The following is a 72,089-nucleotide window of genomic DNA, read 5'->3' as shown; positions in this document are numbered from 1 at the left end:
AGAATGTACAGATTACATCATTCAGTACTTAACACAATATATGATAATATCATAAGTAGGGTATAGTACCTTAAGTCAATGGGTACAGTACCTGTCTAACTACCCTTACTAAATATCTTTAAGGTTTAAGCCTGTAGTGCTTAACAGTGTTCCTTTTGTGCATATTGTCATAGAGGAGTGGTATGAAGAATCCAATATATGTTCATAGATAAATAATTATGCAAACTGTGCATAACCATAATAACAATAGTATGCCACCATGCAACTAACTAACACCTTCTATGGTGTTCACCTACGCAGACTCCTGTGATACTCCGTCTATGTGTGAAGTGAAATGAAGAGAACTGTGTGAAAACATATCAGAGGATTATGCATGTATCCCTGTGTGCAGCTGGAAAGCAATAACGTCATTCTGCTGTGAACCTTTACACTGCATTAGATTCACTGACAACTTTAGGAGGCCTTGGAAAGCCCAGGAGCCATGCTGTGTCATTATGTACATTGCACATTTTAGAAAGCGTAACCTCATTTTCAAACTGTGCAAAGGACGCCAGGTTTTGTGAGAAGATTAGAGTCGATATTTGTGGATATGAATGTCCAAGGTCGCTTAAGTGCTTCTTCATCCCGCTTGTAGAAAATGGTTAATACACTTCATACCCAGGGTCAGCGTGTGCTTTCCCGTGAGAATCTTGTGGGGAACACGTTGGTCAAGAACCGTAAAAGCTAATTACGAGAAACAGTCAACTATGCGCTTTTCTATGAGCGGGATGATTGGCATGTCAGTGTGTGTATCACGAATACCCAGTGTGGGTCCCCGCATTGTTCTGGGGACCGGAGGGCTGTTTTTGAGGCCTTTATTGCCTTGTGTACTTGCCCCCTGTTGTACGGCCTCCATGCCCCAGGGGGACGTTGAATATACCGGGCTAATCTTGGCTCTATCCTAACGTTAGCATGATTTATCGGTTTTAGAGACTAACTAATTCAGACCTGCTGGTATGCACTTTTTAGTGCTAGGTGCACCCAGGATGCAATATCCACTTGCGTGTTTGATCTTATTTTACAGTTATGCCTGATTAATTCAGTCTGGATTATGTATACTTGGAATGGCTTCCGGGACTCGTTTTTAATCATCACCTGCCCATCTTTCTTTTGTTCCACGTATGAGACGCTTTGAGGAAATCTGAATACACGCGGATTCAGCGGGTGAGTCCTAATTGCATGTTCATGGGTTGGAATATTTAGGGTCTGGAGAGAATCGTCCCATTCCGTATCCGACTTGGTTTTGTTTTTTATGTTGTGGCTTATGTTTTTTCCAATTTTGTTTCCTCTCTGTCCGACAGGACTCCACGGTGGGATCCCCTCACCTAACTGATTTAAAGTATGCCTGAGTAGTTGGCGGTTTTGATCAAGTTCGGTATTATTCACTTTTGGTGGATCCAGTGATTTAACGGGCCCTTGGTCTTTCTTTTCTTTTTGTCTAAACTTATCCTGTCTTTATGTTTCTCACTTTTCTCCTGCAGCACCACATATCTTCTCGTTTCTAGTCCTGATGATGAGCCTTAACTAGACAAGGGTCGAAACGGTGACTACCCCACAGCCAACTGGGGCTACCGTTGTAGCATTTCATTTAGGACATTTATTTCAGCGTGTGTCCAAATTACTGGTCACGACAATAGCCTCTGGGTTGCTGTTATCCATTTTCACATCTTTATATTAGTCTCTTTATTTTTTTCACCTTTGCTTGCATGTGTGTTACTGTGAGAAACTAGGGCTGATTGCAGAGGCCCCATAACTTTTTGCCCCCATTTTCCACTTTATGCTGGTGTTTTCCTGACTCTGATGGTGCCCTGGGTACTGCTAACCAGTCCCAGGGCCTGTGCTCTGTGTAAAATGGATATGCAAATTAGGCTAATTATAATTGGCTAAGTTAACCTACCTATAAGTCCCTAGTATATGGTAGGGCATGTAGGTTTAGGGACCACAGCATAGGTGGTGCACACCTAGGTGCATTGCTGAGGTGCCCAGTGTCATTTTAAAAGCAAGCCTGCCTTGCTGGCTGCTTTTAAATTAAAGTTATATGCAAATTCGACTTTGGAATTAAAGGTACTTCCAAAGTCTTAAACTACCTTATTTTTACATATAAGTCACCCCTAAGGTGTGCCCTATGTGCCCCTAGGGCTGGGTGCCATGTAACTATAAGCAAGGACTTTATAAAAATAGATTTATAAGCCCCGGTGAGGTAAAAACAGCCAAATTCGTTTTTCCCTCATTGAAGTAAATGGCCTTCATAGGCTAGAATGGGCAGACTTTATTTTAAATTTTAAAGTCTCCTTAAATGTTACATACCAATAATTTGGTATCAAATTGATTGTTGTAATAAATCCCACAACTTCCAGTTGTTGGATTTAATATAACTTGTCCAGGTAAAAAGTTTAGACTTTACCTAAAAAGTTGCCAATTTCAGCTCTGCATTGTTTTTGCTGCTGTGCTCTGATTGGCCAGCCTGCAGCAGCTTCTGCCAGGCTACCTTGATGAGGTGTGAAGTGGCCTGACTTCACACAAAGGAATGTGCTTGGGGGAGAGAATCTCCCCTCAGCAGATGGTGAGGCAGGAAGGGGGAGGGCTGCCAAACTGGTCTTCAAAGGCAGAGAAGGACATTTGCAGCACCCAGCAACACCCCCACATCCTGCAACCCCAGACAACTAGGTGCCCCCTTGATTAGATTAGGAGAGGGCAGGAGAGGGGTGTGTTTATGATTTTTAGCCACACCAGTGGGTGGGCTCAGCCAGATGTAACCTCCAAAAATCAGATTCAGCCATGTTGGATTTTTGGAGACTGTTGCCTTTTGGGATGGATTTTTGCCACACTTCCCAGGAAGTGGTCATCACAGAGGGACGACCCTGTACCTGATTGGAGGACCAGGACCCCCCTGCTTTTCACCCAGGAGCAAGGATAAAACTGGCAGACCTGCACCCACGCCTCAGATCCCTACCAGATTTCAACAAGAAAGGAACTAAAGGAGAAGAAGGACTGCCCTGCTGGACCCCTGGCCTGCACCTGGAACCTGCACTCAGAAGGACTGCACCAGCTGCACACTTGGGCTTCACCACAAGAAGGACTTTGCCTGGCTTCAACTGGTTCAAGGAGGGACTCCCTGTTTGCTACAGGTGAAAAATTGCTAACCAGAGTCCCCTGCACCAACTCCTGAAGAAAGCGACCAGCTGACCACTGTCCAGTGGCCAAAAAGGAGTTTGCGCCAGGTGCATTCTGAGTTGAAGTCCGCACCCCCAAGGACCATCACAGAACTTCTGGACCCTTGGGGTGAGCTGTGGACCCCAAAAGAACCTTAAAAGAACATCTGGGTGAAGCCCCAGAAGTTTGGAAAAGATTTGAGAATTTTTGGAAAAAAGCTCCAGAGAGGGACCGACCCGACGCGGAAATTCTAGCCGGCTTGCCTCAACCGCGACCCGGCCTGACTTCGTGGTTCGTCCCGGTAAAGAAAAACATCCAAAAAAGAGACTAAGTCCAAACGTAAAAAGTTGACCGGGACCTCCCAGCCATCGTATCCGAGAAGGGCTCCATGGACGTCGGATCAAGATCCAGGTTTACCCCGGTCGAAGGATTTTCATCTCGAAAAAACGACTAAGTCCGAAGGTAAAAATCACCACCGAGGAAACCGACTTCGCGTATCCGGACAAGGGCTCCAGGAGGTCGGATTCAACTGGCAGGTTCGTCCCGGGGAAGAAAAACATCAAAAAAGAGACTAAGTCAGAAGGTAACTTTTTAACCGAGGCCTCCCACGACTTGTAGCCGAGCAGGGCTCCATCGCGGTCGGCCTGAAAGTTTGACTTTGCCCCGGTCCTGGTGCAACCAGATGACCCGATTGGCGCTTTTTGTTTCTAAGCGCTAGAAAATAATAATACTTTAAAAATTCATATCTCCGGTTCCCCTGAACCGATTTTAATCGTTTTTGTGTCATTTTAAAGATAAAAATATAAGCTATTTTTATAAATTGGTTTTGGATTTTTAAACTGTTTCCTGTGTTTTATTTAATTACTGTTTTGTGATATTTGAATGCTTTACACTTTGTCTCCTAAGTTAAGCCTTGACGCTCGATGCCAAGCTACCAAGGGTAGAGCTGGGATTAATTTACTGAGACCTAACTGTACCTATGTGGAGGTTAATGGATTGTTGCTAGGTGTAGGTACCTACCTGCCCTACCAATAACCCATTTTCCAACATAATTGGAAGCAGCGACGGGATCCTGTACTTGTGTTCAATATCACGTTACAGTTTTAGGTAAAACAAATTAAAAATCCTTTAAATTGTCCTAGTGCAAAAATTGTTTTTAATTTTAATTTGGATTAATTTCAATTATTGAATTTTTGTAATTTTTCTAAATTCTTGTTTCCAATTTTTGCAAAAAGTTTTTGTTGACACAAAACTAGGGAACCATGGAGCTTGATCTGGCTAGCCTACCCACACTGACAGTAGTCCAGCTTAGGGGGTTGTGTATTGAAAGAGGGTTGCCTGCAACCACTGATCTCAGGAAGCAAATCCTGATCACATCCCTGACAGCATGGGCTGAGGCCCAAGAGGTAGAGTCAGAAGAAGCTCCAGAGGAGGGAGAAAGAAGGGAGGATGCAAGCTCTAACCACTCAGGGGAGGGAAGGCATCTGAGCCCAAGTGAGGATGAGGAAGAACGGTCCTCAGTAAACACAGTCACTAGGGGCAGATCCAAAGCTAGTGGTGGGAAGGGGGTCCTTTCAGGAGGAGAGAACCCATCCATCAGAGAAAGAGAGCTGGAGGCCCAGCTAGCATACATAGCTTTGGAAGCAGAGAAGCTGGCCCTAGAAAAGAAAAAGTGGGCATACAAAGAGAAAAGAGATGGAAGCAGCGATAAAGAAGCTGAGGTGTCCATGGGTGGGGGAGTTTGCCCCAGATTACCCAAGGGGGTAGTTCCTGCCTATGTAGAGGGGGATGACATAGATAAGTGGCTGGGGGCCTTTGAGAGGGCACTCCAAATGAGAAGGGTTAGGCCTCAATACTGGGGTTCCCTTTTGTGGGAGTTGGTCCCCAACTCAGGGAGGGATAGGCTTCTGACCTTAAGGGGGGAGGAGGCAGATTCATACCCTAGTATGAAGAGGTGCTTAGCCAAGAAGTTTGGTCTGACCCCAGAGCAATATAGAATGAAGTTCAGGGACACCCAGAAGGTCAGTACCCAGTCTTGGGTTGACTTTGTGGACATTTCACTAAAGGCACTAGAGGGCTGGATTATTGGTAACAAAGTAGATACTTATGAGGGGTTATACAATCTGATCATGAGAGAGCACATCTTGACCAATTGTACCCAAGAAAGGTTACACCAGCATCTAGTGGACTCTAAGCAGACCAACCCTAGAGAGCTAGGGGAGGCAGCTGATGAGTGGTTGAGAACCAGGGTGGTTGTCAAGTCCCAGGGGGGAGACTCCAAGAAGGGGGGGACAGGTCCCCAAAAACCTAAGGAGGGAGGTGGTAAGCCCACCACAGAGACTCCCTCTGTACCCCAGAACCCTAAGAAGGAGGAGAGTAAATCCCACTCCCACTCTGACAAGCAGAGACAGGGAGACACAGGGTTAAAAAAACTCTTGGACAGTAGGGCTTGCTTTGACTGTCAGCAGACAGGTCACTTCAGAGGAGATGCAGCCTGTCCAAGGAAGGTGGTTAGCACTGGGCTGTCCAGTGTAGCCATAGAGGAGGATTCCTCAGATGATGAAGTCCTCCTAGCATTGTGCTGGGAGACAGGACCAGATGGTAAGCTGGTGATCCCTGAGGGTGGGAGTAGGCACTTCCACCACATTCAAGTGAATGGGATCCCTACCACTGGCCTGAGGGACACCTGTGCCAGTCACACTATAGTGAGTGACCGGTTAGTGACCCCAGACATGTATGTCCCAGGAAAGACAAAGAAAGTCAGGATAGCCACAGGGGAGGTCACCTCCAAACCTGTAGCCATAGTGCCCCTAGAAAGGAAGGGTAGGCCACTCTTAAAGAGAGTTCCAGGGAGCCAAGGGCCTTCTGCCCCAGTAGGGGGGGAGCCCAGAGTTGGCACTGGTGAGGCCTTACCTGACCCCAAGGAAGTCCTGAGTAGTCAGGCAGCTGTCCAGATGCAGGGTGTTGCCCCTGCACTGACAGAAGGGAGAGTGGAAAGAGGGTGTCTGCCACAGGAGGTGGTAGCCCCCCACTCTAGACAGCAAGAGGGGTGCCAGGACCCCAAAGATGCCCCTAAAGCAGCTCAGCCACCTGTCAGTGGAGAGCTTAGGGTGTGGTTCTGGGTACTGACAGCTGTCAGTAGCCTCTGCTGGGTGCTAGCCTTCCTGGCAGCACTGTACTTGGCCTGGGAGGCAGACCCCAAGGCCAATAGCAAAGTAGGCCCCCTGACCCTGTTGGTCATGGTGGGGTTGCTCAAGTGTTGGGTGACCTCTTTGGGTAAGCTAGGTGTTGCCCTAGCAAAGTTAGGAGTAGGGGAGGTGGGCACCTCACTACCCAAGTTGGCAGAGAGAGAGGAGGAAGACCCCCCTAGAGGGAAGTTTCAGTTTGAGTTGGGTCCTTTTACTGTTGGGATGGCTTCACTACCCAGAGGGAGTGACCCTGACAGGAGGATATAAGGCAGAGTAGGCCCTGCAAAGGGACAGCCAGTTTTCTTCACTGTCTTCCTCGCCTAACAAGCCAAGAAGACTCTCCCAGGGTTGGGCTGAGTCTCCTGGACGTGTGGGCTGGGGGGGGGTTGTGTGAGAAACTAGGGTTGATTGCAGAGGCCCCATAACTTTTTGCCCCCATTTTCCACTTTATGCTGGTGTTTTCCTGACTCTGATGGTGCCCTGGGTACTGCTAACCAGTCCCAGGGCCTGTGCTCTGTGTAAAATGGATATGCAAATTAGGCTAATTATAATTGGCTAAGTTAACCTACCTATAAGTCCCTAGTATATGGTAGGGCATGTAGGTTTAGGGACCACAGCATAGGTGGTGCACACCTAGGTGCATTGCTGAGGTGCCCAGTGTCATTTTAAAAGCAAGCCTGCCTTGCTGGCTGCTTTTAAATTAAAGTTATATGCAAATTCGACTTTGGAATTAAAGGTACTTCCAAAGTCTTAAACTACCTTATTTTTACATATAAGTCACCCCTAAGGTGTGCCCTATGTGCCCCTAGGGCTGGGTGCCATGTAACTATAAGCAGGGACTTTATAAAAATAGATTTATAAGCCCCGGTGAGGTAAAAACAGCCAAATTCGTTTTTCCCTCATTGAAGTAAATGGCCTTCATAGGCTAGAATGGGCAGACTTTATTTAAAATTTTAAAGTCTCCTTAAATGTTACATACCAAGAATTTGGTATCAAATTGATTGTTGTAATAAATCCCACAACTTCCAGTTGTGGGATTTAATATAACTAGTCCAGGTAAAAAGTTTAGACTTTACCTAAAAAGTTGCCAATTTCAGCTCTGCATTGTTTTTGCTGCTGTGCTCTGATTGGCCAGCCTGCAGCAGCTTCTGCCAGACTACCTTGATGAGGTGTGAAGTGGCCTGACTTCACACAAAGGAATGTGCTTGGGGGAGAGAATCTCCCCTCAGCAGATGGTGAGGCAGGAAGGGGGAGGGCTGCCAAACTGGTCTTCAAAGGCAGAGAAGGACATTTGCAGCACCCAGCAACACCCCCACATCCTGCAACCCCAGACAACTAGGTTCCCCCTTGATTAGATTAGGAGAGGGCAGGAGAGGGGTGTGTTTATGATTTTTAGCCACACCAGTGGGTGGGCTCAGCCAGATGTAACCTCCAAAAATCAGATTCAGCCATGTTGGATTTTTGGAGACTGTTGCCTTTTGGGATGGATTTTTGCCACACTTCCCAGGAAGTGGTCATCACAGGGGGACGACCCTGTACCTGATTGGAGGACCAGGACCCCCTTGCTTTTCACCCAGGAGCAAGGATAAAACTGGCAGACCTGCACCCACGCCTCAGATCCCTACCAGATTTCAACAAGAAAGGAACTAAAGGAGAAGAAGGACTGCCCTGCTGGACCCCTGGCCTGCACCTGGAACCTGCACTCAGAAGGACTGCACCAGCTGCACACTTGGGCTTCACCACAAGAAGGACTTTGCCTGGCTTCAACTGGTTCAAGGAGGGACTCCCTGTTTGCTACAGGTGAAAAATTGCTAACCAGAGTCCCCTGCACCAACTCCTGAAGAAAGCGACCAGCTGACCACTGTCCAGTGGCCAAAAAGGAGTTTGCGCCAGGTGCATTCTGGGAGTTGAAGTCCGCACCCCCCAAGGACCATCACAGAACTTCTGGACCCTTGGGGTGAGCTGTGGACCCCAAAAGAACCTTAAAAGAACATCTGGGTGAAGCCCCAGAAGTTTGGAAAAGATTTGAGAATTTTTGGAAAAAAGCTCCAGAGAGGGACCGACCCGACGCGGAAATTCTAGCCGGCTTGCCTCAACCGCGACCCGGCCTGACTTCGTGGTTCGTCCCGGTAAAGAAAAACATCCAAAAAAGAGACTAAGTCCGAACGTAAAAAGTTGACCGGGACCTCCCAGCCATCGTATCCGAGAAGGGCTCCATGGACGTCGGATCAAGATCCAGGTTTACCCCGGTCGAAGGATTTTCATCTCGAAAAAACGACTAAGTCCGAAGGTAAAAATCACCACCGAGGAAACCGACTTCGCGTATCCGGACAAGGGCTCCAGGAGGTCGGATTCAACTGGCAGGTTCGTCCCGGGGAAGAAAAACATCAAAAAAGAGACTAAGTCAGAAGGTAACTTTTTAACCGAGGCCTCCCGCGACTTGTAGCCGAGCAGGGCTCCATCGCGGTCGGCCTGAAAGTTTGACTTTGCCCCGGTCCTGGTGCAACCAGATGACCCGATTGGCGCTTTTTGTTTCTAAGTGCTAGAAAATAATAATACTTTAAAAATTCATATCTCCGGTTCCCCTGAACCGATTTGAATCGTTTTTGTGTCATTTTAAATATAAAAATATAAGCTATTTTTATAAATTGGTTTTGGATTTTTAAACTGTTTCCTGTGTTTTATTTAATTACTGTTTTGTGATATTTGAATGCTTTACACTTTGTCTCCTAAGTTAAGCCTTGACGCTCGATGCCAAGCTACCAAAGGTAGAGCTGGGATTAATTTACTGAGACCTAACTGTACCTATGTGGAGGTTAGTGGCTTGTTGCTAGGTGTAGGTACCTACCTGCCCTACCAATAACCCATTTTCCAACAGTTACAATCATGACAATTCTCATACATATTGTCTACAATAGGATAGAGTGTAATGAACTCCCAAGAATATAATCTATTGAATGTGTGAGGCTATGGGAATTGGATAAACTCCTTGTAAACCCTTCATGTTCCCTGGAAGATCTGTTGTCCTCCAAATGTCGCCCCTACAAATGAATATAATCCACAAGGAGAGGTGTGAGATAACCGTCTGTTTTCTCTTTCTCTGCAGAGGGATGGCTTTAACTAAAACTCAGCAGTCTAAGCAGGTGTACCTAGGGAAAGGGGTGGATATGTAACAGTAGCACCCATTATGAGTCTCGTCCTACAAGGGCGTGGTTCTGATTTGATTTTCACTCACGCAAAAGTCATTAGCTGAGGCATCTGTAAGGTAATCGAATATCCTCCTTCAGAAACGGCACCTGCTTGTCTCACCTAGCTTTCTAAGCTTAACAGAGCACATTTAATTGTTTGAGGTTTCATGGAAGGGGAAAGCTTTATTGTGAAGGCTGATCCCATGTTTGCTACTGAAATGTATTACTGATGAGTCACTAGTGATGCAGCAGTACCTACTATCCAGTAATAATACAGAACTGCATAGTAAGTACACAACTGTTGACCCACCCGCCAAATACTATTCATTCCAACACACAGACGTGCTCTGACTTATTCTGAGCACATGAAATGGTGCCAGGGTAGATTGCCACAAGCAACAGAACCAAAGCAGATTGGTACATTAATGTTGCCAGGGTAAATGGTGCCCACGTTAGAGGGACATGACCCTCATCCATTAGAGTATAGATGAGATATATCTGATATATCTGTTACTGTAGTAACAAGGCCACACACACACAGAGTCCTTGTGGTGAAAGATAAAGAGGTGTTATTGGTGAACAAGCAACGCGACTTCCTCCCAAGCCAGCCAACACCAACTGACTCGTTCGGAACTCGCCCCTCAACATTCTCATTCTCTGCGTTCCTTAACCACGGGGTTGTTAAAGGAACACAGAGAATATTACACATCCTCCTCCTTTCACATTTTCTCTAATAAAAACTTAGATACGCATGAAGACGACTCACAGGGATCAGAATACAAAAGGAACAGAAATGTACTAATGCGGGAAGGGATACAATTTTCATAAAGATGCATAAAGGCGATACACAGGGAACTAAACAACCATGCAACTAATGTACCAATGGAGGAAGGAATACAATATTCCTAGGGGAAACACAACCCAACAGGATTAAAAACCCACTTATGTAAATTGTACATAGTCTTGTAGATAACATGGTGGTCTGCGTGTCCTCTGACTGCGACCACAATTTGAAGTGTCATCATGAGAAACAGACTCAGGACTCACATTCTCAAGTTACGAACATCTGACTCCCGGAACAAGCAACTGATGCTCTGCTCTCCCCTTTCCATCTGACTTAGTAACTAAATCATCATCGCTCACCATCATAAAACTGTTGTACCTCTCTGAATTAGTGTCAACCCTGACACTCACCCTTTCCTCCTTCCTTTGGTAGAGTGCCACTTCTTCTTATTCCATTTATCACCATTCTCCAAGTCCACATGACTTACACCAACCTTCTTAACTCTGAAAGGACCCCAAAATTTAGAAAGGCCACGGACAACTCTACCATGCCTGATCTTAACCCAATCACCCTCTGTTACGTCTTTCTCCCTCACAGGTTTGCTCACTCCATTCTAAACACACACAGCACCACTCGTCAACCATGCTGGTACGAGCTTAGAACCTGGCTTCCTGCCTCTCATCCTCTCAAAAGGAGAAGTCCCTGTAGCTCTATTCACAGTAGTGCGATGAGCCCAAACCATCTCTTCCACCATTCCTTTGACATCTTTCCCACTCTGAATACCCATCAACATGGTGCCCTTCACTAATCGATTCATTCTCTCGACCATTCCATTGGCTTATGGATTGTAAAGGGCTGTGCACCTGTGAATAATCCCACAGCTCTCCAAGAATTTCCTCATCTCGTGAGGTAAGCTGGGTAACATTATCAGTTATTAGAACCCTAGGAAAACTTTCTTCCATGAATACTTCCTTCAACACTCCTATGGTACTCTTAGTACTAATTTCCTGCATAAACTTTGCCACTACCCATCTTGAGTTTACATCCACCATAACGGCAGCATTTCTGTACAAATTATCCACACCTTGCATAGGACCTATAAAATCAAAAACACACAGTACTCTAGGGTAAACCAGGATCCTCAATATGCCCCTGAACTCCTTGTACACCAACTTTCAACCTTTTTTCACTCTCTTTACAAGTTGTGCAATCTATGACCCACTTAGAAATCATGTCATCCATACCTGGCCACCAAAAGTACTCTCTAACTCTCTTCTTGGTCAAGGTTTGGCCAAGGTGGCCTTCATGTGCCAATACAAAAAAAAAATCCGTAAACCCTCTGGTGGAATAAATTTGTCATTTCTCATAATTATGTTCAAGTCTACCACGGACAACTCATCCAACAATTTTAAATAAGGTCTCAACGACGGGCCAACAGTACTGTCCCTCCTTTTTCCCTCTACAATCATTCGCACAACCCCTTTGAGAACCAAATCCTGTGACTCACCTCAACACAGTCATCAGAGTTAATCCACCCAGACCAAAACAGCTTTATGCCTCACAGGGATACCAAACACAGCATCTGCCACACCTTTAACGCACTGACACTGGGCGCTAAGTTGAAGGAACCCTTGGCATTTTTATTGATTGATTTTGAAAAAGCTTTGGACAATACCACCTGGGACTAGACTACTATTTGCTCGTTTGGCCATATGGGTATTTTGCTCACGTTTTCTTGCCTATGCCCTCATGCTTTAATTAGGACTTTGAGCTTGGATAAGACACTGCTGCAGCCCTTCTTGATGGAGAAACGGGTGTCCACTGTCTCCATTCCTACATGCCATTGTTATTGAACCTCTAGCTCAAACGATCTGACGAAATTAAAGGATCACAGGGCTTAGGTGGTCTGAATATGGAGGTTAAACTATTGCTATACATGGATGCCCTCCTTGTTTACTTAAGCCAACCACTAGAGTCTGCGAGGCAAATCCAGGAGGTGTTTGGCCGTTTCTTGGGGGGTGGTGGTTAACTGTAACAAAACTAGGAACTTGCCCTATGTCCAGTAGATTATTAAGCACATGGGCTGAGATCACTGGGATTCAGGTGAATACACAAAGTATCAAGTACATTGGTGTACAACTTTCCCCAACAGAAGAAATTGCACAACCTGACAATGTATCTCCACTTAGTCACAGAGACACACAAAACTGGCTATCACTCCCTGTGTTCATGATGGGTAGAATTGTGTTCCTGAACACTATAACCCTTCTTAAACTCCTTTATGTACTGCAAAGCTACCCATTTGTCCTCCCACATGAATTCTTACCTATGCTGATGTCTCTGATATGGATCTTCTGGTGATATGGGAGGCTTGACCAGTGTTCATTCAGTAAGTGCTCCAAATCAGCTTTTTATGGCTTCCTGACAGTGATTGTTCGTGGCTCGTATCACAGAGCTACACAGCTGCTTGTCATCAGTGAATGGATTTACTCCTTTTAGGTAGGAGCCTTCGTAGATCCTGCATATACAACCAAATGTCAGCAATGGGTGAGGGCTTCTGTTGAAAACTGGGTTACTTGGGAACAGGGAAGAAAACCCTGCTCAAGCAGCAGTCACAATTTCTGTCAGGGTGAAATCAGAAGTAAACCCCACAGTCACCTGTGCGTAACCACCTGGAAGCTTGGCACAAAACAGGCAGGCTTAACTTACAGGCAATGTGTAAAGTATTTATGGGGCACTTCAAACAGTAATAAAGTGAAAACACAGCACACAGAAAATCCCACATCAAGTAAAATGCAATTAATTATTTAAGACCAAAATGACAAAAATCCTATCAGTAGTACCGCAGATATGCAATTTTAAATTTTTAAATAAAATAATGTCTAGAAGCACAAAGTGCTAACTGTGATCATCTGATCGCTCCAGACCAGGACAAAGTTACAAGTTCAGATTGACTGCGATGCAGCATGGGCTGGAAACAGGGACCAAGTTAGGCCTGCTGAACAAAAGTACATTAAATCCTGGTTGCGGAGCATTGCAAGAGTCTGCTTCGAGGAAGTCACGCAGCCGCAGTTCCAAATGGCTGCGCGGCTGCAATGAAAGGTACTTGTCATTGAGAATGCCATTGACGAACAGTTTGTGATGCGAAGTGCTGTGTCGAAGATGCGTTGTGCAACGGCAGTTCAGAGCAAGCTGCAGGGCAGTGATGCAGAGCCTTGCGTCATTGTGGAGGATGCTGTCATTGTAGGCCTTGCAAAGCGAAGGGCTGCATCAAGAATGTGTTGCATAGAGGCAGTTCAGATGCAGCTGCGAGGAGATGCATCACACTGCAACAGTTCTGCTTACAGGACCGCAGCTGGGCTGCCATAGCACTTTTCAAGCCCACTTCCAAAGGTCTAGGGCCAACCCAACAGCACTTGGAAGCAAGAATCACAGCAAGTAGAGTCCACATGCTGGGTTCAAGATGGTTGGAGCCTTTAATGTCCCTGGGGTTTTTCATCGGGAGGCTAGCCGACTAACCCTTGGAGTTACTCTGGTGGTCCTGGGATCAAGATGCAGGTTCAATCCTTCTTACTCAGGCAGCAGGGCGAAAGAGTAGCATTCCTTCTTGCAGATCAGCATAGCAGTCCTTCTGAGTCTTCCACAGATCTAGAGGTGTACTGAAGAGTTGGGTCTGAGGATCCAATATTTACAAGTGGTGCCAACTTTGAAGTAGGAAAAGCTTGTGGAGGTTTCCACCCCTTAAGGTGTTTAACATTTCCTGCCTCCCTGCACTGGCTTCAGCTTGCCTGGGGTCTCAATAGACGTCAAACGCTTTCTGAGAGTGCTCAGGCTGGAGTGTGCATGTGTGGTAGATAATAGCTCTCTTCCCCCATCAAGTCAGAAATGGCCCATCTCGCCAGTAGCAACAGAACAGTCCAAGCCTGGCTTGATGTTCTCCAGTTTACTTTACTGTAAGTTGACCACTGTCGAGAGCGACAAATTATTGATCCTTATCCTACACAATAAACAAAATCTGCACACAGGCATAAACGCACCAGCCAAAGAAACACATAACCATATAAGACTATTCAGTACAAATGCAGTGTCTGATCCCTGCTTAGGACACTAAGACCAGAGTTCAATCTTTAGTCCTTTCAAGGCTTGACTGAAGGAATCCCTAATGTAACAAAAAGGCAATCTTTAGGGGTGATTTCAATAAATCAGGATTTATTAAGCATGGCTAATCACCCATCCAGGTGCTTGCAGGCTTATTCGAACAGCCAGGTCTTGAGGGCCATTTGGAATTCCGGAAGTGAGGTGATGGTCCAAAGGTATGTGGGGGGTCTGTTCCAGGTTTTCGTTGTAATGTGAGAGAACAAGCATACTCCACTTCTGCTTTGGGAGATGCGGGGAGCATGGACAAGTGAAAGGGGGGCAAAGCATAGTCTTGTCGATGTTTGCCCTATCTGTTTTGCTGGACTTAGTACTCTGTGCACTTTCCCCCTGCTAAATAAGAGTAAAGAGCTTTTGCTTTACCTTTAAAGATGGATACACCGGCTTACCCTCAACTGATATATTTAACTTGCCTGGATTCCCTAGTGCATGGTGTTGAAAATACACCCCAGGCTTGCAACTGGAATGTCACCCGTGGACTGCAGCACCTATTGTGCCATCCACAAAATAGGCCTGACCACTTCCGTCGAAAATCCTGATCTCAAACCTGTCAACGTAACCCTTTCTCACAGGCGGGAAACCCTGACTTTAGATATTAATAATTGTTTTACAATAGATTGGGTTTGATCCAGTTTAGGCTCATGGTGAAGGGATCAAGTATCAAAATCAGAAAAAGCTTCAATATTTATTGACTTTTGTGATGTATTCTGCATGAGACTGAGTATTCATATTTGTGCTGATGTATATCTCTTTTCAGTTAAAAAGCTTTATTTTCAGTGGTCACATATTTGCCGTATGTTATGTTTTTCAATATGTTTACGTTTAAAGTTTAAGTGAAGCACTTATAATTAATTAGTCTCTAAAAACTCTAAAAAGAAATACATGTCTACACATTGATTCAAATCAATGTGTAGATTATTTAAGGCTTACTTTATGGGTGGTGGGGGTATTGTTTCTTTTGATCACAAGGTATGGTGCTTCATAATTAAAAGTGGAACATGTGTGAAATTAAAGTTGGCATGTTCCTCCAGGGACTAGACCCAAAAGCAATTTTCACTGCCAGGGATGTAACTGGATCCTAGAAAATGTAAAAGTACAGATTCTAATCTTTAATCTTTGTCTGCTAGAATAGTTATTTATCATATTTATTTCCAAATACAATCCATTGGAAGTCAGATTTTTACTAGATGTATGAGAAAAGTAACGTTAGAAAGGTAAACCTTTCCTGTCTGAGACACAAGTAAGCCAATAAGCATTAATCTGGGATTGATGGTTAGCCAGTGCCTCCCTGAGAAGGACCTTCAAAGGGCAGATCCAGCACTCCACTATCCTGACTAGCACCAACAGCAACATTGAACATCTGGCCATTCATCTCCACATTACAGCAAACAACCCTTAGCAGCACCCTCACTACCAACCCCCACACCCTAAGACAACTTTGGAAACCCAACTGCAAACTTAGCCATTCCCTCCACTCCAGCGCCTTCATTCTCCTTAGCGACCACAACTACCACTTGGAGGACTCCACTGACCCCCAACACAGCTAGCCTACTTGAGGACTCTTAGACTTTTCATCCTTGGCGTGGTCTCCCCTAACTTCTTTCCTATGTTTCCCAGGCTGTTGATGTGTGCTGGACTCTGTTCTTTCTGTTTTTGTTACTCTGGGCACTTTACCACTGCTATCCAGTGCTAAAGTGCAAGGGCTCCTGTATAAAATGTGTATGTAATTGGCTTTCCATGATTGGCATATTTAATTTACTGGTAAGTCCCTAGTACGGTGCACTAGAGGTGCCTAGGACCTGTAAATGAAATGCTACTAGTGGGCCTGCAGCACTGGTTGTGCCACCCACAATAGTGATTCATGGGTCATAATGTTGTGGGCATAGTTCTGTTGGCCTAACGGTGTGTTTGGACACCGCCATTTTATCACTGACCTTTGGGCTGGTGGACTTGTGTGTGTCTGTATAGTGACGGATTGCTATGTATGGGTCATAATATGGGTAGTGGTATACCGCTGCGGTATGTTGGTGGCAGTCAGCGTGGCGGTAAGTGGGACTTACCACCAATGTCATAATGAGGGCTTGTGTGTTTGAAAATGCCACTTTTAGAAAGCGGGCATGTTCTTGCTTAAACCATTCTGTGACTCTGCCTGTTTGTGGATTCCCTGTCTGAGTCAGTTTGACAGTTGGGCTGTTTGCACCTTTCTCTAGACAGTGACACAAAGGGAGCTGGGGTGTAGCCTGCATATCCTGATAAGCCATCTGTGCTAGGAGGGAGGGAAGGAGTGGTCACTCACACCTGAAAAGGCTGTGCCTGCCCTCACACAATGCAGTCTCCAACTCCCTGGTGTGTGTCTGGGATCTGGCCTGGGCAAGGCAGGATTTCACAAACACGAGAGACCTTCCTTTGAAGTAAGCCTACTTCAAAGGCCAAAATTGGTATAAGAAGAGCACCCAAAACCACAGACTTTAGATCACTTCTGGACATCAAGAGGAACCTCTGCCTGGAGAAGAGCTGAAGAGCTGAGGAGAAGTGCTGCCCTGCCTGAGACTGTGCTTTGTGGAGCTATCCTGCAGTTGCTGTTTCTGCCTGTGCAAGGGGACAAAGACTGGACTTTGTTGTGCCTTCCTGCTTGTGAAGAAATCTCCAAGGACTTGTCCTGAGCTTGCATCCTGTTGTTGAAGTCTCACGGCCATCAAAGACTTCTCCTGCCAGCACCTGGACTCTCTGCTGAGACTCCTGCCAAGTGGTACCCTATCCGGTTCCTGGGGCCTTGGAAGGTGAAGCTGGCAGACCAAGACTGAAAATCCACGCACAGAACGCTGTGTGGGGAAAATATCGACGCACCTTCTGAGACGTGGCTGAAAAACAACGCGCCGTCGGCTTCGCAGCAGAAATCGCTGCCCACCGGCATCGCAGTTGGAAAAATCAACGCTCCACCGGTATCGTGACTGGAAAATCGACGCACATAGCTGGAAGATCGACGCGCAACACCCGCTGACGGAGGCTGATCGCGTTGCAACCCACATTGCGTGGTTTTGATGATACCGTAGCAGGATTGTCGACGCAAACCTTGCTGGGTGAGGAAAACCGATGCAACGCCTGCCTGGACCGAGTGCTGCCCGGATCGACGCATCGCTCCCCTGCGGGGAGGAAAAACGTCACACGCGACCTGACTGGAGAAGGAGAAAACGCACGGTCTCACTTGCGGGTGAGAAATCGATGCACCGCTTGCCTTTTTTTGACGAATACTGGTCCGTGCATGTTATTTTGATGCTACCCAGGTACTGTTCAACGTTAACGGTGTTTTTACTGTTTACTAAAGGATTTAAGACTCTTTTTGCTTTTTAATTAATAACTTGACTTGTGTATGTTAGATTTTTGTCGTTTTGGTCTTGTTTTGTTTAGCTAAATATTTTCTATTTTTCTAAACCTGTGCTGTGTCATTTTGTAATGTTTTCATTAAGTTACTTTGTGTGTTGGTACAAATACTTTACACCTACACCTTGGCACAAGCCTGTCTGCTTGTTCCAAGCTACCAAGGGGGTGAGCAGGGGTTAGCTGAGGGTGATTCTCCTTTACCCTGACTAGAGTGAGGGTCCTTGCTTGGACAGGGGGTAACTTGACTGACAACCAAAGACCCCGTTTCTAACAAGGACCAAACAATTCTCTGACTAACCCAGTGAGTGTAAGGCACCAACCATGCAGCCAGACACCAACTGGACCCCATCTTCGTCAGTTTCCATGGAATCACAGTGGACATGCTCACACCCACCACCTGGTCCGACCACGCTGTTGTCTATTTCAAAATATCCATTCCTCACCACTGCAGAAATGCCACTGGCACACTCTCATGACAGGACTGGAACAAGAAGAACCTGGACCTTGGAGCTCCTACACTACTGACAGCAACACCTCAACAATCTTTTGAGATCCATTTCCAACTTCAATGCCTGGATCACTTTGTGTGCAGACACCATGGTTACACTGAAGACTGCCAAGGCCACCAGAACCGGACCACAAGCAAGTTAGTACACAGAAGAGCTCAAACCCACCAAGTGCCACTGCAAGCACCTAGCACGCAGATGGAGATAAAGTCAGGACATTAACAAAAGCAACTTCAGATCAGCCCTCAGGTGATACCAACAAATAAGGGCTACCAAACACTCTGCCTGCATCAGAAGCAGCAGCATTAAGGACATTTTTGCCATTATGAAGGATTTCACCTCTCTGGGAGCAAGCTCCACCAGCATCACTCCCATTACAAAGCATCTGCACCCAGCTGTACCTCTCCTTCAGCAGCAAGATCTCTAGCATCTACATCAACGCAGAACCCCAACCAAACCCTTCCATCCTCACAGTCGCTCGACCCATCACTTCCAACAACCAGAGAACCACCCTGGCCACCTGGCCCTCCATCACCATTCAAGAAACCACAGCGACTATGCGCTCCATACACTCGGGAGCACAATCAGACGCCTGCCCTCATCATGTCTTCATTATAGAACTGGACCCCATCAGCTTAGCTCTCACCCCGATCCTGAATGACTCGATTAACACAGCCACCTTCCCAGATGACTGCAAACATGCCACAGTTCCCCCTCCCAAAAAGAAACCCTCAGCAAACCTTAAAATACTAGTCAATTACTTGTCCATCCCCCTCGAACCCTACCTGGTGAGTCATGAAGACCATGAATAAACATCTAGTTGACCACTTCAATGACAACCTCCTCGACACCACACAATCCAGCTTCAGATCCAACCACAGCACTGAAACTACCCTCATCGCTGCCACGCACTACACCTGACTGATCATGGACAGAGCAGACACCGCTGCAGCCATCCTTATGGATCTATTCAATGCCTTTGATACCATATCCCTCCCCCATCTTCATTCAAAGCCTACACGATGCCACGATTTTTGGACTGGCGCTCCAATAGATCTCCTTTTCCTCAAGGGCCAATCCCAGTCAGTCAGTCTGACTCCCTTCACCTCAGCCACCGCCAAACTCATTTGTGGAGTATCAACAAGGATCCTCGCTCAGTACCAGCCTGTTAAATACCTACAAAGCTCTTTTTGCCAGCATCATTTGTGCCCACCGAATCCCCAGACGACACCGAGCTCCTTCTCTCTGACTAAACATTTAAGACCCACACTAACTTCTCCACCTTCAAGTCAAATTTTGCCACATGGAAAAAAAACAACTGCCTCAAGGTCAACAGTCTTTCATCTTCATCAAAGACATCACGCTGAGAGACACCGCCTGGTGGCCTGTTGATCTCAGACCCACAACCAACCCAACCACCCTTGCAAAAAACCTTGCAACAGTAGTCAACTCCCTATGACAGGCCAAGTGAACGCAGGCTCTGCATCCTGTTTCCACACACTCACGATGCTCAAGAAGATTTTCATGTAGCTTCCCTTCAACACCCACAGGACCATCACCCAGGATTTCGTCTGATACCCGAAAGACTGACCTATGTTGAAGCATTATTCCTAGGTGTATCTAACTATTCAGTGGCTCGGCTGCAAAACGTTCAAAATGCTGCAACCAGATTAATTTTAGGGGTACCCAGAAGACAATCTGTAGCTGTCCATCTTAAAGGTTTCATTGGCTTCCCATTGAGAAGCGCAACACTTTAAAGGCCTTAGGTATAGCATTTTAAGCATTCCACAGGACTACTCCCAAATATCTTTGTAAGAGGCTTCATTCTTATCAGCCCTCTCAACCTTGTGATCAGGAGAGTTCTCTTTTGAAGATGCCAAGGTTCTGCCTCAAAACTAAGGGCAGGTTATCCTTTGCTCTTTGCACTTCTGAGGCCTGGAATGAGCTCCCCCCCCCATCCTGCAATGCCTCATGGAGGAAGGTTAGTTTAGGAAGGACTTGAGGACCTGGCTTTTTAGTGCCTGAACTATGGTGATCTACTTGTCTGCTCCTAGCGCCAGAACACCTATGCTCGGCAGCAGAGTGCTTTAGAAGTTCATTATTATTATTATTATTATCATTAAGACTCCAGATCACACAGATTTCACTGCTAAACTCACACTTGCACTGCTGTGCTCTTCCGACTCATCACACATACATACAAAGCCTTGCGGAGCATCAACCCCATCTGCTTCAACAATCACCTTAACTTCCACACCTCCCCGATATTTCTGCATATACCGAACCCCTAATTACACAATGCAGACCAGATCTGGTGGTCGTGCTGCCTTCTACCTTGCTCCAAAATCCTGGAACAATCTACCTCTGCACATCAGAGCCACCGCCTCGGTTCTTGAATTTTACTGAAACTGAAGACATGGCTCTTCACCTAATCTCAGGTCATGCAACACCTGCTTTTCAGAGCCAAGATACCCTCCCGGATGAGTTGTGATCCCTATTAATAATCATAACATACACAAATGCCTATTACAGACAAAACATAAGGACTGTGGTTTGTTACCACACAGTTAAGAGCAGTGAAGAGAAATCAATGTATTTGTTACCAGGTGCTGGCACTATTACAGATAAAGAAAGGAAGTAAACAAACCAGATGCTCTCACTGTGAAGGTGAATATTTAACAGCTTGAAAAGCAGCCCTTTACTCTAAGTTCTACCGTAATGAAAGCCCCAGGGCGAGATGGTCTTGCTGAGCTGAAGAAAAATGTTCTGGAATCCTCAGAGGGAAAAGGCAACCTCAAGGGCGCTACAGTGGTACATTTTCTTTCGGTATGCTGTTCATCTATTTAACATTGCAATTTAGACTATTTCTAATGCTTGTACAGTGGTGTTCATGTCTTCAACCGAATATATACTTCCTGGTCAATGAGGTTAGGAAACACTTCATTATTACTTAACACTCTATTAAAAAGATGTACATGCATAGCGGGATCTACTGCGATAATTAGAAAATTAATTAGAACAAGTGCAATGGTTGGGTATGTATACTGTTTATTTTTTAGTAGCGAAAATATAAAAAACACTTTAGATTTAACACTACTTTTCTATTAATAATCTACATAAAATAACCTTAATCGAAATACTTTACATCAGTTGGAACTCTGAGAAAAAAAAAAAAAAAAAAAGCAGAGCGTTCCAAATGTCCAAAAATGAAAATGATGTAGACCCATTCCGTTGAGGACAAAACAATCCCAAAAGAACAGGAATCAAATAATAATTCTAGTAATAACGATCAGTTTCTCATGGCAAGCATAGCATTTATATCCCAGATGAGATTCCTCAACTGATCCATAATTTGCTTTAGCTGTTGATTCTTCTGTTTTAATTTCTACAAACAAAAGAAGAAAAATAAAGTGTTAACTAGTTACCCAAAGCACTGTATGAATAGGCAAACACAAGGAACATCTATGACAATCAAGACTTTGCTAGTCCGATTTACTACACATTCATATGGCACCTCCAAACTGCAATGGTATCAGGTTGGAAATTAATTGGTTGCTATGGATGGATAGTCGGTCACCAGTGTAACAACGTCAGGGCTAAGCATTTAGCTGCTATATTCCAAAGCAGCACTTGTAAACAAGACCAAAAGAATATTATTTTTTTCCTTTTACACATATGATATACGTCACTGAGCAGGTAGCACTGTATTGACAATGTGTATTACGTATCAGGCAAATTCTGGCAATTTAGAATAATAATGGAATAATCACACAATAGTTGGGCACAGTGGAACCTCGTGCAATTAGCCAAATTCTGTTTAGAAGTCACCTGATCAACCAAACAGAGTTTAGTCAACGCCTTATCAACCATAAGAATTGTGTTTATTGTGCAAACTGTCAAAGGGAGTACCTATGTCAGGAAAAGGGGTGATCCATAGTCCACTTGCAGACAATTCTATTTGGCCTCCTTGGGCCGGTTTCAACGAATAGATGACAGAGGCTCATTATGAATAATGGCTATTGGTACACAAAGCAGATGTTTTGAAGGGATCCTTTTAAATGAAGGCTTATCCTATTGTGAGGAAAGTGGGTTATTATATGGTGTCTTTTGCGATCGCACAGTGTAATAAACTCATAGACCCATCTTGGGTCCAGTCAGGTTCGTTTGTAAGACCTTAGCTCACCCCTGGGTAGCTGTGGCTTGAAGCAGTCAGGCTTTTGCAAGGGAACAAGTGTAAATAATTTAGAATAGGAAAGAAACATAACACAAAGAAAATCCAACACCAATTTATAAAAACAGCTCTTTTTCTAAGCATTTTTAGATACTAAAGTGAACACAATCCACCAGAGGGTTCCAGAGATATACATTACTGAGCAAATAATAAATCAATGATTTTCATTCAAATAGCAAGCATGCAGTGACAACTATCGTAGGTTAGCAGTTTTATGGAAAACTTTCGTAAAGTTGTGTTCAGTTATTCAGGCCCGCTTTGGTTGACCAACTCCAACAGGGAGCAAGTCACAGGGGCCAATAAGAGGTGGGAGGACAGTTACACTGCTTTCAAAGCAGTCTCCAGTGCAGTTCGAGACTCTATGGGCGAACCGCCATAGACATCAATGGAGTGCTCCGGACGCAAGGGATACATAATGCTGAAGGATACCGTGGATGTTACCCAGTTGACAGGGGTCTTTCTGAGGCTACCCCTCTCTCAACGAACATAGTGGGATGGCATTGGCCATAAAGGTTAATGCCCTTCGAAGTACAGCCAAAAAAACGTGGCCGCTGGTCTTGCTGGCTTCTGGTTACAGCGAAACAAGCAGTTCCTTTACCTGAGGCTAGTGTCCATCTTGGAAGGCCAAACTGCATTCCAAATAATATCCTGGGTCCAGCAGACTCAGTACAACTTCTGAGTGTTGGGACTTGGTCCCCCAGGCTGCGCTTAAGTGGTGAACAAGTGACTGTGGCTACCAACTTGCCAAGGCAAGGCAGCTTTCTGCAGCCGCTTTGGCTCTGGAGCTGTAACAGGAAGTCAGCCAACTGAACTTGGAACCACTTATTCAGTCTGGCGTTCGGGGACAATTTTTCTCAAGTATGGCATCACAGGCACAGTCCTTTTTTTGCTAACTCAAGGAACAGAAGGTGCAGTTCAGTCTTTGTTGCAGCCTCTCCTTGGCAGGTCCAGGGAAAAGCAGAGAAGTCACCCTATGGCCTCTCTCTGGTGCAGACTTGATTAAAGGTATGGGTGCCACTGTTATGAACAGGACTTGCCCTCTGGGATGCTGTAACTACTAGTCAATAGGCTATCAGGTCCCCTACCACCTGATGAAGACTTCCTGCATAGTGTGACATCTAGCTATCCCAGAATGCAATATTCTGTCCACTCCCAAGATATGGTGTGTGTGTGTGTGTGTGTGTGTGTGTGTGTGTGTGTGTGTGTATATATATATATATATGTTTGGCAACTGTTTTCCCGTCTCTGTTCCTGTTGCGATTCTACCACACCAAAAAAACAGCCCCTCTCAAGTGTGTGCACGCTTTGAACTTCAAAGGTGGCTTTCCTTTGAAGCACAGCCCATTAGGCCTTCCTGCCAGGGAGAGACAACACCTTTCCCAATGGCAGGGTCTTTGTATTCCTTCCAAAAGAGTCATTCACACCACCCCCAGGAGCGCAGAAGGCCGTCTCGTGGTCAGCATTCAGAAACGGACATTGGAAAACTTAGGCAATAGAGTGGCAGCTTTCTAAAGTTGCCATTTACTGAAAAGTTAAATTAAATTCGACTTGGGGATCAAGTTGGGTTTAATGTGACGATTCTTTTAATCCCTTAAAGTACCAACTTTAATAGTCCCATTCTGAAATTAGTACAGCTGGGTTGTCAGCATGTAACTCTGTACTCACCAATGGGGATACTAGTGTTTCTACATCAAAAATGACAATTGGGGTTTTATTGTAAGGACATATAAAACACATGCCCTACTTTTTAATATGCAGCACCCTGCCTTAGGGCTTGAGAGGTCTACCTTAGGAGTGACATGTATATAAAGAAAGGAAGATCTACACTTTGTCATTAGTTTAGAAGGCAAAGTCAAATTGGCAGTTTAAAACTTCCCTACCTGTCAGGCTGGACTGGCAGGCTGGGAGGCATGCTTTACTTTGTCACACTCATGGCGGCACCATAAGTGCTGCAGTCAATGAGGGACACTTCCATTTACAGGCCTTGGGTAACCTTGGTTCCATAAACTAGGGACTCAAAAGTAAGTTCATTTATGCCAAATGGGTATAAGCCAATTATACATACTCTTTTTAAGGGTCACACACACTAAGGCCTGGTCAGCAGGACCCAGTGCATCAGAGAGTCATTACACCAGTACCTAATAGTCAAAAAGTAAGGGTGAACCCGCAAAAAGACATTTCCACACACCTATGAAACAGAGCATAATAGAAACATTGAGCAATGTTCCCGCCAATCAAGTAGCAAGCGCATGACAATTCTAGTATTTAAACGACCCTTAAGCCATACTGTTCATCATTGATGGGAACGATTTTTTCTTCAAAGTTTCAAAATTCAAACTACCATGAATGATACTTCATTATTATATAACACCACATGTTGTGTTATTGTGTGGTGCAGGTTCCAGTTATATATTCTAATCTTGTAGGTCATCGTTTGACAGGTGAAGCTGTTATCTAATAAACAGTGCCCTTTGAATAAATGAATTTTGCATTTAATTAGTATTACAGAAGACACGTGGTTTGCTTCGTTAGAGTTCCCTAGAGCTTCATTAAGGTGGTTTATGGTATATTGATACAGAAAGAAGAGAAAGATTGCAATGGGAAATGTGAACTTGTTTAACACCTGTGATGCCCACATAAATGTAGAAATGTTTTGTGGCATTTTAGAACTGTAATAACGTATTGTGCTTCGGCACAGAAATAATAATTAGAACTGTAATAACTTATTGTGCTTCGGCATAGAAATAATAAATAAGTTTTGCACGAAAAATACATCACAACGTACAGAGGGCGATTACCTTCTAATAAAAGGGCACTGCTCCTACTGTTCTACTCAAGCATCGTGTTGTGGACGAAGTATCTTAAAAGATGACCAAGTTAATTGCCATTCTAATGAGATAACTTGGGACCTAGAGTGAACTACTACATTTAATTGTACAGATATTTTTGGTGAATTAAATACATTTGCTTAGTACAGGACGTTCATAAATCTGGACCAATTCACAATTTTACTCAATATTTCAAGCATATATTATGAAATCCTAGACCTGGGATTAAATAATTGTACAAATAATTTGATGCATCATGCACATTAGCAGAGAAGATAGGGAGGATCTTTGTATAAGAGTGCGGTCTGAAAGGTGGTATCAGCCATCGAAATAGTGACTATAGACGGGTCTCCACCAATGAAAGATGAGACGCTTAAGAATTCTTTAGTTACGCAAGGAAATCATAAAATCCAGTGAGATCATATCAATGTGACAAAGGGGCAGGAAGAGGCAAATGTACTTTCAAGGGACCACATTTTTCACATGCTTTTACACATTTATTGGTGGGGACACTAACCTATGAAAGATGTGGTAGCCAGCTCATACACACAAGAAAACATTCAACTAATACACAAACAAAAATAAGTGCAGGAATATTTCTGTGTGCTGACTGCTAGCAGACTGCCTTAACAGAAAAGTATCTGTCAAGAACCACATTTCCTGAGACATGCAGGGAGTAAGAAGATATGTGAGTATTTCCTCCCTATGGGGGGAGACCTCAGGTCAATTGGAAGCCAGTCACCTTCCTGCTTTGGCATCTCACCCATGGCCCATCAATGTACCACAGCAGCAAATGAATGCTGAGCATCGCTTATGAAAGCAGGAGAACCGTAGGTGATCAAAATTTGATGGCTGGGTAACAAGAGCATAATTGAGATGCAGTGATACTAGCACAGCAGGGGCCCGGCTCCACTCTCGGGCTTTATTTGAAGCACTGTTGTTTTTGTGAATGATATTGCCGTCTACGTTCCATGATGAGGTGCTAGTGGACATCTGTTTGTTGAATGAGTTATATTTGTGTGTGGGTACCACATTTTCAATAGCCAACAGGCCTTTCTGTGATATTCTGTATAATTGAGGTCTATTGTGTCGAATGAGTGTGAAAGCTTAAGGATGTTCTGTTCTGTCCCCCAATCTGCATATTTTAGTGGCAGAGCTGCCTAAAATCCTAATAGTGCCTAAGAAATAATTTCAGACAATACCTTATTAACTTCTACAATTTCTTTTCGCTCTTCAGTTGCAAAACGAAGCTGACTGGTGGCTCCACGATCCTCGTGTTTTGAGTTATCTTCTTCAACATAAGGCACCAGTTGCTGTAAAAACAAAGCAAAATATCACAAGCCATGTCCAAATATCTGTTGCTTAAAAGAATGGACCATAAATTCATTCCTGCCTTACAAATTAATTAGTTATCCATCTATAACGTATAGATTACAGATGGATAACTATGTTACACGGATGTTTTTCACCAAGGAGTCCTGAGTGACATCAAATGGACAATGAGAGTGAAACAATCTCCCTCCCTCTCCCTTGCCCATCCAGGCAACTCTGCTTTCACTCAAAGCAGCCAAGCAGCGTCACACTGGCAGACTTTCATTTAAGCCTCTCAGCATGGCCTGGGGGGCCTTTATAACGCTGCAAACTTAAAGAGTTCTGTTATCAACTGTTGCTATGTCATAGGGAGGAATGACCAGATTCACAATATGGTGTAAATTATAGACACTGCCTATGAAAGTCATGAATAACACACATGATTAGGAATAACAATTACGAAGTGTTAATTCTAAAGCCTAATCGGAAAGTGTAAGGAAATGCCTCCTTGGCATGGTTGCCCCCTGACTTTTTGCCTTTGCTGATGCTATGTTTACAATTGAAAGTGTGCTGAGGCCTGCTAACCAGGCCCCAGCACCAGTGTTCTTTCCCTAACCTGTACTTTTGTATCCACAATTGGCAGACCCTGGCATCCAGATAAGTCCCTTGTAACTGGTACTTCTAGTACCAAGGGCCCTGATGCCAAGGAAGGTCTCTAAGGGCTGCAGCATGTCTTATGCCACCCTGGAGACCTCTCACTCAGCACAGACACACTGCTTGCCAGCTTGTGTGTGCTAGTGAGGACAAAACGAGTAAGTCGACATGGCACTCCCCTCAGGGTGCCATGCCAGCCTCTCACTGCCTATGCAGTATAGGTAAGACACCCCTCTAGCAGGCCTTACAGACCTAAGGCAGGGTGCACTATACCATAGGTGAGGGTACCAGTGCATGAGCATGATACCCCTACAGTTTCTAAACAAAACCTTAGACATTGTAAGTGCAGGGTAGCCATAAGAGTATATGGTCTGGGAGTTTGTCAAACACGAACTCCACAGCACCATAATGGCTACACTGAAAACTGGGAAGTTTGGTATCAAACTTCTCAGCACAATAAATGCACACTGATGCCAGTGTACATTTTATTGCAAAATACACCCCAGAGGGCACCTTAGAGGTGCCCCTTGAAACTTAACCGACTGTCTGTGTAGGCTGACTAGTTCCAGCAGCCTGCCACACTAGAGACATGTTGCTGGCCCCATGGGGAGAGTGCCTTTGTCACTCTGAGGCCAGTAACAAAGCCTGCACTGGGTGGAGATGCTAACACCTCCCCCAGGCAGGAGCTGTGACACCTGGCGGTGAGCCTCAAAGGCTCACCCCTTTGTCACAGCCTAGCAGGGCACTCCAGCTTAGTGGTGTTGCCCGCCCCCTCCGGCCACGGCCCCCACTTTTGGCGGCAAGGCTGGAGGGAACAAAGAAAGCAACAAGGAGGAGTCACTGGCCAGTCAGGACAGCCCCTAAGGTGTCCTGAGCTGAGGTGACTCTAACTTTTAGAAATCCTCCATCTTGCAGATGGAGGATTCCCCCAATAGGATTAGGGATGTGACCCCCTCCCCTTGGGAGGAGGCACAAAAAGGGTGTACCCACCCTCAGGGCTAGTAGCCATTGGCTACTAACCCCCCAGACCTAAACACGCCCTTAAATTTAGTATTTAAGGGCTTCCCTGAACCTAAGAATTCAGATTCCTGCAAACTACAAGAAGAAGGACTGCCTAGCTGAAAACCCCTGCAGAGGAAGACCAGAAGACGACAACTGCCTTGGCTCCAGAAACTCACCGGCCTGTCTCCTGCCTTCCAAAGAACTCTGCTCCAGCGACGCCTTCCAAGGGACCAGCGACCTCTGAATCCTCTGAGGACTGCCCTGCTTCGAAAAAGACAAGAAACTCCCGAGGACAGCGGACCTGCTCCAAAAAGACTGCAACTTTGTTTCAAGGAGCAGCTTTAAAGACCCTGCAATCTCCCCGCAAGAAGCGTGAGACTTGCAACACTGCACCCGGCGACCCCGACTCGGCTGGTGGAGAACCAACACCTCAGGGAGGACCCCCGGACTACTCTCCGACTGTGAGTACCAAAACCTGTCCCCCCTGAGCCCCCACAGCGCCGCCTGCAGAGGGAATCCCGAGGCTTCCCCTGACCGCGACTCTCTGAAACCTAAGTCCCGACGCCTGGAAAAGACCCTGCACCCGCAGCCCCCAGGACCTGAAGGACCGGACTTTCACTGGAGAAGTGACCCCCAGGAGTCCCTCTCCCTTGCCCAAGTGGAGGTTGCCCCGAGGAAGCCCCCCCTTGCCTGCCTGCAGCGCTGAAGAGATCCGTTGATCTCTCATAGACTAACATTGCAAACCCAACGCTTGTTTCTACACTGCACCCGGCCGCCCCCGCGCTGCTGAGGGTGAAATTTCTGTGTGGGCTTGTGTCCCCCCCGGTGCCCTACAAAACCCCCCTGGTCTGCCCTCCGAAGACGTGGGTACTTACCTGCAAGCAGACCGGAACCGGGGCACCCCCTTCTCTCCATTCTAGCCTATGCGTTTTGGGCACCACTTTGAACTCTGCACCTGACCGGCCCTGAGCTGCTGGTGTGGTAACTTTGGGGTTGCTCTGAACCCCCAACGGTGGGCTACCTTGGACCAAGAACTGAACCCTGTAAGTGTCTTACTTACCTGGTAAAACTAACAAAAACTTACCTCCCCCAGGAACTGTGAAAATTGCACTAAGTGTCCACTTTTGAAATAGCTATTTGTGAATAACTTGAAAAGTATACATGCAATTGAAATGATTCAAAGTTCCTAATGTACTTACCTGCAATACCTTTCAAACAAGATATTACATGTTAAATTTGAACCTGTGGTTCTTAAAATAAACTAAGAAAAGATATTTTTCTATACAAAACCTATTGGCTGGATTTGTCTCTGAGTGTGTGTACCTCATTTATTGTCTATGTGTATGTACAACAAATGCTTAACACTACTCCTTGGATAAGCCTACTGCTCGACCACACTACCACAAAATAGAGCATTAGTATTATCTCTTTTTACCACTATTTTACCTCTAAGGGGAACCCTTGGACTCTGTGCATGCTATTCCTTACTTTGAAATAGCACATACAGAGACAACTTCCTACATTGGTGGATCAGCGGTGGGGTACAAGACTTTGCATTTGCTGGACTACTCAGCCAATACCTGATCACACGACAAATTCAATTTCTAATGACAATTTTGGATTTTTGCAATTTGAAAAGTTTTCTAAATTCTTAAAAGACCTGCTAGGGCCTTGTGTTAGATCCTGTTTAGCATTTCTTTTAGAGTTTAAAAGTTTGTAAAAGTTTGAATTAGATTCTAGAACCAGTTGTAGATTCTTAAAAAGTATTCCAACTTTTAGAAGCAAAATGTCTAGCACAGATGTGACTGTGGTGGAACTCGACACCACACCTTACCTCCATCTTAAGATGAGGGAGCTAAGGTCACTCTGTAAAATAAAGAAAATAACAATGGGCCCCAAACCTACCAAAATACAGCTCCAGGAGCTTTTGGCAGAGTTTGAAAAGGCCAACCCCTCTGAGGGTGGCAACTCAGAGGAAGAGGATAGTGACTTGGAGGAAAATTCCCCCCTACCAGTCCTATCTAGGGAGAACAGGGTCTCTCAAACCCTGACTCCAAAAATAATAGTCAGAGATGCTGGTTCCCTCACAGGAGAGACCACCACCTCTGAAATCACTGAGGATAACTCCAGTGAAGAGGACATCCAGTTAGCCAGGATGGCCAAAAGATTGGCTTTGGAAAGACAGATCCTAGCCATAGAGAGGGAAAGACAAGAGATGGGCCTATGACCCATCAATGGTGGCAGCAACATAAATAGGGTCAGAGATTCTCCTGACATGTTGAAAATCCCTAAAGGGATTGTAACTAAATATGAAGATGGTGATGACATCACCAAATGGTTCACAGCTTTTGAGAGGGCTTGTGTAACCAGAAAAGTGAACAGATCTCACTGGGGTGCTCTCCTTTGGGAAATGTTCACAGGAAAGTGTAGGGATAGACTCCTCACACTCTCTGGACAAGATGCAGAATCTTATGACCTCATGAAGGGTACCCTGATTGAGGGCTTTGGATTCTCCACTGAGGAGTATAGGATTAGATTCAGGGGGGCTCAAAAATCCTCGAGCCAGACCTGGGTTGACTTTGTAGACTACTCAGTAAAAACACTAGATGGTTGGATTCAAGGCAGTGGTGTAAGTAATTATGATGGGCTGTACAATTTATTTGTGAAAGAACACCTGTTAAGTAATTGTTTCAATGATAAACTGCATCAGCATCTGGTAGACCTAGGACCAATTTCTCCCCAAGAATTGGGAAAGAAGGCGGACCATTGGGTCAAGACTAGGGTGTCCAAAACTTCCACAGGGGGTGACCAAAAGAAAGGGGTCACAAAACCTCCCCAGGGGAAAGGTGGTGAGACAGCCAAAAATAAAAATAGTCAAGAGTCTTCTAAAGGCCCCCAAAAACCTGCACAGGAGGGTGGGCCCAGAGCCTCTTCACAAAACAATCCTGGGTACAAGGGTAAAAACTTTGATCCCAAAAAGGCCTGGTGTCGAAACTGTAGTCAGTCTGGACACCAAACTGGAGACAAGGCCTGTCCCAAGAAAAGTTCCACTCCAAACTCCAATCCAGGTAACACTGGAATGGCTAGTCTCCAAGTGGGATCAACAGTGTGCCCAGAGCAAATCAGGGTCCACACTGAAGCTACTCTAGTCTCTGAGGGTGGGGTGGATTTAGCCACACTAGCTGCCTGGCCCCCTAACATGCAAAAATACAGGCAGCAGCTCTTTATTAATGGGACAAGTGTAGAGGGCCTGAGGGATACAGGTGCCAGTGTCACCATGGTGACAGAGAAACTGGTTTCCCCTGGCCAATACCTGACTGGAAAAACTTATACAGTCACCAATGCTGACAATCAAACTAAAGCACATCCCATGGCAATGGTAACTTTAGAATGGGGAGGGGTCAATGGCCTGAAACAGGTGGTGGTCTCCTCAAACATCCCAGTAGACTGTCTGCTTGGAAATGACCTGGAGTCCTCAGCATGGGCTGAGGTAGAACTAAAAAACCCATGCAGCCATGCTGGGTATCCCTGAACTGGTGTGTGTAAAAACAAGAGCACAATGCAAGGCACAGGGTGAAAAAGTAGAGCTGGAGTCTGGAAAAATGGCCCAGCCTACCAAGAGAAAAGGAAAGTCAGTTGGGAAACCAACTGCAACACAGTCAGAAAAAGAGAACCTCTCTTCTCAGGAAGAAGTTCTGCCCTCTGAGGGAACTGAGCCTTTGGAGCTTGAACCTTATCAGGTTGAGCTCTTAGGCCCAGGGGGACCCTCAAGGGAGGAGCTGTGTAAGGGACAAGAAACCTGTCCCTCTCTTGAAGGCCTTAGGCAGCAAGCTGCTGAAGAGTCCAAGGGCAAGAAAAATGGAACACATAGGGTCTATTGGGAAGATGGACTCCTGTACACTGAGGCCAGAGACCCCAAACCTGGTGCCACTAGGAGAGTGGTAGTGCCTCAGTCGTTCAGAGAGTTTATTCTGACCTTAGCCCATGATATTCCCCTTGCTGGGCATTTGGGACAAACCAAGACGTGGGAGAGGTTAGTCAACCACTTCTACTGGCCCAATATGTCCCAGAAGGTTAAGGAGTTTTGCCTCTCCTGCCCCACCTGTCAATCCAGTGGTAAGACAGGTGGGCACCCAAAGGCCCCCCTCATTCCACTTCCAGTGGTGGGGGTCCCCTTTGAAAGAGTGGGTGTGGACATAGTTGGTCCACTGGAACCTCCCACAGCCTCAGGAAATATGTACATCCTAGTAGTAGTGGATCATGCTACTAGGTATCCTGAAGCTATTCCCCTTAGGTCGACTACTGCCCCTGCAGTAGCCAAGGCCCTCATTGGTATCTTTACCAGAGTGGGTTTCCCTAAGGAGGTGGTGTCTGACAGAGGTACCAACTTCATGTCAGCATACCTAAAACACATGTGGAATGAGTGTGGAGTGACTTACAAATTCACTACACCATACCATCCACAAACTAATGGCTTAGTTGAGAGATTCAACAAGACATTAAAAGGCATGATCATGGGGCTCCCAGAAAAACTCAAAAGGAGATGGGATGTCCTCTTGCCATGTCTGCTTTTTGCTTACAGAGAGGTGCCACGGAAGGGAGTAGGATTCTCACCCTTTGAACTTCTGTTTGGCCACCCTGTAAGGGGACCACTTGCTCTTGTTAAAGAAGGCTGGGAGAGACCTCTTCATGAGCCTAAACAAGACATAGTGGACTATGTACTTGGCCTTCGCTCTAGAATGGCAGAGTACATGGAAAAGGCAACCAAAAACCTTGAGGCCAGCCAACAGCTCCAGAAGTTTTGGTATGACCAAAAGGCTGCACTGGTTGAGTTCCAACCAGGGCAGAAAGTCTGGGTTCTGGAGCCTGTGGCTCCCCGGGCACTCCAGGACAAATGGAGTGGCCCTTACCCAGTGCTAGAAAGGAAGAGTCAGGTCACCTACCTGGTGGACCTGGGCACAAGCAGGAGCCCCAAGAGGGTGATCCATGTGAACCGCCTTAAGCTCTTCCATGACAGGGCTGATGTAAATCTGTTGATGGTAACAGATGAGGATCAGGAGGCAGAGAGTGAACCTCTCCCTGATCTTCTGTCATCAGACCCAAAAGATGGCTCAGTAGATGGAGTGATCTACTCAGACACCCTCTCTGGCCAACAGCAAGCTGATTGTAGGAGAGTCCTACAACAGTTTCCTGAACTCTTCTCCTTAACCCCTGGTCAGACACACCTGTGTACCCATGATGTGGACACAGGAGACAGCATGCCTGTCAAGAACAAAATCTTTAGACAGTCTGACCATGTTAAGGAAAGCATCAAGGTGGAAGTCCACAAGATGCTGGAATTGGGAGTAATTGAGCGCTCTGACAGCCCCTGGGCTAGCCCAGTGGTCTTAGTCCCCAAACCTCACACCAAAGATGGAAAGAAAGAGATGAGGTTTTGTGTGGACTACAGAGGGCTCAATTCTGTCACCAAGACAGATGCTCATCCAATTCCTAGAGCTGATGAGCTCATAGATAAATTAGGTGCTGCCAAATTCTTAAGTACCTTTGACTTGACAGCAGGGTACTGGCAAATAAAAATGGCACCTGGAGCAAAAGAGAAAACAGCATTCTCCACACCTGATGGGCATTATCAGTTTACTGTTATGCCCTTTGGTTTAAAGAATGCCCCTGCCACCTTCCAAAGGTTGGTGAATCAAGTCCTTGCTGGCTTGGAGTCCTTTAGCACAGCTTATCTTCATGATATTGCTGTCTTTAGCTCCACCTGGCAGGATCACCTGGTCCACCTGAAGAAGGTTTTGAAGGCTCTGCAATCTGCAGGCCTCTCTATCAAGGCATCCAAATGCCAGATAGGGCAGGGAACTGTGGTTTACTTGGGACACTTTGTAGGTGGAGGCCAAGTTCAGCCACTCCAACCCAAGATCCAGACTATTCTGGACTGGGCAGCTCCAAAAACCCAGACTCAAGTCAGGGCATTCCTTGGCTTGACTGGGTACTACAGGAGGTTTGTGAAGGGATATGGATCCATTGTGACAGCCCTCACTGAACTCACCTCCAAGAAAATGCCCAAGAAAGTGAACTGGACTGTGGAATGCCAACAGGCCTTTGACACCCTGAAACAAGCAATGTGCTCAGCACCAGTTCTAAAAGCTCCAGATTATTCTAAGCAGTTCATTGTGCAGACAGATGCCTCTGAACATGGGATAGGGGCAGTTTTGTCCCAAACAAATGATGATGGCCTTGAACAGCCTGTTGCTTTCATTAGCAGGAGGTTACTCCCCAGGGAGCAGCGTTGGAGTGCCATTGAGAGGGAGGCCTTTGCTGTGGTTTGGTCCCTGAAGAAGCTGAGACCATACCTCTTTGGGACTCACTTCCTAGTTCAAACTGACCACAGACCTCTCAAATGGCTGATGCAAATGAAAGGTGAAAATCCTAAACTGTTGAGGTGGTCCATCTCCCTACAGGGAATGGACTTTATAGTGGAACACAGACCTGGGACTGCCCATGCCAATGCAGATGGCCTTTCCAGGTTCTTCCACTTAGAAAATGAAGACTCTCTTGGGAAAGGTTAGTCTCATCCTCTTTCGTTTGGGGGGGGGTTGTGTAAGGAAATGCCTCCTTGGCATGGTTGCCCCCTGACTTTTTGCCTTTGCTGATGCTATGTTTACAATTGAAAGTGTGCTGAGGCCTGCTAACCAGGCCCCAGCACCAGTGTTCTTTCCCTAACCTGTACTTTTGTATCCACAATTGGCAGACCCTGGCATCCAGATAAGTCCCTTGTAACTGGTACTTCTAGTACCAAGGGCCCTGATGCCAAGGAAGGTCTCTAAGGGCTGCAGCATGTCTTATGCCACCCTGGAGACCTCTCACTCAGCACAGACACACTGCTTGCCAGCTTGTGTGTGCTAGTGAGGACAAAACGAGTAAGTCGACATGGCACTCCCCTCAGGGTGCCATGCCAGCCTCTCACTGCCTATGCAGTATAGGTAAGACACCCCTCTAGCAGGCCTTACAGACCTAAGGCAGGGTGCACTATACCATAGGTGAGGGTACCAGTGCATGAGCATGATACCCCTACAGTGTCTAAACAAAACCTTAGACATTGTAAGTGCAGGGTAGCCATAAGAGTATATGGTCTGGGAGTTTGTCAAACACGAACTCCACAGCACCATAATGGCTACACTGAAAACTGGGAAGTTTGGTATCAAACTTCTCAGCACAATAAATGCACACTGATGCCAGTGTACATTTTATTGCAAAATACACCCCAGAGGGCACCTTAGAGGTGCCCCCTGAAACTTAACCGACTGTCTGTGTAGGCTGACTAGTTCCAGCAGCCTGCCACACTAGAGACATGTTGCTGGCCCCATGGGGAGAGTGCCTTTGTCACTCTGAGGCCAGTAACAAAGCCTGCACTGGGTGGAGATGCTAACACCTCCCCCAGGCAGGAGCTGTGACACCTGGCGGTGAGCCTCAAAGGCTCACCCCTTTGTCACAGCCCAGCAGGGCACTCCAGCTTAGTGGTGTTGCCCGCCCCCTCCGGCCACGGCCCCCACTTTTGGCGGCAAGGCTGGAGGGAACAAAGAAAGCAACAAGGAGGAGTCACTGGCCAGTCAGGACAGCCCCTAAGGTGTCCTGAGCTGAGGTGACTCTAACTTTTAGAAATCCTCCATCTTGCAGATGGAGGATTCCCCCAATAGGATTAGGGATGTGACCCCCTCCCCTTGGGAGGAGGCACAAAGAGGGTGTACCCACCCTCAGGGCTAGTAGCCATTGGCTACTAACCCCCCAGACCTAAACACGCCCTTAAATTTAGTATTTAAGGGCTTCCCTGAACCTAAGAATTCAGATTCCTGCAAACTACAAGAAGAAGGACTGCCTAGCTGAAAACCCCTGCAGAGGAAGACCAGAAGACGACAACTGCCTTGGCTCCAGAAACTCACCGGCCTGTCTCCTGCCTTCCAAAGAACTCTGCTCCAGCGACGCCTTCCAAGGGACCAGCGACCTCTGAATCCTCTGAGGACTGCCCTGCTTCGAAAAAGACAAGAAACTCCCGAGGACAGCGGACCTGCTCCAAAAAGACTGCAACTTTGTTTCAAGGAGCAGCTTTAAAGACCCTGCAATCTCCCCGCAAGAAGCGTCAGACTTGCAACACTGCACCCGGCGACCCCGACTCGGCTGGTGGAGAACCAACACCTCAGGGAGGACCCCCGGACTACTCTCCGACTGTGAGTACCAAAACCTGTCCCTCCTGAGCCCCCACAGCGCCGCCTGCAGAGGGAATCCCGAGGCTTCCCCTGACCGCGACTCTCTGAAACCTAAGTCCCGACGCCTGGAAAAGACCCTGCACCCGCAGCCCCCAGGACCTGAAGGACCGGACTTTCACTGGAGAAGTGACCCCCAGGAGTCCCTCTCCCTTGCCCAAGTGGAGGTTGCCCCGAGGAAGCCCCCCCTTGCCTGCCTGGACTGGATCGCCTCCTTCCTCGTAAACCGCTCCCAAAGAGTCTACCTCCCTCCGTTTCGCTCAGAACCCACTGAGATCATCTGCGGCGTACCTCAAGGCTCATCACTCAGCCCGACACTCTTCAATGTCTACATGAGCCCCCTCGCTAACATCGTACGCAAGCACGACATCATCATCACCTCCTACGCCGACGACACCCAACTTATACTCTCCCTCACCAAGGACCCCGCCAGCGCCAAGACCAACCTACAAGAGGGTATGAAGGACGTCGCAGATTGGATGAGGCTCAGCCGCCTAAAGCTGAACTCTGAAAAAACTGAAGTCCTCATCCTCGGCAACACCCCGTCCGCCTGGGACGACTCCTGGTGGCCCACGGCCCTCGGCACCGCACCGACCCCCGCAGACCACGCCCGCAACCTCGGCTTCATCTTGGACCCCCTTCTCACCATGACCAAGCAAGTCAACGCCGTGTCCTCCGCCTGCTTCCTCACCCTCCGCATGCTCCGCAAGATCTTCCGCTGGATCCCCGCCGACACCAGAAAAACCGTGACCCACGCCCTCGTCACGAGTCGCCTGGACTACGGCAACACCCTCTACGCTGGGACCACCGCCAAACTCCAAAATCGCCTGCAACGCATTCAAAACGCCTCAGCCCGCCTCATCCTCGACGTACCCCGCAACAGCCACATCTCCGCACACCTGAGACACCTGCATTGGCTCCCAGTCAGCAAAAGGATCACCTTCCGACTTCTCACCCACGCACACAAAGCCCTCCACGACAAGGGACCGGAATACCTCAACAGACGGCTCAACTTCTACGTCCCCACCCGCCCCCTCCGCTCCTCTGGCCTCGCACTCGCCGCCGTCCCTCGCATCCGACGCTCTACGGCGGGTGGGAGATCTTTCTCCTTCCTGGCGGCCAAGACCTGGAACTCCCTCCCCACCAGCCTCAGGACCACCCAGGACCACTCCGCTTTCCGGAGACTCCTAAAGACCTGGCTGTTCGAGCAGCGATAACCACCCCCTTTGTCCCTAGCGCCTTGAGACCCGCACGGGTGAGTAGCGCGCTTTATAAATGCTAATGATTTGATTTGATTTGCCTGCAGCGCTGAAGAGATCCGTTGATCTCTCATAGACTAACATTGCAAACCCGACGCTTGTTTCTACACTGCACCCGGCCGCCCCCGCGCTGCTGAGGGTGAAATTTCTGTGTGGGCTTGTGTCCCCCCCGGTGCCCTACAAAACCCCCCTGGTCTGCCCTCCGAAGACGCGGGTACTTACCTGCAAGCAGACCGGAACCGGGACACCCCCTTCTCTCCATTCTAGCCTATGCGTTTTGGGCACCACTTTGAACTCTGCACCTGACCGGCCCTGAGCTGCTGGTGTGGTAACTTTGGGGTTGCTCTGAACCCCCAACGGTGGGCTACCTTGGACCAAGAACTGAACCCTGTAAGTGTCTTACTTACCTGGTAAAACTAACAAAAACTTACCTCCCCCAGGAACTGTGAAAATTGCACTAAGTGTCCACTTTTGAAATAGCTATTTGTGAATAACTTGAAAAGTATACATGCAATTGAAATGATTCAAAGTTCCTAATGTACTTACCTGCAATACCTTTCAAACAAGATATTACATGTTAAATTTGAACCTGTGGTTCTTAAAATAAACTAAGAAAAGATATTTTTCTATACAAAACCTATTGGCTGGATTTGTCTCTGAGTGTGTGTACCTCATTTATTGTCTATGTGTATGTACAACAAATGCTTAACACTACTCCTTGGATAAGCCTACTGCTCGACCACACTACCACAAAATAGAGCATTAGTATTATCTCTTTTTACCACTATTTTACCTCTAAGGGGAACCCTTGGACTCTGTGCATGCTATTCCTTACTTTGAAATAGCACATACAGAGACAACTTCCTACAGAAAGTCTGCAACAAAAATGGTAAAAACAACTAAAAGACTTTAGATAGACCATATTTCAGGTGCGGAGTTAAGGAAAAAAACTACAAGTACTTACTTAAGGAAAACAGTGGTGGGCAATTAGATTGGGCACTTAACTTGGGTGAAGAATGCTGGGAGACTTAACAGTATCGTGATCCTGAGCGTTTGTATTCCTTTAAGCAAGCTGGCTAGTAAAAATAAATTGAATTTGTAATCATTAAGTTATTTGGCTAAAACCACTATAGTAAATGTCAATGGCACACTGACAAATCGTCAAGACCTAAGACAGATCGCTCCCATGAATACTTTTACATCAGAAGGATAACTTTCACAAGTAAAAGAGAGGGTGCATACTATACTACACACATCAACAATTTAAACTCATTAAAGGCCAGACTTAAGAGGCGTATTCTGATTTAGGAGGGGTGTGCGTGATTTTGCCACGTCAGCAGAAGGATATGTTCCACTCTCTGACCGTGACATGGGTCTAGAGCCCGCCACAATTAGATTTTCTGCCATGCACACTCATATCTTAGTGCCTTCAGAAGAGCTGCCACCACAGCAGCACCTCTGAAGGCACTTAACTTTGCAATCGGGAGCGATGTACAATGCGACCGCATAGCAAAGTATTTTGTTTATCAAAATCAAACTCCAACATTAAGAGTTTGTCGTTGAAAAACAAAAAAATTATGGCCATGAAGCACTAGACATTTTTTCCCCACTGTGTAGGGGTCATTCATCCTATATCCTGTTCAGGACCACCAGGCTCACCTTTGAGGTCAGAAACAAGAAAAAAAATACATCTGAACTTCTGTTGTCAATAGAGTAGATAGTCTGATGCCCACTGACAGACAAACCAATGTCAGTCAAGAAGTCTGTCACATGTTAATGTCAGCATTAGCATAGCAGCTAACTCTACAATAAACAGAGTGGGAGAACCATGGATTTGGCTGACAAGGTATTCCACCAAGTTTGCAGCAAAGCACTACATTCACCTTAGTCAATTTAAGTTAAAAAATCTTTAATACCCAACAACCCGAAACCTCATATTATATGCAGAGTTTGATATCACTTAATAAAAAGAAAATAAGAGGAAACAGGAGAACAACAAACTACATCCTGCATTAAAATGGTGGCCATTTTCTATACATTATGATGGGTTGCATAATTTTCTTTATTTCCTATCTTCCAGTTATCTGCCACAACTCTCGTAAAGATCTTGATGTCTAATATCATTAGTCTCAGAAGTGCATCTTAAAGCTGAAGAACTGGGTTGAACATCCAAAACACGGGTTTCTTCCACTTGTACACTATTCATCATGCCAAGATCGATATCTATGCCCATTTCATCAACATTCGCTGAATCAATCTTATCACTTCTTCCTCGCTCATTCTCTTTCACAATTCTGTTAAGAGTCAACAAGTTTCCATCATCCAGCTTAACATAGGATTACCTTATGTAAATAGTTCTGTGAATAGAGGAGAACTTTTTTTTAACACTTTGGTAACATGGCTTTGATTTTTTGATCTTAACCCAATCACCTCTGACAAGGTTAGAATTCTTAACCAAACCATTTTTTATAGACATGCAACAGTTTGCTTTTCATTTGTTAACTATGCACATTACTTTTAGCTTTTTCATACATCGCAGGATCAATGCAATTTGATAAGTGTGTGTTAACCGTAGATCAGATTGTGGAACGTCACTTCAGTATTTCAGAAGCTGAAAGCTCTACTGGGTGTGAGGTGTGATGATAAACCCACCGTTTCTCTTTAAAATAAAAAAACTTTTAACACATTCACTTAACAATTGTCATATAAGTTACTTCAACAAACTTTACAGATTCTCTCAGCAAGGTAATTTCTATTGGGTGAATATTGAAGAGTACGTTTGTGTAGTGTGCCTCACCTTTGAAGAAAATCAGGCATCTTGAATGAAATCATTTACACCGCATTATCCTCTGTAAAAAGATTCCCTTTAAAAAAATGCTAAAAACTCTTCTGTATTAGTTTCTTGGATGAATTTACACTCTACCAAAATGGATAAAATAGACTGGAATTAAAATATGTCTACAACTGGAACCTAACGTAATGTAGCCCTAAACAAATCCATAGTGAGATGCTGCCAGGAACTAGTCTGCGTTAGCACAATTAGTGTAATTCTTCACAAAATTACTTTTCATGACAACCATATAAGGCCACAATACATTTCTCTGATTAATTTCTTAGTGCTGGGTTTCTCCCAAATGACCTTTGTGTGCAAATTTGAAGGATTCAACAATAAGATCTTCTGGGGGGAAGCATTATATACCCTTTAAAAAGAACATCTCCTTCCTATCACATGCAGCTATCAGTAAATACATGCCCAGCTACATGTGAATACGAGACTGTTCTGCATCTGCTTGTGCCCTATAGGCTAAACAAATATATATGAGTGTTTGTTTTAAAGATAAAGATGTTTGATAAAAACTGTTCTGTTTCTGCTTGTGCACTACATGCTGTTAAATCACATTATTGTTCGTTTTAAAACAAAAACTGATGTAGCTGTTAATCTGAGCCAGTGCCAGAGTGCATGCAACATCCACTATTCAATCTAAAAAAGATCTTCTTGCTCCTTGTTGCAGACATTCCTTATTACCAAACTGCCTGTTCCTCTGCTTTCGCTACAGAAATGCACAGGCAGACTAACTTACTCTCGCCTATCTTACAGATATTTACAGTGTCACACGTATTTCAGTCTCCAAATCTTCATAATTTCACAAAATCTCCATTTTGTTACTGCCCCAGCCGGTGCTTCATGATGCAGAGTTTCAACCAGCCATCTTTATTTCTGGGAAATTCAGGTGAAGCAGGTGAGGTGGGAAACATGGTTTTAATTATTATCCAATGGCTATTGATGGCAATATATTTGATGCGGATAGAAAAAAACACTATCAGTAAACTTTCTAAGAAGAGAACCTTAGAATGTATTCAAGTGTTTACCAAGATTTACACACCTATTTGCACGGCAGCTGGCATCTAGAATGATTTTGTGGAAGCCTTGTACAGGATGGAACTGCATTTCAAGAACGATCCTCATTTAGTAATAGGAAAAAAAGCTATCCATGACCCAGCATGTCAACGCCATCTCCTCCTCCTGCTTCAACACCCTCCGCATGCTCCGAAAGATCTACAAATGGATACCCACCGAAACCAGAAGAACAGTCACCCAAGCCCTCGTAAGCAGCGAGCTGGACTACGGTAATGCCCTCTATGCAGGAACCACGGCCAAACTCCAGAAGAGGCTGCAACGCTTCCGCACGCCTCAACCTGGACATCCCCCGCCACATCACAGACCACCTGAAAAACCTACACTGGCTCCCAGTCAACAAGAGAATCACCTTCAAACTCCTCACCCACGCTCACAAAGCACTGCACAACACCGGACCAGAATACTTTAACAGATGACTCTCCTTCTACACCCGACCCGGCATCTCCGCTCCGCCAACCTCGCAACCGTCCCACGCGTCCGCAGAACTACAACCGGCAGTAGATCATTCTCGCACCTTACCATCAAAACGTGGAACACTCTTCCCACCCACCTGCGCCAGACCAAAGACCTCCTTACCTTCAGGAAAATTCTCAAGACCTGGCTGTTCGAGCAGTAGCAGCACTTCACCCCCCCTTTCTCCACTCCTCCCATCCTCCGTGCTTTGAGACCCTCACAGGAGAGTAGTGCGCTTTACAAAATTGATTGAGTTCTATACAAGATATCAATTGCTAAATGAACAGAGAATCCCAAGTTGGAGAACTAAGACTGTTAGCACCTCAATGTGAGTACGATGATACAATAGCTCTTTTTATTAGGGATCAAATTGCTGAACACTGTTGCAACAAACAAAAATACGAGAATAATTATTAAGGCATACAAATCCTTTATTGAGGCATATGAATCTTTCCTTTAAGGAAACAATCGATTTTGTCAAAAGTATGGAAATATCCATACGGTCTGCCAAGGAGAGAGACGACGACAAACCACTAATGAATTACAATTTCAACAAGTCTGAAAGCTACTGTTACGGCTCTAAGTTGCACACTGCAATTCACTAGTTTTATTGAAGGGAAGGAGCCTTGGAACCAAATGTTGCAACCGCTCAACTACTTTTCACTCTCCCCAGTTCCAAGGTAAAGATAGTACGAGGGAATGAACAACCAAGACGCAAGGACAGCAGACATGAGGACATTAAGACACATGAGGAAGACATGCAGGAGGCCACCACAAGCTAAAGGGATTATGAGAGCAACAAATCAACAGGTAAAATACCCTAAATTACTACAGTCTCAGTATGTGTTGATTATGGAATTCTACATAGTATTCATTTTATTTACACCAAATAAACCAAATGATGACACGGTCCTACCAAGCTTATGCTAGCAGAGGCCAACTCGAAGACATAAACCTGCTACTTTTTCCTGCACGAGTGCATGTACTTCTGATGCCAAATACAGCACCCATTAGGAGTCTGCTCCTGGTGGCACTTCTGATGAACAAGTGAAACGTGTTCTCTTTATTTAACTTAGGGCTGTGAAAACCTTTTCACTATTCAGGAGCCATACAATTGGCAATGTCCCTTGTTTTTAGGTCTGGCTAGACCGCTTTAGGTGTGTGACAACATATCATGTCACCACATGCTCAAAAGCATAAAAACATACAGAAAGGAGCTATGACGCGACACTTTTCAACCATAAGCTTGTTTGACTGAGATCTCTTCAGATTCTATCCAGATAGGGTGGCAGTCACAATCTGGAAACAGCACACAGCATTTCACTTAGTCCCTCTCAGTTACTGCATCCAATGAGGTATAAGGGATCGTGTTTTGAAAGTCGCACATAGCCAACTTCCTTGACCACTGGGGGAGAAAGGCGCTAGCAGCAGCAGCAGCACCATGGAGCTGGTGTGAAAACCTAACTGTGAAATACAGAGCTGATGCGCATTTGTGGTTGGCAAGATACCAGAAGGCGCGAGTCTTGCCAATCACAATATAGAATACTGGCAACCAGGAATGCAAGTATTCAATTTGTTCAACAACAAAAAACATATTTTTCTACGCAACGCAATTTATACATCTACCACCAGGTGATGTGCAAGACGTTCCACTTTGTGACATGGCCTAAACGCAGACTCTACAACTCGCATGGCGTACTCACCATGGTGGCTGAATTCAATGTCCCTGCATGGTTTCTAACACATGCAGCTGCAACCCACTCCTGCCTCTGCAGAAAGTCTCAAGACTCCTGTAGTTCAGACTGTAGTTGCACAGCAGCAGCTCCCAGGCAGAGGTACCAAACCTGCATGCTGCGGTGCAGAACCTCCCACTATCCTTGGGCTGCGACACACCAACTTCATGATGTCTGTGCTGCTTGCACCCAAATCTCTCCTCCCGCAGATTCAGTAGCCGACTTCTACTTCTGATCACTTACAAAGAGCTGCCTGGGCAGTGTCTTTGCTGCAGATGATACCACATAGGAGTCCATTTTTTTGTAGTTAAAATCTGCAGATAAAGCAGCAGATAACAGACTAAGTAGCAAATGCTGCAAATATATATTTATGTAAAAAACACCGAGGCCTCGCAGTTGCATAATTTCAGTGGCCCTGGTCATTGGACAACCCAGTAAATTAGTAGCTGAAAGTACTGGGGGTTTGCTCCTTCGGAATTTGGTACTGGACCAATGGGAGACCTTAAAAGGAACGGTAACATACATAACCATATATACATGGGATTAAAGCATTTTTTGTGAAGACAAAGCAGGTTATAGGTAGGAATAGTTCCTCCTCCTGTTATAATAAAGCATGTAGAAGTGCGAGGAGTGCACTTACTGCCGCAATTAAGCATCAAGATAGAATGCGAATACAAGCTACGAGGGTGTCATTCAAAAACGCTCTTAAAGAAGCAAAAAGGAGCATGGGAATGTGGGAAATGGTAGGATTGCTGGTTGCAGCCAAACAAGGGGACCATCGTCCCTTTTGGAATATAGTGTCCGCGGGGCACCAAGAGGGGTAATGCCCTATTGAGAATCATGTTGCTGCCTCAGAACGGGTTGCACATTTCTTCACTTTGTATTCTGTGCCGGGAGAACCTATTGCCCCCCTAGAGTGATCCATAAGGCTCAAAGATAGCAAGATTGAGTGGTGTGAGTGAATGTGTGGCAATTCCCCCTGTTTTAACCCTGGAAATAAGTGCAGCGATTAAGAAGATATAGCACCAGGGCTCGATAAAATTCCGGGAGATTTGTACCTAAATGAGATTGACATTTGGAGTCCATACTACGTGTTGTATTTTAATACCTATCCCCTCATCTTGGGCAAGGGCAGAAGGAATACCAATTTTTAAAGAGGGTTCTCGACTCCTCCTGTTAAACTATAGGCCTATGAGCCTTGTAGACGGTTCTCAAAAGCAGTTCAGTCAGATTATCTTGGGTAGGCTTCAGGAGTAGCTGACTGTGAATGAGATATTGAATCCCCCACAGGCTGGTTTCCAGGAACGCACCTGCATTGTAGATCAAGTGTTTCGACTCCTGCTATTGTTTTGGAAAACAGTGGTGCTGGGGGTGGTCAACTTTTTGTAGTATTTGTAGGCCTAAGGTCTGCGTTTGATCTGGTGCCCAGACCAACAGTCTGGCAGGTACTAGCTGATATTGGGGTTCCTAACTACCTCTTGGACACTAACATTAGGCTCCATGAACATAATTATGCCCAGGTTAGATGTGGCCAACTGGGAGAACTGACCAACCCATTCTGTGGAAATAAAGGGGTCAGACAGGGCTGTGTCCTTGCCCCTACTCTTTACACATTATATGTTAACAATCTAGTAGCCGACCTAGATCAATGTGAGAGTGATCCCCAAGCCTGGCAAACATCAAGGTCCCCACCCTCATGTTTGCAGACGACATGCTTCTGCTCTCCAAATCACCAATGATTGTTTTGATTGCTTCTGCAGACAGAGGGGCTTGGAAATTTACATGGGTAAAACTGAATATGTGGTATTAAATCCTTGCCATGCCACAAGATCTAATCCCACGTTAAAGGGAACCCCTTTGGTGTTTGTGCACACCTTTGATTACATTTGAATCACATTAACAGAGCAGCAGCTAGGCTTCCCACCCACACTGCATGGCGTAAGCCTCAACTTGAGCAATGTACTGGGGTGGGGGAGCTGGTGAAAATGCACAGAGGCACCCAATCCTATCCTATATCACTGGTGATTCAAATTTACAAACATCAGGCTCTATATGGCGCAGAGTTATGGGGCCATTGGGATGTGTCTGCCCTGGTGGCAGCTGAAAACTGATTTTTGCACCAATGGATGGGCCTCCCTACTAGTACCCCTCTGCTACCTCTCAGGTTAGATATGGGGCTCAGACCAATCTCCAAAGGAACTGGAGAGGGACCCATCCTGTATTGGAGAAGGATATGGGTAACTTCTGAGTAATGCTTTTATCGACAGGGCCTAGAAGAAGTTGTACATATCCCAAGATCAGGCAACATTCCCTGGATGAAGTATGTAAGACAGACTCTTAAAATGATGTAGAATGTGAGATTGTGGGCTGTCCCTTGGAAGCCTGTGCGACAGTGCTTAATTTGTGCTTGATGTTTCTGGTGCAGGCACCTGCACTTATTTTTGAGGGCTGGCACTTATTTTTCTGCCTCAAGGATTTACTGCAAGCAAAAGACACATATGAGAAAGACGGAGGAAGAGAAAAACGGAAAAGAGTCACAAAGGGAGAAAGCTGCAAGAGTGTGCTGAAGGGGCAGGGAGTGGCTGTAAATGGATTAAAGAGGACCGAGAATGCTTCAGAATTACGCTGCCTCAGTATTCCGTGTACGTGTTTAAGAGGAGGGCTTTGGGCACCGGCACATTTTCATTTACAAATTAGGCACTGCTGTGCGATCACCAAACTATCCATCAAGTGCAACTACTGGCAGTATAAAAAGAGAACCCTGCAGGGACAGTCTACATTAGGCAAATTAACTGATGCCTTCATTATGATGGAAGAATTTTAAGAAGCGCAGTACTTATAAAAGACTGAACCTGTAGCTATCAGGAAGCTGTTTTTGCAATTCTGATGTGGGACTCTTCCACATCTATTAGTTACTGCTAAGTGGTCATTCAACCTGGGGACAGTAGACTGGTTGTGCTCTTCTTGTGGATCCATCAAGGAAACGGTTGAGCATGTTCTATTTTTTTTGCCCAGTCTGAGTTGCAGGAAAAAATGGATCATACCAGTGTGCCGAAACATAGGTGTCAGGGAACATAAGGAGGTGCTACGAATCCTGAAATCTGACACTAGGCAATGCACAATCTTTGTTGTCTTACTGTATTTGTTACTGATGTGGAGAATAAGGCAAAAGTTGAGTTCCCAGCAAACTGACCCTGGCACTTCTGAGGTATTTTGTGTTCACTAAATATTCCTCTCCTTAAAGACTATAGCACTTCATTTGAATGACGGGAATAAAATAAGATGTTAGTGTCTTATCGTGATATCTGCACGAACTGTTTAGCTGCCACATTGAAATGAAATTTTTAAAGCACTTTTTTTTAATAATGTATTAGATTGGAAATATTTTTATTTTATATGTTTTATTGCTCTTTAGATTTTATCATTGGTTGTGATCTTAACATGTACTTTTATGGCAATGTGCCAAAATAAACTTGACTTGGCGGGGGCAGCAACAAAGAGATTTAACTGAGTCGATAATGGCAAGAGACCACTGATGCTCTCCAAGGAATTGGTGCAACCTCATTGCACGTTACAGTTAGCCTCAATTGCAAGAAGTCTTTCTGCCAAGAATCTATTCTTCCCTGTCCCACTCTTGCAACTCAAAGTCCCTGGATCAATTCATTTTAAGCGAAGGTACTGCGGACACTGGTGAAGCTCTGGCATAGTATGGAAGCACCTGTGTGGCATAAACAGAAACTGACTGACACTGATTGAGAAGCAATATGTCTGTATTTTGAGGAACTACGCAGCAGGGGTATGCTGCACTGCTACTCTTTTTTGTGCACTACTACAGTGCAACCATTAAGAGTGAAAGTTATGGGAGACATCCCAGCAACGTGGAACAGAAAAGAAACATTTCCACAAAATTGTCATCCCTTTTAGAACGCTTTGTCGGGTTTCACTGTTTACTGAAATTGCAAGCAGAAGCAGTGTGTGAATCTCAAGCAGAAGGGCTGCTATCAAGTGAATCATGGTGCTGCGCAAATAGAGGTTTCTTTGAAACAGCCTGATCAAGTGCTCAGTGTCAGCTGTTACCATTAGTGTAGAGGGGGAAACTCAGGGCTCTGCTTCACTTTATTTTGCTAATGACTTGCACTGTGAGGTATTACTCACAAACTACAGCATTATTTGACAAATGTAACATTCTTGTGCAGAATGAGCTTAATGAGTGACACTCCATGCATGTAAGACAGTGTCTGGAATGCTGTTGTTTCACGTGTTTAGTAGGGTCTGCTCTAATCCTAATCCTGACAGAGCATGTAGTTGCTAGGGTGACTCCTCCATTAGGGTGGAGGAGCGTTGCTTCCTGCCAGGCAGCTGCACACCTTGTACCAAAAAAAACGATAATAAACTGTGTTTATTATCGTTTTTTGGTATAAGAGGCGGGCCACAGGCTGTGACGAGAACTGAAGGGGAGTGCGCATTTATATTTGGCCAGCTGTCTCGGACCGGCCAAACACACATGCGCAATACGCTCTGTCCAGCCCAGCAACACAGTTGCCTGGCTGGAGAGAGCCTGCACAGGCTTCCAGTCTGCATGGAATCACCCTGGCTGGGTGCTCCCAGCCAATCCTTACGCTGCTTTGAACAGTGTCAGGATTGGCCGCAGCGCAGGCTGGGAGCCTGTGCCTGCAGCTTGTGATGGAGGAGCAGATGGAGTGGTGCGGCGGCGATGGAGCTAACTTTTTTTTAAAATTATTTTTAATTTAATTTTGATTCTCCCCACCCCCACCGCGTGCCGCCCCTTCTGCTTGCCGCGAGCCCCGACTGTGTATTGATTCAGTGCGTATATTATCAAGGTGTGTCTGCCCGCTAAGGAAAGGCACTGGCAACGCCCACTCTAAGGCTACATATAGTGTAACAGGAATCACAACTCATTACCCTCATAAAAGCAACTCAGACATCATCAAATGTAGGCACCCCGATACACTTACTGTTGGGGATGCAGTACTGGGAAGTATGGATCATTCTAAACCCCTGGTAGAAAGAATGCTTATTGAGAGGCTACGCCAATTATATATGCTGAACCTACTTAAACTCCAATGATTAGTGAGCCAGGCCTTTACTTTTGACAGTCCTTTAACAGAAACACACACCACTAGTGTGTCAAACAGGATTCAGTACTTTCAATTATAACCTAATGTGATAACACAGGTTGAGAAACAAAAGATTGTGTGTAAAGAAAGAATTAAAATGTAGACAGACAAAATAGAGTCTACAGAACTACAATTCAAAGGTGTGACTGAGTTCATTCTTCTACAGTGTTGCTTTTTTAATTAGCCTATAGGTTTAGCTTTGCTGAACTAACATGCCTGCACATTACCACGTTAAAGCCAGACCAATTGCCTTTGCCAAAGCTTGTTTTAAAAGGAAAGATTTGTTGTGCTCTCATAAACGAAATCTCCTCAAGGTAGTCCGGAGAAGTAGACAGTGCAGTTACACAAAATTTGAGGCTTTCTTGAAGCATCGGACCAGACTGGATGGGATGCAGGAAGTGAATTCATGTGACTCACATACGAACGACATCATTTCTGGACTTATATCACATCAAACAAGTGAAATACAAGAGTCATACCTCTACTGGAACAGGATCTAACCCAGCACAGTTCTCAATGCATTTGTCGTAGACTAATCTTAGCTTCCTGAAGAGTACTGACAACTGGCGGAGATGTTCTTGCAGCTTTCCCAGCCTGTCCTGGTATGTCCCTGTGTGGTACGTTACACCATTTGGCAGCTTAAATTCCAAATGAACAAGACAGCGCATGAGAAACAATCATAAGATGAAAGAAATCATAAAGTCAAAGCAAAACACCGTTGGTATAAAAGTTGTAGACATAATTAAACCATAAACACAATACAATAAACATTGTTCACTGAATAGCTCTCGCATATTGGGAGCACTCACTAGTGGGTGAGAATTTTATAAGATATCCAGTGTTTATTAGACTTAGACATTCACAAATCACTACTGAATCTAGATGTCAACAGAACGAACTGGGTAAAGAACATAACTCAATAGTTAAGGTATTATGCCAGTAAGGGCCTACCTGGATGGAATACACCCTTTGTGGTTATTTCAGTTGATGTGAATGGTTACTAAACAATTGCTACAAACCAATTCTTACCAGGGCCAAGTGTGGAAAAAATGGCAAAATAACTACAAGAAAATAAAAAATGTATGGTCACGCTAATTTCAAGCAATGTTTTCACATACAGCAGAATGTAATGATTGGCCTACACTGGTACTAAACTCATTCAAGAACAAACTCGACAATACGGTCCCAAATTTAGAAACAAGGTTGTTTATAAGAATTACTTTTACAAGAAAGCATTGGTTTCATATCATCATATTTTTCTCTCAGTCATTAAGAGAATATTTTGCAACTTTTATAACCCACTCATTAAAATAACTTAATTTGAAAACTCTACGCAAGTCAAAGGGATGAAACATGAATCTTACTTGGAGGCTGCAAACACATAAACATGTAATTTTAAGGTACAATATCCAATTGTAAGAAATTGGGTTGTTAGTTGTGAAGGATGTGTGTCCCTCACTAGAAATAAGTCTGCCATTTTCCTTTTACTGGGAAGTAAGTACCCCATTGTAGCACTTTACTCTCTCAGGGTAACAAAGCAGAGCAGTCCAATTCTTACTTAGGAGAGGTGGTGTGGGCTGGTACCCCCAGCTCATTAGAATTCACCAACACCCAAATCATTGTCCATTCACTGCTTTTTCTTATAAAAAAGAAAAGTACCTTAATGCACACACAAGACTTAACACTATACATTAAGTACAAACATAGACAATCAGGTAGATGGAAATATCCGGGGTGACACCCTCAGGACAGCTCATATCCCCAGCAAGCCCTATAGCCTTCCTCACAACTCCCTCCACCCCCCATCTCTACTAGATGCAATTTCAGACTCTAAGCGAGAAACATTATCGATAGGAAAGACTTATTGGTTTTGTTAAGGGCCACAACATTAGTAAAAGCAGAAAAAGTGTTATAATTCAGCATTACAGCACCACTGACGTCCATGGAAATAGTACTAACTCTCAACAGTATTCATTAGTCAAACCTAACATTGCCAACCAGCAACATTGTCAATTAAGCATTACGTTGAATAATGTGCCACAGAGACTTATTTGTACTTCTAGTAAGCGGCTGCAGCAGTTTTAGGACCAACCCAACAGGAAACTAGAAATACTTTACTCCTGGAACCCATAAATTGGGGGTCATGGTGTGGCAACACGCACACTTACTTTTTAAAACCTCTGCTACAAAGAAATTGGTAACAAGGAAAAATGCTACACTAAATATGTTCTTGTTGAATTTGTCGCAAAGGCTGCATTTTAAAATATCTCATGGGATTAAGGCACCTGCAGCAGAAAGCTCTGTGTGCCCAGTAAATCTCAGGGAACATTAATAATAATGGTAAGCTAATTGGAGGTTAATGCACTTGCTGGATAAATATATGTTGTGTCTAGTCACGGTTTTGATTCAAAGTAGCAAAGAGGGTTAATGTGTCTTCTGAAAATCACTGTATAACATGCAGATTTTATATAGATAGGTAAGTGAATTACTGCTCTTGACATAGATCCTTTTATTACTTGTGGTTCATAAATTACAATCTTTACAATATAGCACAGTGAGCTATGAACCGACATAAAGGATCTGCAAGCAAACTGCAAGGCATGGGTTTAGAACCATATTGTAACTTCTCAACCTATTATAAGGCTGCTACTAAGGGTTTCTTTGGGTAATAGTAAAGTCTTATTAGTACAGACAACCCCAAACACAGCATTAGGTTTTAAATCCTGACTGAGTTTCTCTTAACATACAATGCCTATCATTAAATCCGATGAGTCAGTAACACACCCAGAAATCCTCACTGTCTTAAGTAGCATCTTGTACATTGATCTGCACAGTTCTATGATCTATTGTCAAAGTATAATGTGCCTGGGTGATGTAAAGTGATCAGACACCCTACACTGAGCTGGGTAGCAATATAAAAGATTTAAATAAAAAAATGACAAATACTATTTAAATTGTTGTTTGTGTAAATACTCTTATAGACCGATATATCTTACATTCTTATCGTGCATGACCAGTGACACAGGGACCGAACAAGGTGAAAGGCTTGCCTTAAAATCAAAGTTCTCTAAAGTACTTGTGAAGTGTAAAGCTAGGTGTCTTTGTTTCCTCTTCATTGGCGTCTATGTTCCAGCCAGGATTTGATTTGCCAAAAGGAGGGTTACCGGAGGAAGATGGCTGATGGCCCAGACACAGCTGAATTGTGTCTCACTGTTGGGATCAGACGATTTCTGGATCAAGCTCAATGGCAGCTCCCAGATCCGGATAGATCCCCCGTTATTCCAGCACTGGTGCCCACACTTAAAAAGCACCTACCCCAAGAGCTTCGAAACTGTCTCCCGGGGGCATTAAAGTAATGCACTGGCAGTCTTAGGGCAACATTTCAGCACAACCTCTTCAGGGGGACGGAAAGTGGTGCTGTGCCTATAGCCGACCCACTTAACACACCCACCGTTGGTGGTTCCCCTGTTCACTCTTGGGCAGCACAAAAAAATGTGCACGCAGGCTGTCACGTTTCATTAGAAAGTGCAATTTGAACGTGCTATTAATCTAAATACCCCACATTCGTATGCAACTGCCCAGTTGCAGCACTTAACCTTTACTGGGCATTGATCGAGGAGCTATTAAAATGAAAAGAGAACGGTGAGAATTTTTCTTATGGCCCTTCAATGCTCTTTCCCTCATAGCCTATTAGAGCACACGTTTTCCCCCAGAGTGTCACCTGCATGTTCCGCAGAAGCTGGAAGATCTCCATGGTGCGGCACACAATGTCCTGCACCGCTTCTTGCCCTATGCGGCACAGGGACGCTGTGTTGACTTCTCGGGCCGCTGCCGCAGCCTGCTGGGCACCCGGGAAGGGTCCCGATGCCAAACCGACGCCAGCTAAAGGTGGTGTTGCCATGAGATAGTGACTAGTTTCCCATTACACGAAAGACCCACTACGAGAGAATCACGTGACAAGCACAGAATTACAGGACACTACACACGCGCACTAGTTTATTAATCCGCGTCTCTGAATGGACGAAGTGTTTTGCGATTCCTATTTTCCATTAGTCCACTAATGTTGATAGGCGGGCCCATTGCGCTGGTTGGGGAAAAAATGTGGAGGGCGGGTCGGAGCTGTGCCCGAGCTAACCAACAAGCGGCACTTTAACATAATACACCACTGCACATGGTTTTCTACCAGGAAGAGCTGGAAGGCAGAGAATACATGTTCGCTTCGTTTGTGTTCTTTGTAGTTCTTGGTCAAAGCTTAGTATTTTCTTCAGAGTGGGCTGCTTTTTTGCTGCAAAAATAAACCCAAAGACTGTCTGGGCCATTTCAAACGCCCAAAGTATGCTGTTGCGGCCGGACCTGTCTCTTAAACAGCCGATATTTTCATGTAATTTTTAAATAGCGAACTTGACCCGAAGATATTGAAGAGCTTTATCTGCGCCCCCGTAGCTGCCAAGTTTTCAGTTAGCTTATATGTGACATGTTTATATTTCCTAGGTGATTGTGCGTGACATTTGTGGCTTACACAGTGGAACACCTTTTGCTCGTCATAACATATTAAATTAGGTTGTAGGAAGCTGGCTCTGTATGTACTATTTCAAAGTAAGAAATTGCATGCACAGAGTCCAAGGGTTCCCCTTAGAGGTAAGATAGTGGCAAAAAGAGATAATTCTAATGCTCTATTTTGTGGTAGTGTGGTCGAGCAGTAGGCTTATCAGAGGGTAGTGTTAAGCATTTGTTGTACACACAGGCAATAAATGAGGAACACACAGGCCAATAGGTTTTTGTATAGAAAAATATCTTTTCTTAGTTTATTTTAAGAACCACAGGTTCAAGGTTTACAAACAATACTTTAAATGAAATGTATTTCACTTAGGAACTTTAAATTAGAAAAATAGCATATACAGTTTTCACACAAATGGCAAATAGCTATTTTAAAACTACAGGGAGTGCAGAATTATTAGGCAAGTTGTATTTTTGAGGATTAATTTTATTATTGAACAACAACCATGTTCTCAATGAACCCAAAAAACTCATTAATATCAAAGCTGAATATTTTTGGAAGTAGTTTTTAGTTTGTTTTTAGTTTTAGCTATGTTAGGGGGATATCTGTGTGTGCAGGTGACTATTACTGTGCATAATTATTAGGCAACTTAACAAAAAACAAATATATACCCATTTCAATTATTTATTATTACCAGTGAAACCAATATAACATCTCAACATTCACAAATATACATTTCTGACATTCAAAAACAAAACAAAAACAAATCATTGACCAATATAGCCACCTTTCTTTGCAAGGACACTCAAAAGCCTGCCATCCATGGATTCTGTCAGTGTTTTGATCTGTTCACCATCAACATTGCGTGCAGCAGCAACCACAGCCTCCCAGACACTGTTCAGAGAGGTGTACTGTTTTCCCTCCTTGTAAATCTCACATTTGATGATGGACCACAGGTTCTCAATGGGGTTCAGATCAGGTGAACAAGGAGGCCATGTCATTAGATTTCCTTCTTTTATACCCTTTCTTGCCAGCCACGCTGTGGAGTACTTGGACGCGTGTAATGGAGCATTGTCCTGCATGAAAATCATGTTTTTCTTGAAGGATGCAGACTTCTTCCTGTACCACTGCTTGAAGAAGGTGTCTACCAGGAACTGGCAGTAGGACTGGGAGTTGAGCTTGACTCCATCCTCAACCCGAAAAGGCCCCACAAGCTCATCTTTGATGATACCAGCCCAAACCAGTACTCCACCTCCACCTTGCTGGCGTCTGAGTCGGACTGGAGTTCTCTGCCCTTTACCAATCCAGCCACGGGCCCATCCATCTGGCCCATCAAGACTCACTCTCATTTCATCAGTCCATAAAGCCTTAGAAAATCAGTCTTGAGATATTTCTTGGCCCAGTCTTGACGTTTCAGCTTGTGTGTCTTGTTCAGTGGTGGTCGTCTTTCAGCCTTTCTTACCTTGGCCATGTCTCTGAGTATTGCACACCTTATGCTTTTGGGCACTCCAGTGATGTTGTAGCTCTGAAATATGGCCAAACTGGTGGCAAGTGGCATCGTGGCAGCTGCACACTTGACTTTTCTCAGTTCATGGGCAGTTATTTTGCGCCTTGGTTTTTCCACACGCTTCTTGCGACCCTGTTGACTATTTTGAATGAAACGCTTGATTGTTCGATGATCACGCTTCAGAAGCTTTGCAATTTTAAGAGTGCTGCATCCCTCTGCAAGATATCTCACTATTTTTGACTTTTCTGAGCCTGTCAAGTCCTTCTTTTGACCCATTTTGCCAAAGGAAAGGAAGTTGCCTAATAATTATGCACACCTGATATAGGGTGTTGATGTCATTAGACCACACCCCTTCTCATTACAGAGATGCACATCACCTAATATGATTAATTGGTAGTAGGCTTTCGAGCCTATACAGCTTGGAGTAAGACAACATGCATAAAGAGGATGATGTGGTCAAAATACTCATTTGCCTAATAATTCTGCACTCCCTGTAGACACAGTGCAATTTTCAACAGTTCCTGGGGGGGTAAGTCTTTGTTAGTTTTGCAGGTAAGTAAACCACCTACAGGGTTCAAAGTTGGGTCCAAGGTAGCCCACCGTTGGGGGTTCAGAGCAACCCCAAAGTTACCACGCCAGCAGCTCGGGGCCGGTCAGGTGCAGAGGTCAAAGTGGTGCCCAAAACGCATAGGCTTCAATGGAGAAGGGGTGCCCCGGTTCCAGTCTGCCAGCAGGTAAGTACCCGCGTCTTCGGAGGGCAGACCAGGGGGGTTTTCTAGGGCACCGGGGGGACACAAGTCAGCGCAGAAATTACACCCTCAGCGGCACGGGAGCGGCCGGGTGCAGTGTGCAAACAGACGTCGGGTTCGCAATAGGATTCAATGGGAGACCAAGGGGTCTCTTCAGCGATGCAGGCAGGCAAGGGGGGGGCTCCTCGGGGTAGCCACCACCTGGGCAAGGGAGAGGGCCACCTGGGGGTCGCTCCTGCACTGGAGGTCGGATCCTTCAGGTCCTGGGGGCTGCGGGTGCAGTGTCTTTACCAGGCGTCGGGTCTTTGAAGCAGGCAGTCGCGGTCAGGGGAGCCTCGGGATTCCCTCTGCAGGCGTCGCTGTGGGGGCTCAGGGGGGTCAACTCTGGCTACTCACGGGCTCGTAGTCGCTGGGGAGTCCTCCCTGTAGTGTTTGTTCTCCACAAGTCGAGCCGGGGGCGTCGGGTGCAGAGTGCCAAGTCTCACGCTTCCGGCGGGAAACGTGTGTTGTTTCAAAGATGCTTCTTTGTTTCAAAGTTGCAGTCTTTGTGGAACAGAGCCGCTGTCCTCAGGAGTTCTTGGTCCTTTTAGATGCAGGATAGTCCTCTGAGGCTTCAGAGGTTGCTGGACCCTGTGGAACGCGTCGCTGGAGCAGTGTCTTTAGAAGTGGGGAGACAGGCCGGTAGAGCTGGGGCCAAAGCAGTTGGTGTCTCCGTCTTCTCTGCAGGTTTTTCAGCTCAGCAGTCCTTCTCCGTCTTAGGTTGCAGGAATCTATCTTGCTGTGTTCTGGGAGCCCCTAAATACTCGATTTAGGGGTGTGGTTAGGTCTGGGGGGTTAGTAGCCAATGGCTACTAGCCCTGAGGGTGGCTACACCCTCTTTGTGCCTCCTCCCTGAGGGGAGGGGGGCACATCCCTATCCCTATTGGGGGAATCCTCCACTAGCACACACAAGCTGGCAAGCAGTGTGTCTGTGCTGAGTGAGGGGTCCTCAGGGTGGCATAAGACATGCTGCAGCCCTTAGAGACCTTCCCTGGCATCAGGGCCCTTGGTACCAGAGGTACCAGTTACAAGGGACTTACCTGGATGCCAGGGTGTGCCAATTGTGGAAACAAAGGTACAGGTTAGGGAAAGAACACTGGTGCTGGGGCCTGGTTAGCAGGCCTCAGCACACTTTCAAATCATAACTTGGCATCAGCAAAGGCAAAAAGTCAGGGGGTAACCATGCCAAGGAGGCATTTCCTTACATAGATGCTGTTGGACCTAGCTCTTTTTGCAGGATAACCCCCAAACTTGGTGCCTCCTTCCACCTATTTTTTTCAGACCAGTTTCTGTTGGCTTTATGACTCTGGGCACATTACCACTGCTAACCAATGCTAAAGTGCATATGCTCTGTGTAAATTGTACTGGCGATTGGTTTATCCATGATTGGCATATTTGATTTACTTATAAGTCACTAGTAAAGTGCACTAGAGGTGCCCAGGGCCTGTAAATCAAATGCTACTAGTGGGCTCGCAGCACTGGTTGTGCCACCCACATGAGTAGTCCTGTAAATGTGTCTCAAACCTGCCACTGCAGTGTCTGTGTGTGCAGTGTTGCACTGCCAACTCAACCTGGCAAGTGTACCCAGTTGCCAGGCCCAAAACCTTCCTTTTTTATACATGTAAGGCACCCCTGAGGTAGGCCCTAGGTAGTTCCATGTGCAGGGTGCTGTGTATGTTAAAGGTGAGACATGTACTGATGTGTTTTACATGTCCTGACAGTGAAATACTGCCAAATTCTTTTTTCACTGTTGCAAGGCCCATCTCTCTCATATGTTAACATGGGTGCTGTCTTGAACTATCCTTAAAGTGGAGTTTCCCTTTGAGAGCAGATATAGATGTGGAATTTGGTGTTCCTGAACTAACAATTTAAAAATACATCTTTTAGTGAAGATGGTTTTTGGATTGTTAGTTTGAAAATGCACCTTTACAAAGTGGGCATTTTCTTGCTTTAACCATTCTCTGACTCTGCCTGTTTATGGATTCCCCGTCTGGGTCAGACTGACAGCTGGGCTGTTGTGAATTCCCTATAGACAGTGACACAAAGGGAGCTGGAGTGTAGCCTGCATATCCTGATGAGCCATCTGGGCTAGAGTAGAAGGAGGAGTGATCACTTACACCTGAATTGGCTGTGCCTGCCTTCACACAATGCAGTCTCCAACCCCCTGGTGTGTGTGTCTGGATCCAGGCCTGGGCAAGGCAGGATCCTGTAAACAACAGAGACTTTCCTTCGAGGTTTGCCTACTTCAAAGGCAGAAAGGGGTATAAGTAGGGGACCCAAAACCCCAAACTTCAAGATCACTTCTGGATTCAAGAGAAACCTCTGCCAAGGAGAAGAGCTGAGGAGAAGGGCTGCCCCGGTCTGTGACTGTGCTTTGTTGGGCTATCCTGTAGTTTCTTCTTCTGTCTGTGAAAGGGGACAAAGACTGTACTTTGTTGCGCATTTCTGCTTGAAGAAGAATCTCCAAGGGCTTGAACTGAGCTTGCCTCCTGTTTTGAAGTCTCAGGGCCGTCAAAGACTTCCTCTGCCAGTACCTGGACTCTCTGCTGAGACTCCTGCCCTGCCAAATTGTGCCCTATCCCCCTCTATCTGTTGGCATTTACGCCAGGAAAGGTGAATGACTGCTGATGTCTGGCTGTATTCCCCACCTGCCTCTTTCGTTTGTATCTGTTGATGTCCCTTCTTCGGTTGTATGTTGTTACTAATGCATCACTGCCAGAAAGCTGCCCCGTGGTAATTTGGTACGGATCTTGTACCCAATAATGGAAGGGGAAATTTAGAAGGACAAACTGGATTGGAATGATTAATGTGTACCTGTCTGATTTCTCCCATACGAAATGTATGCTGATGTTGCGGAGGATGGCTACTGCTCTTTAGATGTGCTGCTTTGAAGGGACTGTTGCTTTACTTTTGTACGTTGATATGATAAAATCAATAAAAAATAAATAAAATAAAAAAAAAGTTGTGCCCTATCCAGTCCCTGGGCCCTTGAAAGGTGAAGTTGGCAGAATAAGGACTGAAATATACGCACAGAACGCCGTGCCCGGACATTTTCGTTGCACCATCTGCAACACAGCTGATAAACGACGCGCCACCCACTTCGTGGCTTAAATCGATGCCCCACCTGCATTGCGGCTGGGAGATCGATGCATTGAAGCTGGAGAAACGACACAACACCCGCTTGCGGCTGCTGATAATGAAGCAAACCCTACACAGAACAGTTTTCTAACACCATGCGACCGGATTTCTCATGCATCTTCCCTGGGCGTCAAAGTCATTGTGAAACTGCATGGATCCAAGGTGCCCCGTCTGGAAATAGACGCATCGCTCTCTTGCGGGAGAGAAACACTACACATTGTCTATCCGACCAAAGAAGAAACAATGCACGGTCTCACTTGCGAGTAAGGAATCGACGCATCACAGACTTTTCCAATGCAGGCTCTCCCGTGCGGCTTTATTTTTTACACAAACCTGGTACTTTGTGTAAAATCAACGTTTCCATTGTTTCCTATGGAGTAATACTCTAATTCTTTTAAAAATTCATATCTTGACTCATGTTTGTTGGATTTTTGTCGTTGTGATCTTGTTTGATTTAGATAAATATTGCCTATTTTTCTAAACTGGTGTGGTGTCCCTTTTGTGGTGTTTTCACTGTATTACTATGTGTGTTGGTACAAATAATTTACACATTGCTTCTGGTTATGCCTTTCTGCTCGTGCCAAGCTACCAATGGGGGTGACTGGGGGTTAACCAGGTGTGGTTCTCCTTTGCCCTGACTAGAGTGAGGGTCCTTGCTTGGAACGGGGGTAACCTGGCTGCCAGCCAAGGACCCCATTTCTAACAGGCACCTTTCAAATATTACTGTATCCAGTGGAATGTAACGGTCTAGAAATGACTTTACAATAGCGTCTGCACACCTGAAGTACTTATACAATGTCACTCACCTGCATCAATTTTCTAAAATGATCCCGCCCTTTTTTTCTGAGACATTTGAGCCCATTCTACATCGTAAAGATCAGAGGTGCACTGGGTTATTATGAGCAGGTTTACAAATGCCTGTTAGTGGGCAGGCTTGTCTACATTGGAAGCTGGCACGAGAAGCAGCTGATGAAAAACGAATGCATAGTGCAGCTTTCCAAACATGTCACGTTTAGTGGTGATTTTAATGCATCCAGCTGTAGTTTATGTGCATGTATATTTCCCAAAATTGATTTGGGCTACAAAGCCAGAGCTTGTTGAAGAATGATGTTAAAAATCAGTAGTTTACAACACTAGTAGGTTTTCTGACCAGAAAGCAAGCAGGCTTGAAATTTATACCTTCAAATTTGTACTTGCTTGTCCGCAGCTGAGCCTTTTGTGCTTATCACTCACATCATCCATTCAGGGACATAGAACCCCTGCAAGGTAAGCATGCAGTTTCATGAACACCACCCTGGCTGATCTACATTCCATAGATAGCTGGAGGACCCACAAAGAGCAACAACCAGAAAGCGTCCCTGGTGGTAAGGACTTTGCAGACATCATCAGGACACAGAGGGTCTGTGGGTGAGATCACATTGAACTGAAAAGCAACGACATACTTCAACTCACCATGGGAACACACTCGGCAGTCTTACAAGAAAATAAATTAAGGAGAATAAATTACCACACATATTTTTAGTCTGATCAACCAGACATAAAACGGATAGATATGAGAAGTATGCACTTAGTTACACCCCTCAATAAAATAATTACTGTAAGGAAATGGTAAAGTATACCAAAAAGTGTCAGTTTAAGTAAGTTAATTATGAGACTTTGCAGGACCATAGATAACAGTTTACTGAGCCTCCTGTCCCCACACCAAGAAGACTTAAGGCTTGCCAATTTGCTGACAGCTGAGGTACAAGGGATGAGAGAAATTGCTGGCAGGCAGTACCTGATCCAGCTCACTATGCTTCTATGGCAGCAAAATACAAACACACAGCTTGAAAGTTTTTCTTTAACATAAATGCCTACCAAGCCTTACAGCCTCTTTTCTCTTGCTTTTAGTTTTGTGAGCTTCTGTTGCACTTTGCTCTGAATCCGAGTCAGAGTTTCTGACTGTAAGAATGGCAACCACGACTGCTCTACCTTCAGGCAGCAGCTAAATGCTAGTGTTGAGTCAGGAAAGGGGCATATATACAAGAAAGTGGTGGATCGTCCCAATGTGCCACTTTTCTTGCGTCACCCCTGCCCCACCTAACAACACCATGGTTGCGCCGTATTTACAATATGGCACACCATGGCGGTCGTTAGGACAATTGCGTCAAAACGTTTGATGCTATTGTGGTGCTTTTCTGCACTAGCGTAAAAAATGTGGAAGCTAGTGCAGCAAAGCACAGGGTGGCTTATTGACTAAAATGGGTGCATCATTTTAATTTTCATGACTGCTCTGAGCTGGTGTTAAAAATTATGGAAAAAATGTTGCAGTGAAATGTTGTAAATTTCACTGCGCTCTTTTTTCGGATCTCCCTGCGTCGGAACATACCCCCTGGTGCAGGCATAATGTGTCTCATGTGTTTCCAGAGTGGCGCATGGGAGAAAGGCCTCCATAACACCGCCATAGCATTAAAAAAAATGACGCTAGCGCGGCGCAAGGTGGTGCTAGGGGCTTGTAAATATGCCCCAAAATATTTTAACCTATGAGGGGTCTGCAGTAAGATGGTGACACATAACATGTTTTGAATGATGAGACAAAGCTCAGAAAATACTTTGTGTTACAATTTAATTAAGAGCATGGATGCAGAAAATTCTCAACTTGACATTAGTTTAACCACTGATGAGTGACACTTAGTAGGGCTAAAAACAGTCATATTACACAAGGACATATTAATTTTTTTCTGTTTTATTCTTAAACTGAACAAAGGTGTAAGAGAGCATTTATTTTACATAGGTGAATAAAATCAGGTCATGTATCACTAAAGTAAGCTCAAAATGGATACCATTGGTTAAGGCTGATATTAGCTAATGGGTGGGCCAAAGTGGAAAAGTGGAACCCAAAAACTCAGTACTTCTAGAGAAAAAAACATCAAAAACAGGAGTGTGATCTGTAGAGAGCGGAAAAGGATAACAGTTTCAGTGATTATGTGGATGGCGTAAAGGTAAATCAGAAAAGAAACAACATTTATTTGAAAAGGTAGGAGTAAAGAGAGAGGAGGGATGCTGAAGACAAGAGAAGAACTAGAGGGCTCCCAAGAGGGACTAAGTATAGATTAGAGAAATAAAAGAGGAAGATGGAGCAGGGTAATGCAGGAAACGTTAAAAGGGAATTGTGACATGGGATGTGGTACAAAGGAAGTACTATTTAAAACAAGCATTTGCAATGCAACGGGTCTCGCGTTTGCTCATGTTAGAGCTAATCGCGTTGTAAACTCCTAACCCGACTTTTCATCTATAGGCAAAAGTGCTTTTATGTACATAACCCGAAAAAGTGAAATTAACTGTGTAAAGCACTCGACTTCTGCCAAGCAAAATCGCGCTAGGACAATAGAGAAAAAGTAGTCCACGATCCGACGGATAACAGCGAGCCTCGCATGTTTTCTGTACTTGGTCGCTGCGCTCGAGGAGGGCTAACCACCGGAAAATGCATGACGTGTGCATGCCTTCCACTAATGAAAGCAAGCAGATTTTACTAGGCAAGCCCACGAACCAATGAAACACACTGGCCTGACGTCGACAGGGCTCCGAGCCCTTTTCTAATAACTAAAGCGTCTCGCTGCGATACGCATGCGCGAGCGCATGCAACGCAGGCTCGACCCTAAAAAATTATTATTTGAGAACCATATATGAAGTGGCTTGGGGAAAATGAAAAGATTCAATTCCTTAAATGTTAGCAGAGAGTGTTATGTAGAGCATTTGGGAGTGAGTCCAGAGTCTAATCCAATGCCCTGAAAGCAATTGGGTCATAGTTGACTCTTTTTCAAAGGCCAGAGGCTAAAGGAGAAGTGTATCTGCACTGCACACACATTGTGTACCTCCATAAGTTTTCAACTTTTCTGTTAGGTAAATGGAAGATTTATGGGTGGCGCAAACCATCTTGAATTTCGATTTGGAATCTGAAAACTTTACAGCGATATTGTCCAAAAGAAATTTGTACAGAAAACAACATGACCTGGCACATGCAACAGTGAGGTAAACTGTGCTAAATGAATTTTGGTACGCTCATGAGAAGTGCATTGCCATAATCAACTTTAGGCAGAACAAGGGCTTGCATAATGGTCTTGTGATCTTGTTCGGGTACACAATGTCTGACATCCCAGAGTGCTCTCCTAGATATAGCATTTATTTTGGGGTTTGGAGCCTAAGCCTTTTATCAACAATAAAACTGAGCAAGTTAGCTTTGTGAATCATTGCAGAATTACAGTCAAGGATGCTAAAGAAGTTGATCTATGCTTACAAATGATTGAGCCTAAATGTTGAGACTGCTCCTCCTGTTACTGAAGTCATCAGACTGTGACAAGTTTAAGCTCATAAATGTAAATGAGAGAAAAACAAAAGTAGAAAGCTGCACTGACACATTTGAAATGCGCAATTTGCTTGTATTTCACAATTCAACCTAGGTGCCTTTTCAATTAAATCACAAGCTGGAAGGGGATGCGGAAAGTAACCTGTGGGGACTACACATCCCAGACTCCGTTTGGCCCCAGGGGGTGGCCATTTTAGGGACCAGCTGCTCTCACTAAGAGCCCACCAACGAGCGCTGTAAAGCGCAGCGAGAACTCCATAGCGCATGGCACGCTAAGTAACCTGTGGGGGCCTACACATCCCAGACTCCTTTTGGCCCCAGGAGGAAGCCATTTTGGGGAAAAGCTGCTCTCACTAAAAGCTCACCAACGAGTGCTATAAAGCACAGCCAGAACTCTGCAGCATGTGACGTGCCCGGGCTGTGCCCAGGCCAAGGGCAGGCCCATTCCCGCCCGTCAGCGGTCGGCAGAGGCTGGGCTGGGCCCATTTTCTTGGTTTTTCTGTTAAATTTCTTTTGTATTTTTTCTCGCATAGATATTGAATGCGGACTTGTATAGTGTTTTAGCACCTCTATTTTTTGTTCTTTATACAAATGATTTAAATGCCTGCCTCGCTAGCTCCCCGCAGGATGTACCAACAATTGCTAATCTCCCGGTGCCTGCTCTGCTGTATGCCGACGATGCAGTTTTGTTGGCTAGAACACCGCATACCTTACAAATTTTAGTTGATGCTTTTGTGACCTTTATGCATAACCTAGATATGCCAACCAATTTCAATAAATCGTATATTATGACCATTTGTCCATTGGACCATTGGTCATGGAAAAAGATCAGAAGTGGCCTTGAGAGTGGGGGAAAAATCCCTCAGTGCTGTCAGATATTTTCGTTATCTGGGATTGGATTTCTGTACAAACAATTCCTGGTCAAATCAGGTATCTGTAGCTCACCGGAAATTGGGGAGATCTGCTGGTTCTCTACTTAATTTAGTAAGGAATGACAAAAGGTCCACGATCATACCATTTATGAAAATCTACAAAATGCAATGTATCCCATCTGCAACTGATGGTGCTGGAGTATGGGGATATCAAAATGCCACAGCAATTCAGGTGGAAGGAAACAGAATTCTAAGGCATCTACTGAATCTTCCGCCTTCGAGTGCCAATTTTATCTTACACTCCGAACTGAACATAAATACATTACGGATGCGTTAAAGTGGGCTCCTCTCCTGGGCTGGGTTAGCGAGTTGAGAAATAATAAGGCGAGCCTTAATAGGTAAATAAGTAGGAATAATTAGGGAATAATTATTGGAATTTGGGTAAATTGCCCACTATCCCTTGGCTATATTTAGTATATAGCTAATTCCCTGACCCACACTGGCCTCCCAGACTTGTTTAACAACCCTGATGTGATTGTTAAATCAGATAAAATGGAGGTGAGGCAAAGATTTGAGGAGTACACTACCCAACATAGCATTCATGATGCTCTTAGCAAACCAAGCATCTGCAATTTTTACTCTACCCTGGCGGATGGTATTACTCCCTTGTATCTTACTTTAGAATTATCAAGACAGAGAGATCAATACTTTTTGGATTTTGGTCAGGTACTGTATGGCAACTACTCAGTTTTAATGATGGAAATGATGTATGGGGTATTCTGTTGCCACCTTGTCCGTGCAATGGCACCGCAAAACAATCTCTACTTCATTTCGTGTTTTTATGTGGTTTTTATAAGAGATTTTTCCAGACATACCTTAAGCCTTTGTTGAGAAAATCAGCTATTCGTACGTGCAAAGAGGCCTTAACTTTTCTACAGCTGTTAGGTAACAATGGGGGACAACTAGCAGGGTATCAATTGGAGTAGCCTCACTTACGATTTTATTGTATGGTATTGTTTATCAGTGGCCTCCTTATTAGATTTCTAATGGCTCGCTACTTACATATATATATATGCGCTTTATGCAGTTATGTCACCCAGTTGAGCCGAGAGATTTAATCCAGAATGGACCCGATAATCGCTAAATCCGAAATAGTCACCAAAATCAGAATAATATAAGCTCAAGCACTTTAGAGAGATTTTAAATTTGATGTAGTACACCTGTAATTTTATGATATGAATGTATTTTATTGATATAATGTATAATGAATATTGTGTGTACAAGGAACTCACTGGATGACCCTTAATAGAGACCCAGGTGTTAGAAATATACTTCAAGTATTGCTTAGGCTGCTAATTGAGGCCTACGGAATAAATCACAAAACTGTAATTTATATGATTTTTAACTGACTATTTATTTTTTGTATACTTTTATGGTTTTCTGATGAGCCGAATAAAGTTATTTTGACAGTTGACACAAGCTAGAAGGCGAAAGTTTATGTTAAAATGTAATTTACACTCTAAACTATTAGCCAGTATAGAAACAAATTTAGATTTCTTATGATTAATGAAATATTAATGACTTTGATATCATGATCAAATGAGAAAAATGCACTTCTCTGTATACCTAATGTAATGCATTAACAACACTTTTCCATTTCAAATGAATCTTTTCACTTACACTGATGAAACATTATTAATGATTAATTTATAAGTTTGCATATTCTGTGTGTTTTATTAACAAGTATAAATCAATTGCATTTTATATATTTCTTATGTTAGTATAATTGAGGCCCATAAGAGCTTGCATTTTGTAGTCATGTAAAAGTACTGAATTATTGTTTGTAATGTAAAGTCTTCTTTGTGATTTTGTTTCCATTATAAGCAAAGTCCTAAAACAGAGATGTTCTCATAACAGACCCAGGAGAATATTTAACTGTTGCAATCTGAAGTCTTGCCATAATTTATGATTGGATGATGCCCCTTTAGTGTAACATGAACTGACACTGGTGACCAACTGGAACATTTCATGTGGATTAATATACTGTTTTATGAATGAACTTTGCTCAGAGTAGCCCGAGAGCAGAAGAAGTCTTGTCTTGGCCTGAGACTGACACTTTTACTCATGCTTGCAGATGCCTTGCTGATCAGATGCTCTGCTGACGAAAATTCCCTGCACCCTGTATCCCATGAGAGGTATTTTCCTCTCTTTCATTTGCCCTTGTACCTTATAATGCCCTTTTTATGTTAGAAACTCCATTATGCTGACACTTATTTTACTTGTATTCTTAGTGAGTGTCCTGAGGCCCATGTCATTCTTTTCCAAATTATTTGTCCTTTTTGTATTTTTGTATTTTGCCCGCCTGTGTTTCTCCCTCACATGTATTTCCTTAATTTGGTTAGCCATAGCGTTGACCAATGCCCAGCTAAGGAGTATTGACTTGATTGAATTTGAATTGTCAAAATGATTGTGCAATCTGAGCACCACCTGATTTCCGTGTCTCAGATATTTCTATTGACTTTCTGTATAATTTTTCTTGAATGTTTAGTTTTATTGATGTTAGTACACCTGAAATTATTTTGTCACTTTGGGCAACCCTTGGTGATTATGCATGTCTATAACTTGGTTTTGCGCATTGTCTACATGACTTTGAGCTTGTGTCTGTAATAAAGCTTTGAACTATGTTCCTGATTGGAGTTTTCCTCCTGTGGCCACATTGGTCATGCTGTCTAAATTATTGTGGTGGTGTTGTAGTACTTGTTGATGGTTTACCACACATCTTTCTGGGTCCAAAGGTCCGTCAACCTCATTGTGCATTTGATTCCTGCGACAGATGAAAAATGCATCCACACAAACAAGCATTGTCCTTCCTAGATGAGATTATTGGAAACTTCATTTTAAAGGGTAGAGTTTTAGATGGTGGGCTGTCATCCATTCTTGAACAGTTTACGAAGTTTGTCAGAGGTGAGAACTATTGCTTGGAGAAGAGAACTTGACTTCCTGCTATGTGTCCTTGGTATATTGATCTCCCAAAGATTTTACCCAGGGCCTCATTACAAATAGAGAAATAATATCTGTATCGAAAGTGAAATTCACCAGGTAAAGTATATGCAGAAAAATTCTAGAAACGTGCAGATTTTGGTGCAGTAAGATAAAAAATCCCTATGTTACACCTCTTTTTGCATACAATACTTGTAATAGGTGTTATCATGTGTGATCCCACAGGACACTGGAGCCTTGGTAGTCAGGCTCTTTAATATTCCTTTCAAAAACTGAAAGGTATTGGGATCAGCATGGTACTTCGAGGAACACATTGCTGCAAGTTAGAATGGGCAGTGTAGGAAATCACAATTTCAACCAACTGTGACTTGTTTGACAAGTAGGAGGTAAACCTAGATAAGCTTACACCGCAAATGCCCATGTGTTTTCACATTATGTTAAATAGCATAGCATAGTTTATAGTGTACAAAACTACAGATAAGTAGATAATTACAAATGGATATGAATTATCTGTATTGAGGATGTGAAGTTAATTATCTGTGACTTTTAGACAAGCAGCCTCATTGCAACAACTATGTACAAAGCCCGATTGAATATCATTGAGAAACATATTAGCAAAAATGTGTTGAGAGAGTGGTTCATATAAAAAGCTTTCAGTAACCTTCCCAAGGAAAGGCAGAACCAGTACAGGATGGAATTTGCTAAGATCACCAGAATCTGCTGACTGATTCTGAAAGAGATGTGAAATTTATCTAATTTTAGGACAATGTCAGAACGCTCCTTGTGACAGGAATATGTTGATTGATTTGTACAATATGGTAATATTTGTCATGTCAAATACATTTGTGTAGCTACTTCAGGCTAACCTCAGCCATGCCAGATTAGAAGGAGAGGGAACTTGTCACCATTTATTCCCAACCCAGCTCAGGGATTAATTTCTTCAAATACATCCACTGAGGTTTGATAGTGCACAACTACCAAATTTACAAGCATTCCAGCTTTCAACTTGACACACATGCCAAGAAGACAAGACCGAGAGCAGCAGTGCTGCTAAAATGCTCAAAGTGATTGGAACAAGCAATCTCCAAACCATCCTCTTGGATGTCAAATTCATAAAAAGCTAGACGTTCCCCAGGATCTTGTTAGTCACTGTGAGCAGTGTAGAAAGCACAGGTCAGAGCAAGGAGGCTGGCAGCCTGTGTTGCAGCGCAAATCCTTGTCTCATCTTATTATTTTATAAAAGTGAGTGATTGGACGCTGAACCTTTTGACTTGTATGGATTATATTGATTACCACATTGATCGACATATTGATTATTGACGACATATAAAACAACAACATTAAACAATAATAATATTCACCAAAGAATCAATATATTAAGCACCATGACCCATTTGGCCATGAATGACCACACATTTTAGTCTCAATTAAAATATTTATTTCCCTATATTAACAAGGCTAAAGTCACAAAAAGTATTCTCAACCCCAAATGGTACAAAGAAAGTAGCATCACAGGCTGGCAAATTGCTCTGAAAAATCTTAGTTTAAACAGGCTAAGTAAAACAATACACTCAATAGTTAGAACACAAATCAATAACATGAGTATCTGTGTAAGTGAGATAAAATACATTTGATTCAGCAATAAACAATGTCAATAAGCATAGAGAAAACACCTCAGTAACTTCAAATTAGCATTAGCATGTTGGCCATCATGCAAACGTTTTAGTAATATAAATTTAGAACACATCTAGCTATGGCACTATCAAAACTAGCAGCAGAATTACAAACAGTAGCAGCTGGTAACCTGCAAAACAAATACAAATACTCAGAATTCATACATTTACCTCCCCTTAAGGTAACAGCAGTCAGGTTACAGCTTCACTAGGGGGACCTCAGCATCAGGACAGGAGCAGTGAAAAGGGGTGACAATTCAGAAATTTGGACTCTAAGTTCTCTGAACCATCAAATTAATTCTTTAAGGCAGGCAGCATAGCACTATAGGCGCTAAGCACTTAGTGCTAAAGTAAGCACCAACATTTTTCATGGAGCCTAGAAAATAATTTGATATAATAAATGGCCAGAAGTCAGTAGACTGACTGGCAAAACATGAAATATCAAAGTGACAGATCATAAGAATGAGAAGTGAAGCTTCTGGAAACCAGGGAAAATAATGTACACCAATGTCTGATTCACAAATATTAAATTAAACTAGCTAATCATCTGTGATTGGCTGAAAACTGCATATGTGCGCAAATCATCCAATCACAAAACATCAGCACATCAGAAAATATTTGACTATTAATTTAAATACTCTGCATTCTTCTGTCTCTTCTCTTTTGCGTAAGCACAAAATATATTAATAATTATTTCCTGCAGTCTTCTCTGCACTGTTTAGAAGGTCTTTTGCTCAACACATTCCAGAATGCACTCGCTGTCGGACGACGGTCAGGAGAAATATTAAAACTTTCATATCAGTTCTTTTCCCCTCAAGAGAAACACATTCCATTAGTACAAAACATAGATTAAACTCATAATTCAAACAAAAGAAGCTTGTAATTCTACGGAAACGTTTGTCACTTTAACTCGGCTTGGCAGACAGAGACCTACATGTGATGACCTTGCTTACTTGAGCCACAGCAGAGAACAAGTGTTGGAAGAAATACATTTCATTAATAAAAGTTTGACGGGGCGTGGCTTCAGGCGTCAAGATGGCGGTCGCACTCTAAGAATACTCCGGACCCCACTGTCATCCCCCGGCAGAAGGCCCCACCATCCTGGCAATGAACTCACCCCTGACGATCCCCGATTGAGGGGGGAGTCATTAGGAGCGGAACTGGCCAGACGGGCCATGCGCAGCCGGGTCGGCGCTGCGGCCTAGGCAGAGGACACTGGAGGTCAGGGCAGTGCCGGGGCTCCGCCATCGGAGATGCAGCGGCCTCAGAGAGTGCAGCAGTGGCTTGAGGGTGGCCTGTGGTCCGGGGCCCGATCCTGGGGCATGCTGGGCGGTGCTCAGCCCACGCGCACCAAGGCAAGTGGTGATCCCGGCGGGCCGGGCCCAACAGGAGGAGTGGGGCCGGTCTCGCGGCCTGGTGAGCAGTGACGTGGAGGCGGCCGGTCGGTCGCCTTTGGTTCTGGAGCGGAGCGGCGAGGTGGCAGTCCCCTGCGGCGGAGCTGGGGCAGGGGCGGCTGAAGGAAGAAGGCCCACGAGGCAGGTGGGTGAGTGCAGAGGAGTGGAGATTTGAGGCCTGGATGGCGGCGGCGCAAAGAGAAACGGCTGGTCTCCACGGGCTTTGTGGCGGGCCCCGGGGGCAGAAGCACCTTTAGGGGGTCCAGCCCGTACGACTGAGGAGCCAAAGGAAGCGGCGTCTGGTCCTGGGCCGCCCCGGTGGATGGTACAGGGCCGGGGCCCGGGCACTGATCAGAGGTGTCGAGAAGACAGTGGCCCGCCCGACCGCCCCCCGGGACCCCTGGGGGCCCGTGCGCGTGGCTGGAGGATGGGAGAACCCGGCGCGTGGGGCGGCAGGTCTCGTGGCAGCCCTGGTGGACGAGGGCCCAGGGCGCTGGAATAGTTAACAAGGAGGCTACCGGGAGGCCTGTTTTTTTCCGGAATCCGTTGCCTTCATGCTTCTGGGTGGCGGTGGTTGAGGCTCCCCTGAGAGGAGATCATAACATTGAAGTGTGGGGTGCCGGCCCGGCTCAGTGAGACACTATGGGGAAGGACAGAGCCAGCAGGCAGCCCCCGGCGACACAGCAGCGGATTGACCAGTTCACCACACAAGCACCCCCCCAGGGTGTAGGGGACCCGGCCCCTGGGGGATCTGCACCGGACGGCGGAAGTGCGATCCTCCAAGCCATCCAGTCCTCGCAGCTCGCAGTTGAAAGTAAGATTGGTGAGGTACGTGAGAACGTGAGTTTGTTGCAGCAAGACCTCCAGACTGCAGTAGGTCGAATCATGGAGGTGGAAGGCCGTGTCTCCCAGGCGGAGGATGAACTTGCGGAACTCAAGACTAAAGTGGCCCAGCTGTTGACCCGCACAGGCGAGTTGCACCACCGTGCTGAAGACGCGGAGAACCGCTCTAGACGCAACAATCTGCGCTTCGTTGCCTTTCCCAAGGGGGCGGAGGTGAACCAGGCGCTTGAGTTCTTGGAGAACTGGATTAGATCCTGGATGCCTGAGCAGCGCCTCTCCCCCTGGTTTGTAATAGAGCGGGCGCATAGGGCTCTCGCACCCTGCCCCCCCACCCCCGCCTGGTGGACCAAGGAGACCAATGATCACCCGTTTCTTAAATTTTAAGGACCGTGATATCATCCTTAAAGAGGTCAGACTCTGCCCAGACCTTCGATGGGAAAACCACAGGATTCTGGTGTTCCCGGATTACACCCGTGAGGTCCAGGCCAGGCGCCGCTCATATGAAAGTGTTAAGCAAAAACTCAGGGTGATGCAGCTCACATATATGCTCCTCTTCCCCGCTCGTCTGAAGGTCCTCATGGATGGGAAGTCCTTCTTCTTTGAGTCCCCTGAGGCGGCTTACGACTGGTTGACCGAGGAGGGCGTTTTGGCTCGGAAGGGTCCCCCCCCAGACAGCGGGGGACTCTTCGGGTCACGGCTCTGCCGCCCCGGTGGGCATGCAAGGGGGACGCAGACGCACAAGATCCCGCCGCAGGAAACGAAGTGGTCCGGACAGCACTGTGGGCAGGGATTCGGGGCCGGGACCTAGTCGCCTGACTGGAGAAAACCCCTTGGACCCCTCTAGAGTT

At 45.1% G+C, this 72,089-nt stretch overlaps 1 protein-coding gene across 1 annotated transcript; it reads right to left on the bottom strand.

The window, feature by feature from the left end:
- Nucleotides 1-21,425: 21,425 nt before the first annotated feature.
- Nucleotides 21,426-53,154, bottom strand: MED30 (mediator complex subunit 30). Its single transcript, XM_069220650.1, has 4 exons — nt 52,905-53,154; nt 49,663-49,821; nt 26,656-26,766; nt 21,426-21,779 (listed from the first exon to the last, which is right to left on the bottom strand). Exons 1-4 carry the CDS (start codon nt 53,082-53,084, stop codon nt 21,684-21,686), a joined length of 546 nt encoding a protein of 181 aa, XP_069076751.1. The 5' UTR covers nt 53,085-53,154; the 3' UTR covers nt 21,426-21,683.
- Between the last annotated feature and the right edge of the window lie 18,935 nt (nt 53,155-72,089).

This window comes from Pleurodeles waltl, chromosome 2_2, assembly GCF_031143425.1.
Source record: "Pleurodeles waltl isolate 20211129_DDA chromosome 2_2, aPleWal1.hap1.20221129, whole genome shotgun sequence".
Lineage (NCBI taxonomy): Eukaryota > Metazoa > Chordata > Amphibia > Caudata > Salamandridae > Pleurodeles > Pleurodeles waltl.
The sequence above is the reverse complement of the archived record's forward strand: the minus strand, read 5'-3'. Positions and strand labels throughout refer to the sequence as shown.

Coding starts and splice junctions, on each gene's coding strand:
- MED30 (XM_069220650.1), bottom strand. CDS start 53,084: ATGGCAACACCACCTTTAGCTGGCGTCGGTTTGGCATCGGGACCCTTC. Junction 26,767..49,662: donor TAGATCCTGTTCCAGTAGAG/GTATGACTCTTG, acceptor TTGTTTTTACAG/CAACTGGTGCCTTATGTTGA. Junction 21,780..26,655: donor AAATTGTAGAAGTTAATAAG/GTATTGTCTGAA, acceptor TTTTGTTTGTAG/AAATTAAAACAGAAGAATCA.